The 62,006-nt window shown below is 34.3% G+C and overlaps 6 protein-coding genes across 8 annotated transcripts; 3 read left to right on the forward strand and 3 right to left on the reverse strand.

Annotated features, from left to right (window-relative positions):
* Positions 1-6,665: 6,665 nt before the first annotated feature.
* On the forward strand, positions 6,666-12,437 carry LOC109005059 (mitogen-activated protein kinase homolog D5-like). Its single transcript, XM_018983827.2, has 6 exons — positions 6,666-6,929; positions 7,013-7,142; positions 8,436-8,573; positions 9,493-9,825; positions 10,180-10,360; positions 12,007-12,437. The coding sequence occupies exons 1-6, from the start codon at positions 6,706-6,708 to the stop codon at positions 12,171-12,173; spliced, it is 1,173 nt and encodes a 390-aa protein (XP_018839372.1). The 5' UTR covers positions 6,666-6,705; the 3' UTR covers positions 12,174-12,437.
* A 1,739-nt stretch (positions 12,438-14,176) lies between these two features.
* Positions 14,177-19,567, reverse strand: LOC109005058 (protein FAM133-like). 3 transcript variants are annotated; one of them, XM_035683861.1, is made up of 5 exons: positions 19,166-19,567; positions 18,201-18,302; positions 15,223-15,364; positions 15,098-15,144; positions 14,177-14,668 (listed from the first exon to the last, which is right to left on the reverse strand). In XM_035683861.1, exons 1-5 carry the CDS (start codon positions 19,250-19,252, stop codon positions 14,645-14,647), a joined length of 402 nt encoding a protein of 133 aa, XP_035539754.1. In that variant the 5' UTR covers positions 19,253-19,567; the 3' UTR covers positions 14,177-14,644. The 3 variants fall into 3 exon arrangements, with proteins under 3 accessions (XP_035539754.1, XP_018839370.1, XP_018839371.1); XM_018983825.2 differs by having other exon boundaries at positions 14,177-14,620; positions 18,201-18,308; positions 19,166-19,565; XM_018983826.2 differs by having other exon boundaries at positions 14,177-14,620; positions 19,166-19,564.
* An 11,849-nt stretch (positions 19,568-31,416) lies between these two features.
* On the forward strand, positions 31,417-38,203 carry LOC109005057 (formin-like protein 1). The gene is made up of 4 exons (XM_018983824.2): positions 31,417-33,839; positions 34,106-34,314; positions 35,229-35,473; positions 36,882-38,203. Exons 1-4 carry the CDS (start codon positions 32,317-32,319, stop codon positions 37,704-37,706), a joined length of 2,802 nt encoding a protein of 933 aa, XP_018839369.1. The 5' UTR covers positions 31,417-32,316; the 3' UTR covers positions 37,707-38,203.
* Positions 38,204-38,754: 551 nt separating this feature from the next.
* On the forward strand, positions 38,755-42,578 carry LOC109005056 (sm-like protein LSM36B). The gene is made up of 4 exons (XM_018983823.2): positions 38,755-38,919; positions 40,063-40,207; positions 42,039-42,152; positions 42,289-42,578. The coding sequence occupies exons 2-4, from the start codon at positions 40,093-40,095 to the stop codon at positions 42,333-42,335; spliced, it is 276 nt and encodes a 91-aa protein (XP_018839368.1). The 5' UTR covers positions 38,755-38,919; positions 40,063-40,092; the 3' UTR covers positions 42,336-42,578.
* Positions 42,579-43,204: 626 nt separating this feature from the next.
* Positions 43,205-48,242, reverse strand: LOC109005055 (BTB/POZ and TAZ domain-containing protein 3-like). The gene is made up of 7 exons (XM_018983821.2): positions 48,039-48,242; positions 47,613-47,701; positions 46,471-46,859; positions 46,027-46,157; positions 45,610-45,916; positions 44,286-44,599; positions 43,205-43,669 (listed from the first exon to the last, which is right to left on the reverse strand). The coding sequence occupies exons 3-7, from the start codon at positions 46,810-46,812 to the stop codon at positions 43,558-43,560; spliced, it is 1,206 nt and encodes a 401-aa protein (XP_018839366.1). The 5' UTR covers positions 46,813-46,859; positions 47,613-47,701; positions 48,039-48,242; the 3' UTR covers positions 43,205-43,557.
* Positions 48,243-54,040: 5,798 nt separating this feature from the next.
* On the reverse strand, positions 54,041-59,883 carry LOC109005054 (integrin-linked protein kinase 1-like). The gene is made up of 12 exons (XM_018983820.2): positions 59,190-59,883; positions 59,007-59,081; positions 58,811-58,918; positions 57,355-57,440; positions 56,556-56,676; positions 56,386-56,465; positions 56,172-56,234; positions 55,943-56,058; positions 55,423-55,508; positions 55,082-55,206; positions 54,873-55,004; positions 54,041-54,526 (listed from the first exon to the last, which is right to left on the reverse strand). Exons 1-12 carry the CDS (start codon positions 59,616-59,618, stop codon positions 54,520-54,522), a joined length of 1,428 nt encoding a protein of 475 aa, XP_018839365.1. The 5' UTR covers positions 59,619-59,883; the 3' UTR covers positions 54,041-54,519.
* Between the last annotated feature and the right edge of the window lie 2,123 nt (positions 59,884-62,006).

A 62,006-nucleotide genomic window follows, 5' to 3' on the forward strand; every position in this document is an offset into this window, starting at 1 on the left:
TGAACATTTGTTTAATATTGTTCAAAAAAATTATTAGGGCAATTACAAATATTGGATAACTCAATTCATATATATATATATATATATATATATATATATATATATATATCTCTTTATACTTAAAAGCGTTTATCACCCAATAAACAGTAATGAACAGTAAACGTGTTTTACACTTTTCTTCTTCCCCTTACGTCCCTCTACATCCACACAACAAAATCACCACATAAATCACAAAATCACCAAACAAGTTTCCACACAAATCACAAAATTACTACACAAATCATAAATCAACAGATCCCGTGAAGAGAGAGGGCGTGAGAGGAGCTAAGGCTTCGGCTGGAGGAAAGGAGGAAGTGGAGGGGTCATTGGCGAAGGACGAGGCTGCTGCTGGTGGTGCGGTGGCGTAGGGGTGGCTAACAGCGGCGCTAGGAGGAGAAACTTGTGCATGTAGATGGGCTGTTTGCATGGGGCTATGGAGGAGCTGCAGGTAGTGGGTTCTATAGAAGTGGTCCACAGCGTAAGGGGAACTCGGTGGTGGTGTTTGGTGGAGCTGGGACTAAGCCTCGGTGGTGTAAGGGTGGAGAACCCATGCGTCGAGACCCATTTCGGGTTGCTTGTGTGCAGCTAAGGGAGGAGCTTTCAAGGGGCTTCGACAGTGGGGTTTGCTCGTTGGTGTGAGGGGAAGTCGGTGAGGTGGTCGGTTACGCTGTAGAGTGGCGCACGGCGACGTTAAGCTGCTTGAGGGAGGAGATCGAGTGAGAGAGAGGGAAGACGTGTGGAGAATGAGAGAGAGGGAGAAAGGGAAAATGATGGGAGAATATTAGGTTTGAAATTTTAAATCTCAACCATTCATCTTGAATCTCTAAATTTAATATAACGGTAGAGATTTAAATATTAATTTAAACTAACATAAAATAGATAATTAAAATATAAATATTATATCATACACTTAAAATCAATTTTAATTTATAAAATACTAATCTTTCATCATTAAATAAATGATGAAGTTTTGTTGAACATTTTTAAGAGAATAAAACTATCTAATAAATTTGAATCTTCAACATAATTTTAATCCTATAATAATTTATGAACATGAATGAACAGTAATTTTACTCTTATGCATTAGACTATTTTCAATATTTGGAGTCATTGCTAGTGTGTGTGTGTGTGTGTGTGTGTGTGTATATATATATATTCCTCTAAGTCGTTAGAACTCGATTAAAAATTACAAAAGATTCAAATACATGTATTAGCGGACCTTCTCTCCAAGTCCAAACTATGGAAAGGCTACTTTTTTAATTATACCAAATAGATATATGACTTATATAATTATGGAAAATGCTAGATTTACTGATAAAGTGTACCGAATATGTGTACTAAAATGTGTTTTTTTAAAGCATTTGCGCGTTTTTTTTTTTATATATTTAAAACAAAATACATACACATACATTAAAAAAAAAATAGAATACACTATTCAGTACCCATTTCGATACCAAATATTGGTGGGACTCCCCTGTAAATATACTGCACAATTTTTTTTTCCTTTTTTGAAAGTAGAACAAACACCATTTATTCATAACGGGATATTACAACTTTGACCTGAGATATACAAAATACAAGTTAATTATTACTTTTAAGGTTCCCTAATACACAAATTTCTTCGTGACTGACATAGTCTAGTCAATTGATGTAACTCTCTACAAACAAACCGTCTGAGAGACATCACTCTGTTCTAAGATAGATTTAATAAACCTTACATTCTGTCCTAAGACAAAATTAAACAACCCCACACTCTGTCTAAGACGGAGTAGAGGATACACTCTATGGACAAAAATTCAAGAGACTGTTTTTTTTTTAACCTAAAACAAAGAAAATAACAGAAAACGTCAAAGATACATGAGAAAATAGCGAGTTACAACTTAGAAATATGTAGATCCGCATTTTCAACCTTAGAGAAATTCATAAAAGCAAACACCGAGACTCTGGTGACGCATGAGGGATACGCGCCACCCTGAAAGTACAGCGTAACGTCAAGTTTGAAGAAATCGATGGCCCTAGTCTCAGAAAAGCTGCGCATGGCGGTGATAAAGCTCCCATTGATGTGGCTTGTGGATGTCCCACTCACACTTTGGCCCCGCGTGTGGCTTACACGCTGCATGGTTCGACGAGATTCTTCGTTTGCCTGAAGGATCGGCGCCTTGAGAATCTTGCGGTGGGGCGCGTGGTGGTCGCTGGCTCCAGAGAATAACAAATCTACATTTCTCCATACTGTGAATGAAAAAACAAACAAAATCAGGAGGAAAAAAAAAACCTAGAGAAATGAGGGATGAGGGAGAAAGGGAGGAGGGAAAGAGGAGCCAAAGCTCCAACCCCCCACATTTGGTCTGAGTTTTTTGAATGGGGAGGCTGTGGAGAGAGCGAGAATATATATATTTTTTTTATGAAGGCCACTTCCTCCTCACAACTTTTTCTATTTCTTTAAATTCACTTCTATTTGGAGTGACATCCTTAAAAGGGACTATCAAAATTGATATATTACATATTCAAACTAACGAAGTGATAAATAATATAATTATACCAAATCTAACCATTAAAATAGATAGAAATAAGTGATATAATGCAATGCTAAAGGATGATGAATCGATGATATTTTGCAATCAACTATAATTAAATGATGAGATGCACTAGTTTTAATAACTTGAAATGTATGATATAAAAGTAATATTATATACAATCTTAGAGTGTGCAATCTCTGAGTACTCTATTTGAAAAAAATGAAGGTTACCATTAAAAAAATAACTTTTTTATGTGGATTTTAAATTTACTTATTTTTTTAAAAGAATTATGCGGGGACTGCATACTCCAGGACTGCAAATATCATTTATCATTATATAAAACACCTTAAAATGTAACAATAAAAAATTATGTTTAATGAATAGAAAGATAGAATAAAAAAGTTTATTTTCTTAAGGTTTTTAGGAATAGTAAAAGAAAAACATAAATGAGGATACAAAATGATTAGACTAATCATTAATTAAAGATGGCTACTAGATACCCAAATGAATCTTACACACTAATGTGACACACTATCAATATGCCACGTGTCTTTTTTTTTTTTTTTTTTATCTCTCTCTCTCTTTCCTCCCTTCTCCCCGACATCTCCTCTCTCTTTTTCTTCTTTTTTTTTTTCTTCCCTCTCTCATTCTCCCTATGCCTTTCCCCTCCTCCCTTTTCCCTTCTCCCCATGTCGTTGCCATTGTCACCTCTCACCAAAGTTGTCAACGAAGCTTCCTCACCCCTCACTGACATCGCTGCCATATCCCTCACCATCCTCGCCACTCGCCGATGTCGCCCTTCACCCTCGCCTCTATCATCGTCGTCGTTGCTGCCCCCCTCGATGTCGTTGCCACTCACCGACATCCCGTCGAAGCTTCCTAGCCCCTTTTCGACGTCGCTACCGCACCCCTCACCTTCCTCGCCACTCGCCGACCTCGCCCTTTACATGCACCTCCATCATAGTCGTCGCTGCTACCCCCCTCGATTTCGTCGCCACTCGTTGACGTCCTCACCTCCATCAACTTCTCTTCTCTCGATCGAGCTTAGGGGGTGGGGAGGGATTGGAAAAGGGAAAGGGAAAGGGAAAGAGGGAGGAGGGGAGAGGCACGGGGGAGGGGGAGGGGGAGGGGGAAGGGGAGAAAAGAGGAAAAAAAAATGAAAGAGAGAGAATAAGAAGAAGAAGAAGAAGAAGAAAAAGAAGAAGGGGAGACGCCACATCAGGAGATTCATTTGTATCTATAGTGTTTTCCTTAATTAAATAGATGGTGGAAACAAAATTTTACGTGTTTTTTTTTTTTTTTTGTTGGTTGGGTATAGGTAAGTCCCTCTATCCTCCAACCAAACAGGAAAATGGAAAACAGGAATAGAAAAGAAAGTGAACGAAAAGATAAGGGTATCAAATCATGTTAACGGATCGTGTTCGTATTGTGTCAAGACATATATATTATACTATATGAGTCAACCCTAACCCGACCCGTTAAGTTTATCGTGTCAAAATTTCAAATCCTAACACAACTTACTGTCGGGTCGGGTCGGGTCGGGTCGGGTCGGGTCGGGTCGGGTCGGGTCCCTTTTGACCTGTTTATGTAAATTGGTTAAACAAACCTGAAATTAACTCATTTAACCTAGTTAAGTTTAGAATAATTTTATATAAATATTAAAATCACAATATCTATAAAAAATATAAAACTAACTACAAGTCCAAAATTACAATCTAAACAATAAAAATATCGAAATTAAAATTCCAACAATTTTATTTTTAGGTATAAGGGTCTAATTGTAACTTTAACTTTCTTAACTGGTTATAACAGATCAAAACAAGTTAACCTATTATCAACCAGTAAGCAATTGTGTTTTAACGGGTCAACCTATTTTGACCCGAACCTGTTAAGGCTAAACCATAATCCTCTTTTATCGTGTCGTGTTCATGTTGAGTTAATGGATCATGTCACATATTACCACCCCTAGGGAAAGAAAATTAAAAAGAGTGCGACTCCCAGCTGGTCGGGTGCCAAAATTAATTTCATGCCGGCCAATCATGAAGAGCCATGTAAGCCTCCCATAAAATTTCATCTTGCACCCGCATACAGGTGATCATCAATTTGTTTTTCTCTCTCTCCTTCTTCCTTCTTTCGCTCCCTCTCCCTCCCCCATCTACACTCGACGGACAACGCCCCTAAAAAAAAGTCCCTCCCCTCCGAGCTTCTTTGCCCTAAAATAAAAATCCCTCCCCTACCTGCAATCAAGCTTCCTTGTTACCTATTCTATTTTTCTCATTTTCTCTACTTTCACTTATAAAAGTTGTGTTTTCATCTACAGGACTACAAAATCGATGTATAGAAGGGAGATAGCACCAGTGAGTGTATCGAATTGGCCGGACAAACATTTGGATTTCATCCATTATTTTTCACTTATCCACCACTCATTTGATGCCGAAGTACAAATTAAATCTATAACAAATGCTATAACTTGTGACAAACAACAGCCATGCACGATGAGTCACTGTCCAGAATCCACATCCCCAACTCTTGAAGTTGCATCTAAATTAAATTTGGACCTATCTCAGTAGACCAAAAAAGCATCTTCTTCCCATCCCTAAAAGAAGGTTGATTAACACCATCTGCACCAATCTTAACGTTGAAGCTTGTTTTGTCCACCCTCTTAATCCTCACACCCTTCTGTTCCATTAACTTTTGCTATATACACAAAATGGATTCCATCTCCAAGCAACGCCACTTTCCTCGAGTCGTCCACCATTGTTGTGATAAATCATCAATCCAGAATTTCTCGACAAAAGATGAACCTCGAACATAAAAAAGTTTAAAACTCTTCCCAACATAGAAATCATAGGTGGGATCAATGGTCTCGAGAAATAGGTCACTACGAATGAGAAGGGTTAGGGGGGAAGAAAGGTTGGGGGGAGAAAAGGAAAGAGGGAAAAGAGATAGGAGTTTATCTGGATCTATAGTTATTGTAATCTATATAAGAGCATTAGCATTGGACTTATCAAATAAGTCTAATATTCAAATTTTGATGAATTTGGCTTTAAAATCACTGCATTTGATTTACCATATACAAAAATCTAAAACTTTGAGCTACAAGACATTCTTCTTCATCTTCAAATTTGAAGACCTACTATTCATAGCATTTGAATTATTTTATGCTTATTTGAATGTTGGCGGCTAGACCACGTTAAATGAATGCGTATTGAGGCTGGCCAAACATTGTTGTTTTGATATGTGAAGCTAAAAATAAAACGAAATAGAAAATTGTGCATTATACTGTTGCTCAAATCACATGAATTCGTAATTTTTTAAACAATTCTCTTTATAAACTTAATATTTTTCTGCGTCTCGAATAAATATATTAAGTCTAAAAATGAATAAAAATTATAAAACTATATAAAAATTGTGCATTGTAATTTGTGTATATGATTGTTAGATAGAAGAAGGGTTGGTAAAATGTGTTTATTGGATAATTAGATTAAGAAAAAAAATTAATTGGGAAACAATAATTTAAATATTAAATTAAATTATTAATTAATATATAGTTAATGTAATTGTAAAATATGAAGGAAAAATTAAAAATATTATTATTAAAAACATAATATTATATTATTATTTTGATGAATTTAATGATTAATTCAATGTGAAGTTATGGATAGAGATATTTTAAATTTATAGAAAATATATATTTTTTATCAAATTTTAGAAATAAATTTGATAAAACTAATGCTAATACTCTAAGCTGCCGACGTGTCTATTTTTTACTTGTAGGAGTGAAAACGAAAGTTATACCCGACCAACCTTTTTTATCAAATTTTAAAAATAGATTTGATAAAACTAATGTAAATACTCTAAGCTGCCGACGTGTCTATTTTTTACTTGTAGGTGTGAAAGCGAAAGTTATACCCGACCAACCTCAAGGTTTTTCAACGAATAAAAAAGGAAGAGAAAGAAAGTGAACGGAAAGTAATAAGATATTTTTGCAAAAGGAGAGAGAATTTCGGAGACGTGTGCAGAAGTTAATACGTGGGTTTGACCAAAAGCAGTGGCACCCAATGATTCGTTGTGGCTTTATTGTTACCACTTTTTTAACAGTTACAGGGTACAACAGAGAAGAAAGTAAAACACGAGAAGGAATTTGGAAATGGACGCTACAGGAGGGCCAGCTCCGCCTGCCGACGCTGTGATGATGGAGGCGCAGCCTGACCCGCAGCAGCAACCGGCGATGGGGATGGAGAACATATCGGCGACGCTTAGCCACGGAGGGAGATTCATTCAGTACAACATATTCGGCAACATCTTGGAAGTCACCGCCAAGTACAAGCCCCCCATCATGCCCATCGGCAAGGGCGCTTGCGGCATCGTTTGGTCCCTAAATACTCTCTCTGTGAATCTTAAGAGATGGATTCTGTGGTTTTATTTTTTTATATTTGGATTATGAATTTCTGTAGCTCGGCTTTGAATTCGGAGACGAACGAGCACGTGGCCATCAAGAAGATTGCTAGTGCGTTCGACAACAAGATCGACGCCAAGAGGACTCTCCGCGAGATCAAGCTTCTTCGCCACATGGATCATGAAAACGTCAGTGAGTGGTTTCAATAGTTTTTCTTCATTACCAATTTAGAACTACGTAGATTAGTCGTTTTCTGGTAGTTTCTTATTAATTTAAAATAAGAATGTTTAATCACTGAGTTTATCGTTTTCTTTTACCCAGGAAAACTTCAATTATGTATGCGATATTTGTGGAAAAATGATCTGGGTTAAGTACCCGTAATGTTTAGTAGTTTTGCTAGTGATGTTAGTTAATGCTGGAAACGCAGAGAATATTACCCGTTCGATTTAAACGGGAATTAATTAAACCACGTTTGTAGTGAATCTTAATTCTGATGACTTTTACACTCCGATGATATATCGGAGTAGAACTGCATCAAGGATTTAGAAGTACGAACCACAGTGTTTTGTATACCCCTAGTCGTTAGTGCGATCATTACTCGTTGGCATGGCTGAGGTGACAAGTTGTTACTAGTTAGGATTACTTATGCTGTCACATCGCATTGTAGGAAGCTTCTTATGCTACTGTTCGATACCATGATCATTGTGGCCAATGTAGACTATTTTAATGTATAACACAGTGTTGTCATTATTGTTTTGTTCAATAGGATTATTTAGAATTAAAATTATGAACAAAAAATCTATTTTAAGCATTAGTTTTCTTTTTTCCCATCTTTTCTTAGCTGAATAGATCTCATTATTACATGTAGATGGAGCTCATTTCATTTGTTGGCCCACTTTGGCTGCTGGGACTTCTGAAACCATCTCCATTTTCATAGGCATGTTTACAACCAATCATTGCAAATTAATTGACAAAATTTTCCCGGGAGAGTGTAACATGTAAAATGTGAATGTGGCGTACTATAATTGCTTTTATTTGTAAGATAAATATAATTATTTGTTAGCATATCCTAATCATTTTTTACCACTGTAATTATTAGTTAGCATATCCTGATCAATTTTTCCCACTACGGTCTCTTGTCTTCACCTATGTCAATGAGCTCTAGCTCAAATGTCGCCTCCTTCCCTGTAGGTATAGGTGGAGGATAAGGTTGTGGTTCCACCAGAGGGTATGTGTAACTTATCAATAAAAAGATTTGCTCATCTTACTTATGTGATTTATTATTACACGTTTGCGGGGTCAGTAGACATTCTCTATAGTTTTTATTTGGTCATGGTTTTTATATTTCTTGTACCCCCGAGCCCACCAAAGAAGAGGAAAAAAGAGGGTGGCCGCCCCGCGGGGGGAGCCTTCTATAAGTGACGTATGAATTTGGTTCTGTTTTTTTTCCCCAATTAATATCACTTACATTTGTGATGCAGATTGTTGCAATCAGGGATATAATACCACCCCCACAGAGGGAGACATTTAACGATGTATATATCGCTTATGAGCTAATGGACACTGACCTGCACCAAATTATTCGTTCAAATCAAACATTGTCAGAGGAGCATTGCCAGGTATTCTAATCTGTTAGGTATTCTACCAATCAAAGTAGTTGGACATTATCTTACAGGTAAGAGTTGTTTAGAAAACCGTGGAGCCATAAATCTTCCTTTGCCTACGATAAAGGTAGTTGAATAGCATAGTATAGTAGTAAATCAACTTGGGAAATGCAAATTGACGCATGCGGCATGCCTAAGACTTAGAAACGCAATGACCTTTGGATTCTACAACTTTCTAAGTTTATTTCTGTTGGGAAACGATAATGCGAGAATAGTAAAGAAAAATAGAGAAAACAATTATATAACATAAGATTTACGTGGTTCGGCGATTTGCCTATGTCCACAGAGTTGCACGGGATTTTTATTTAGAGGAATGTTGAAGTACACTGAAAATTACAAGATTTTCACTCAACTCAAGCTCTCCCACTCTCTCTATCGCCTCACTCTCTCTCACTGCCCAAAAATGCCGTTCCGTTTCACTCTACAGCATTTCTGAAGTTTTAACACTTATATATATATTATATTATATATATGCGGCGCAGTGAAAACCCTAAGGCGGTGAATTTTCCACTTATTCGCTCGAGCGCTACTCAAGCAAAATTTCTGTCCGCGTTCGCTCGAGTGCCAAGTCGAGCGAGACTCGAGCGAACTCTTGGGTTGAGCTTCGCTCAAGCCCAATGTCGAGCACCTGTTGATCTCTGTCTGGGCTTCCCTCGAGCCCACCTTCGAGCGCTTGTGGAGCAAACTCTCAGGTTGAGCTTCGCTCGAGCGAGCAACGAGCGAACTCTCGGGTTGCCTCTGCTCAAGCGTAAACCAGGCTCCACACTCAACAATTTCTTCTTTTTGTTCCTATTCTTATTATAATTTTAAAAATTCACAATATCAATCTGCCACGTATAAAAATAACTATACTACTTTTCCATGTTTTATGCAGTATTTCCTGTATCAGATCCTCCGTGGATTGAAATATATACATTCTGCAAATGTTCTGCACAGGGACTTAAAGCCCAGCAATCTTCTTTTAAATGCCAATTGTGACTTAAAAATATGTGATTTTGGACTAGCTCGTGTCACCTCCGAAACCGATTTTATGACAGAATATGTCGTTACAAGATGGTACCGTGCACCAGAGCTTTTATTGAACTCTTCTGATTATACCGCAGCTATTGATGTATGGTCAGTTGGCTGTATTTTCATGGAATTGATGGATCGGAAGCCCTTATTTCCTGGTAGAGATTATGCGCACCAACTAAGTTTGCTTATGGAGGTAATTGTATTTTCTATATTTAAACTGTTATACTACTGGTTTCTGGGAAAAAAAATATTCATTTGAGATTTTCTAAGTCCAATTTCACTTTCTCTTATAGTATTTATTGCTTTTTATTTAAGACCTGCCTATTTTCTGCACTTCACCTTATCTTAAGAAATGAAAAGGTCATAGAAGTTTTATGCTAAATTTGGCACTGAATATATTAGCAGATGACTCTGAGGTCTGATTTAGGATTATTCAAAAATATTACCTTAAATGGAATTCTTCTATCTCACCTTTATGGAACTATATTCTTCTATAATTGCATGTACTCATGAGTAAGTAATACACATTTTCATCTTTATCATGCAGTTGATTGGCACCCCATCAGAGGCTGACTTGGGGTTCTTGAATGAAAATGCTAAGAGATACATCCGGCAACGTCCTCTTTACCGTCGGCAGTCCTTCACTGAAAAATTTCCAAATGTCCATCCTGCAGCTATTGATCTTGTTGAAAAGATGTTAACATTTGATCCCAGACAGAGGATTACTGGTGAGTTAATGACTTCTAATGTGTCTGCATAACAATAGTAGTCTCAACTGAAATAAAGAAAGTCTTAATCTCCATTAAAGTATTTTTACTTGTGAAAAAAACATGTTAATCTCTATTAAGCCTTGCATCAGAATACTAGTCTAATTGTAATCTTTATACCACATGATTCGTTGTTTTAATATGCTTTATTGGTCTGGCATTACTTGACATTTGTCTTTGATTCCTTAAGTTTTTTTTGTCATTGCTAGCATTTTATTAAACGAAAAAAAAAAAAAAGTGAGCCATTGAGAACCTTTTGTATCACTAATTTGATAAAAAAGGTTCTTACAACGGCCATACAATTTCTGTCAAAAGTGAAGTTGAGTCTGTTATATTTTGATCTTTAGTTAAAGTTACATAAGAGCAGAAAAAACCATTTTTTAGTTGTACGACATTTTTTTAAACATCCTATTATGGGACTGCTGTTTTTTAAATTCTTTGGGATCCCTTTTTTGTGCACACATAGATAGAATCAAACCAATTCCCTAAATGTTTTGTAGATATTGCTCCAATCTTACTCCTTTCCTTTATCAGGCTGAGAATTGATTCTAGTTCTCCGTCTCCTATCATAATTTTATATGATTTTTTATAACATAAATTTTCAGTTGAAAATATTGTGTACCTTTCTTTTTGTGTGGGTATGTATCTTCATGGCGTTTTTCACTAATAGAAAAGTATATTAATAATATTTTTTACATATTCCACTAATATGACATTTTGTCTTGCATTTGACGTGTTGGTTATTGACGTAGTGTGGACAAGAAGCATATATATATATAGATAGATAGATAGACTTACCTTTTGACCAGTGATACTGAAATTGGAAAAATCAAGACCAAGGATGTGAGTTAAAAGCATGATCAACTAGCATGCCTTTCTATTTTCAGCTTTCCCAAAGGACTTGTTATCTCAGGAAGTCCCTGTTTAACATCATTTTCATCTGTCTCCTATGACCTGTTATGCTGTGGTGGCTATCATTAAAGAACTATCGGATGCTGCATTTCATTGATGTTGCATTTTACCCATACCAAGACACAATAGTAAACGTCACATACCTCTCATTTAACAAGTACGACTTGAGGATTACCAAGTGAAGGTTGCTACCAAAATGATTGAGCTATCTCAATCTGAACATCAGGCAACAAATGGCTTGGAGGATCCCTGAGTGTTAATAACCTACTGAAAGTCTGTCCTCTATGAGAAAGAAAGACGTTAGGATCTCTAATTATGAACCCACTTGAAAAAGAACACCCCCCCGCCCCCTACCCCAGTGGGTTTCAATTTCAATCCAAGTTCAACCTAACTCCAACAATCTTTGCTGTAATCTTGCCATTTAAAATGTTACAGTCGATATCCTAGGGGACTCTTTATTTTGCCAGGGTCTTTTTTTTTTTTTTTTTTAAATCTCTCTCTTGAAAAGGTTTCCTAGATAAATCTCCCATGAGAACCTTGCCATCGTGATCTGACATTAAATTTTTCTAATGATTCAATTGTTTAAGTACCTCAATCCATTAAATTTTGTGCTTACAGCTGCAACCGTGTTGTTGTTAACGTATTTGTATTTAGCACATTTGAAACACTAACTTATAATTTTCTATTTCCAACAGTTGAAGACGCTTTGGCGCATCACTATTTAACATCTCTGCATGACATCAGTGATGAGCCTGTCTGCATGACTCCCTTCAGCTTTGACTTTGAGCAGCATGCACTGAGTGAGGAGCAGATGAAGGAGCTGATCTATCAAGAGGCTCTTGCATTTAACCTCGAGTATTAGCACCCATAAGGAGTCGTGTTGTTTATTCACTCATCGTGGATTTGATCAGTGTAGTCTCTCTGCTTTATACATTCAGTGATTGATTTCCTCGTGTATATATGTTGCATTTCAAAATGGGTGGTTCTGGAGTTAATTTACTTGTGGGAAGAACAGAATTCAGAGACTCTTACAAATCTTTGCATGGCGAATTACCTTTCCATTTGTTATTCTATTATTTAACAGATGTATCTCTCTTTCTCTATCTTTGTTTTTCTTCTCTTTTAATATTCTACTGTCTATGGAGAGAGAGAGAGAGAGAGAGAGAGAGAGATCAGCTGATTTTTTAGTATTGTAAGAAATTGGTACCGGATCTGTCTTTTTGTATTGCTTTTGTATTGTAGCTCAATAAGCCCGACATGGTGTTGCCATCTCTAGTTCTAGCAGGATTTCCAAGCCTTGTTTCCTTTTCACGGTTAGGTGAATTCCATGTATGCGTCCTTTGTACTGATGTATCTATCACCCCTTTTGGTCATTAATAAAACCCATATCTTACATATCAAGAATATTATGTACACATCTGATGTAGGTGAATGTGGAATGATTTGGTTCCAAAAAAATGTCTTTTTGCTGCTGGAGAGCCAGAAGGAAATCTTTGGATGAGGCTATTATGAAGTTGGGTATTCCGATGTTATCCAGGTGGTGTTGTTCTGCAGTGCCAAAGATAGAACATTAGATCCTGTTCTTTGTGAGGGGGAGGGACCGAAAAAAAATCTGGAATCATTTTGCAATATATTGTGGGATTTGTTTGCCAAGGGTGCTGACTTGGGATGGGATGATGGCGTTACGGTGGAGGCGTGCGGTGGATTCTTCGCAGGTTGGTTGGGTTCGAGGTGTGCTGCCTAATAGTATTTCTTGGGCTATTTAGAGGGCTAGATGTGCTCCTCGGATTGAGGGAATTAATTTTGATTGTAAAGAAATTTTGAGAGCAGTGAAAGTGAACTTAAGAGATATTTCCGATTAAGAAAATTTAAAATGAGGGGTGCTAATAATCTTCCAGATTTGCAGGAACTGAATTGTCTTATGGTCCCTGTTCGTCGGAATTTGCCAAGATTAATAGCTTGGCAGCCACCGGATAGAGTTTGGATTAAACTTAATGTTGATGGTGGATCTTGTGGAAATCCAGGGAGGTCCAATGGTGGGGGCATATTTCGAGATTCAAGGGATAAGGTGATAGCGAGTTTTGCACATTTTTATGGTCATGCAATAAACACTGTTGCCGAGTGTCGTGCTCTTCTTGATGGCCTTCGTTTGTGTCAATCTCTTGGGTTGAAAGATTTATTGGTAGAATCTGATTCAAGTGTTGTGATGAATTCGCTAGCTTCTGGAATATACAAATATTGGTTTCTTTGAAATTTTTGAGAAGAGATTAAAACTTTAGTAGCTTTGCTCAATATTCGCTTCCGACATAATTTTAGAGAGGTTAACATGGCAGCAGATTTTTTGGCAAAAGAGGGCACGAAAGGAAGAACAATTGATTTTATAGGTGAAGATTTGGTGTAAGGAAGGTTGCGGGGAATTGTTCAATTAAGTTGTTTGGGTATTCCATATATTTCGTTATTAAGATGAATTATTGTAACCACAATATTCCTCCACCTTAGTGAGGTTTTAATAATAAGAAGCTTGACCTCGTTTTTCATTTTTTTAAAAAAACATGTGCACATCTGACGTTCCAATTCTGAGCGGAGAAAACAAACTAAGATCGGAGTTTCCTATTGAAACCAGGTTAGCTGAGGGCACAAACACTAGGTCTCACCATTTTCTCATCACTTCAAGGAAGAATTAAATCAATAAACCAGACTCCATGAGAGAGAGACAGTAATAACTTCAATTTTCCTGCTTAAGTCTATATAATTTTTTTTTTATTAGTATCATTAAGAAATCAGAGGAGAGAATCCGAAGGTCCATTTGACACTGAAGAAGTCTGCAATGGGATGGTAAGCCTACCTTTCATGAATGAACTCATATATCATGAAGTTCATTATACTGAATAGGATAAATTCCCCAACGTACTATTTGTAAAAATTAAAGGCAAACTCGATATCATCACAGAGCTCATCAATCTAGAGAGGCAAGAAACAATGCAATCCACATTTGCTAAGCGCTAATCGAGAAAGAACGAATTCAAATTCATCTGCTATAGTAGAAACAGAATTTTTATGAGTACAACAGTATCTTCAACAATGTGGTTAGCTCTTGACGCTCTCAAAGAATCTTGAAAGTGGCACTGGACCATCAGCCTCGTCGTCATCACTGCTAGAGTGCTTGGTTCTTGACTTGTGCTTCTTTTCCTTCTTTGTTCTCTTAGACCTAGATTTAGCTCGTCTTGATTCTCTCTCATCTTCTTCGCTCCTGTAAGAATCTGAGGATGAACTTGAGGTGCTAGACTCAGAAGATCTCCTTCTCGAATGCTGCTATGACAAATGAGGATGGGTTCATATATTCAGAGTCTCAAATATCTGTGATGATTGAATTGCATGATTATGATTAGGTAATTTAGAGACAGGCATCTATTAGAGCAGCGTATAAATTTTCACAGCTTTTTTGGGTTCCACCAAGTCAACACAAAGATTTGAAAACACCGGTACTATTTGGTAAGCATTTTCTCAAGTGTTTTGATGTTCTGGGAGTGTTTTTGGTACTGTAGACCACCATGTGCAGATACAGTGGTTTCCCTACATATCTACATTTTCATGAGAAGAATGGTAAAGTAGCCATCGAATTTAGCATCACCTTTCTCATGTCACGCAAGCAAACGCTTGGCAGGAGTTCCAACATAGGAAGGCACCCAGGGGGCCCATAATAAGAGCGAGCACTCACTCGAATTTCTATTCTAGATTGTGCAAGTGTTAAATCTGAGTAATGACAATTTAAGGAATTGTAGGCACCTTTCGCTTTCTGCTGCTACGTTTCTTTAAATCTTTGTCCTTCTTATCTGCAAGAAGAAGAAGAAAGATACTGAAGAGAACACAGGACGCTCACAATTCTTCTTTCTATAATTTATTGCACGTACCTTTTCTGTCATTAGATTTACTTCTGGAGCGGTTTTTTCCTTGGGCAAGTTTGTGTGCCCTTTCAGCATCCAGTTGAGCTCTGTACTCTCTCATCATTCTATCTGTATCTGCTTCCAGTTCCCCCTTTTTCATCTCATCTTCCTGGTACATCAAGTACATACCAAATGAAATAAACACAAAATTCATAATGTTTATTTTCCATCAGAAACACATTTTTTTACCAATCTCCGTTGTAAAGTACGAAACTATGCTTTGTTATGAAAAAACACAGCATACAGAACTCGAGAGTAGAAAAGTCAGTACATATGTAGGAGGCATGCAGGCAGAGAGTAAAACACTAAATGAACATGAAGATAAGCATTATATCCAACAGATGTTGTAACTCAAGGAAGTTGACCAAATCTTGTGTGTATGCACGTGTTTTGAGAGTAACCAAACTATAGAGCATTTAACGTACTCAGGAAATAAGCCATGTGACCAAGTAAAGAGAATTCAACCTATAAACCAACCTCTCAAGTTAAATATGGACTCTAAAAAAAAATGTTAAAATATGAACTCTAAAAACTGGATAATCTATGACATCACACTAAGTCAGTTTCCCGGAGGGGACCAAAACTAAGTTGTAACGTCTTCATTGATCTCATCATCCATTACCTCAATCTCAGGACAAAATCATTCCTTCTCCTCTCACAATTACCAAAAAAAAAAGTATCTTCTTATACATCCCCACTCAAGCCACTTTACTTTTGATGCTTATGGCTTCAACTCATTGATTCTATGCACAAGATTTTATTGATATTTTAGTTTATGTAAACTCTTTTGTTAGAGAAGGTTTGACATAGAATGCTGTTTTTTTATCACATAATTTGAAGGGGGAGGAAGCGGAGTGTTTCATTCATAATAGGAATAAGAAAACCAGTACTTCTCTTTGTTTGTAACACCCCCTTCCTGATAAGGTTAAGGGCAGGTTTGGGGAGTGGGATGAGACACAAAATTCTATTTTCATCATTACACATTTTTCAAATACCCATACAAAATATAATAAATAATTCAATTTTTTCAAATCCCAATATAATAATAATACTAAAACATAATATTTTAAACACTAAAACAAAATACAAAATTCTCATCTCACCTCCCAAACCTGCCCTAAGAATGTTACCCCATTCCATTTTGAAGCATGGGGTAAAAACAGTTCCATAAACTTTAAGAATATAATATACAACTCATCAATTATTATAGGACAGAACACTAATTACAGCAATTTGGTAAATATAGAACTAGATGGAAAGATAATATCGGAAACTTTTCTTAATGACATCTTAACATCTCATGTGATCAATGCTTCTATCTTTCACTAGGTCAAATCTCCTCTATTGCCTTGGCCGAAACACGTCTTCATTGCTACCTCAATTGTTTTAAAACATAAAACCCAAAATGAGACAAATACTCAGTAAATAATTCATAAATAGTAAAATCGTCTTTTTTTTTATAAGTACAAATTTTATTCATCATAATAGTAATAAGCGAAGCCCATATACACATGAAGTATACAAAAAAATAGTAAAATCATCTTTAAAACATGTTTAACTTTATGGTGAATCACACCTTCTCAACATCATTCAATGTGGCTTGCACATCCACTTATTTGCTCTGATAACTTCGCATTATCATCATATGGCCAAGAGAAAATGCTTTGAAAACTATGCATTCAGCCATTGTCTTCCTATCTTTCCTTTCTCACGACTTTCATATTGTAAGAATAATCATGGCATTGGTATATTCATTTCATAAGCATATACATTTCATATCGTAGACACATACACATTAAAACAGTTGTAAACTTTACTTTCATAACATATCATATAACTCGGATATATATATATTTTATTGGCACTGGGTGTCCAAGAACAAAGTCTCAACTAATCCCGGGGTGCACAGGCCCCTCGACAAGGAGTTTCCCACAAGTGCACCTAGGGTAATTCAAGGGTAAGTTCTCCCCAGTCTAATGACCCCTAGAAATTGTTTGCACCCAAAAGGATTCAAACCTTAGACCTGGAGGGAGCATACCACCAAGACCAAGGCTTTTACCACTTGAGCCAACCCCTAGGGATTTTGGATATATATATACATATATATATTTGGAAATGTAACAGTTTAATTTGAATGAAAATGAAATAATCATACTACCTACCATACTTCCTTAAGCTAGCAATTCAACAATTCTTTAGCAACTAAAAGAAAACATTCGTAGTCATCACTACCTACTCTTACTTCATGCCTTTTTATACACATCATAAATATTGGTCTCATCACACACCTAGTAGCTCAAACCCATTTTTAGTCATCTATAGATGATGTGATCATGCCATTATGCAACTTTCAATTAAAAGAATGGAAGGAGACCAAAGCTGCGGGAGAAATATGCATCGAAGCTTGCCTTTACCTCCTCATTTTCAATTAATGGATACAGTAGATTAATGGTTGAAGTAAATACAACTCCTTCCCAATCAAAAGCCTCTTTGACAAAGTCTACATTCCACAAAACGGAAATCACTAGATATCTCTCAATGGTCCGCTATAGAAGCATCTTTAGCACCAAAAACACTGTACATTTCGAGGAAGGCTTCCTTGAAAGCTCTATCCCCACTTCCTCAAGAGTGCACCCCACTTCCTCAAGAGTGCACAAGTGAACCAAAGTAGGTTTCAAACTCCCAACTGGGTGAACGCATTGGAAGTAATACCAGTTACATAGCATTTCAGGTTTCTTGAGCTCTTGTTACCATGATGTGATGAATATATATACAGGGACATTTGCTCTTATACTCATTCGTTAATGTCATGGATTATCTAGCAAAGAAGTATGTTAATGAGACTAAAATGTGTTTAAAAGTGGGACACAATAAATCATGAGGATGAATAAAATTCCTGCGCACTTATATGAAGAAAAGCAAATTAGCCATGTTCAGCAGATTACCTTTTGCTTCCTCTTGAACTCTTCCCAGGTGATAGTGTGAGAGGTTTTAAGACTGGCCAAACGGGCAGCATGCCACTCTGGTGAATGAAATGAACCATCCACCTGCGACTGTTCTCATCAGTTACCATCCACAAAACAAAAATACCCAACAAAAACTACTATTCTGACTATTAGATGGCATTTTCAGATCTACAGCTAAGATCACGCTAAAAATACCCAACAAGAACTACTAGCGGTGTGTGCCACTAGTGTGTTGGAGAGCTTAGATTCAGTGGCAGTGTCCTATAAGAAAATGATTTTTAGGTTATTATGGATGATAATCAATTCCACAAATCTAGATGCTTGAGAAAGAAAGACCATTACTATCGTCGAGGCAATTCACATCCACATTTTTGGTTTGGTTGTGGACTTTATAAATTAATATTATGATCACTGAAAGAGTCACTAAGATGCAACCACGGATGCAATAGGCATTCCTACCCCCAGGAGCTATATTACATATAGGATAGGATTCTGTTTCTTCTCCCTCCCTCTCGAACCTTTTGGTATTGCAATTTAGAGCCATCCCAAAGCTCCGGCCCTTAGAAGAGGGCGATATTGATCTCAAGCAGAGAAGTCAAATCAGCATGCTAATTCAGGGTTCAATACTTCTCACATTCACTCTTACCAAATAAGACTATGAACCATGAATAGCTCGTCAAAATCCAAATAAAAAACTTAAAAGCCATATCTTTTAAAGGAAATTTTTATACACCAAATTCAATACTCTACAATTTCATGAAAATAAGCCTACCCGTTAAACCCACGGATTTATTAAATGAACACTGACCAATTGATCACAAACGTAACATTCAATTATTTAACACAATAGCATAAATCAACAAACTACCATGAAAACCAACGAAAGGAACGAAACTTAAGGATGAGAGATTCAATAAGGAATGGTAGTATGAAAGGGTACAAACCATGCCATCTTCAATCTCGTCAGGCGCAGCAGAGCTGGAGCCCAGCCTGGCTTTCTGCATAGCTTTGTAAGCTTGATTTTTGCCCATTTCAAGAGACACCCAGATAAAAATCAGATGAGAAACCAAGCAACAAAATCCAACAAAGAGAGATGCACAGAAAGAAAAGAAAAAAATCAGATAAATATATGGGGAAAGTAATTAATTAAAGCATTAACGACCGGGAAGCAAGGCAGAGGAAGTAAAAATATAGGGTGTGGGGGGAAATTAGAAGAGAGAAAAAGAGGTTGGGTTTGGGGTTGAGAAGGTTTTTCAAAAGGGCTAGGAACAAAGGTGAGGCTGTGACGCAGGGGATTGTTGGGTTGGGATCAAGTGGGTTCAATCGTCCATGACTGGTTGAGAGCAGACAGGTCATGGCCGAGTGATTATAACGTCTATACACGTTTATAAAATTAAAATTAAACGTATTAAAGTATTTGTATAGTAAAATTCAGAAATATTATATATATATAAACCTTTTAACTATTATCATTTTCAAATATTCAATATTAACTAATTGATAATTAGAAGAACTAATAAATATTATTTTCTAATATTTAATATCACGTAAAAAATACTAAAAGGATATCAATTAAAGGATGTATATGCATCGTTTCTTCTAAAAAAAATATGGAGGATTTTACTTCATTTTTAAATAAAAATATCGTTGTAAATTGTAATCCATGTACATCCCATCCCACCAGATGTAAGTGACAAATTTGTAATAAATAGATAGCTGTCATTTTATCCCATGAATTAAGGTGGGATTTTGAATTTCTTAATGTGTTTCTAACCCCAAGTACAAAGAAAATAAGCTATATATTTTTGTATTGTTTGTAATAGTTTTCCTTCAAATAAAAACCAGAAAAAATAAAAGATTTAAACAATATAAATTTGTAAATATGATTTAGATCCCGTTTGAAACTTAGATTGAGCTAAGATCAATTCAATTCAGTCTAATTTTAATCTGAATTTAACATTCAAGCATCAAATTCTCAAATCACTAAACTCATCTTGACTCAAAACCTCTTTACACGTGAGATCCATAACATTTTTCAACTCAATACTTATTTACACGCAGAATCCACAACTTTTTTCAACTTCTTATAAATACATATAAACTCATATTAACATCAAAATACATCTAAACTCATCTTAAAGGGGTCTCACAAAACTCACTTTACGATCTCAACTTACTATCATACATAAATAACTCAACTCAACTCATCATCTGAATGGGGTCTAAGCTTGATTAGGCCCAAACTTAAAAATTAAAGTATGAACGTTGACATTTTGATGGCTTAGCCCAGCCCAGGCTCTAATAAGGCTTGGCCCGTATAAATGAGTGGGCTTGTTAAGGTTAGTGCAGCCCTATTGTGAGAGTGTGTTCAAGCAATGTGTGGCCCAAGTGCTCGTAAACGCAACGACACCTTCAATTGTCTAAGTAATGAAAAAATCTATTCATCATCTTAATTTCTATCATCCTTCTATCATTTTATGATGTGACATTAAATGATAGATTTATAAGTAAAATATAATAAATAATCTCTAATTATCTAATAGCACATCATGGGATAATGGAAGGATGATGGAAATTGAGATGATGAGTAGCATTGCTCCTAAATAATTTAAGATTCTCTTTGTCCTGAATATTTATTTGAATTTTAGGACCCACCTTGATGTTTTTTAAGTTTAATGTGTGCGCGCTTAACTTTTTATGGTTAAAGTGGTAATAACAAATGCTAAATATGGAAATAATATTTTTTTTAATTATTTCTATGTTTTAAAACATAATTTGAATGAAAATTAAAAGAAAAATTATATTTACAATCACAAAGTGGGTAAGCATCGCGAACTCATTTTAAAAAAAATAAATAAATATGAAATCTACATAACAAAAAAATTAATTTTTTAATAATAGAATCCGCTCATTTTCAAAAAGAATATGCGACATTTACACTGTCCATAATTGTATTTAACATTACTAGAATCAAAATAATATTAAGATGCAATGATGAGTTCCCACAAATAAATACTTTTTCTTTTAAACAGTACCTTATAATTCGGACAAATGACAACAAGGATCTCAATTCCAACATTGATTGGTCTTCCATTTAACACTTCAATTACAGTTCTGACTACATTAAAGAAAAAAAATACAAACAACAAACGAAACTCACCAAACATCCATTTCATGGCTATTCGATCCTCGTGGCTTAAAAAAATTAAAGGCTACTTCTTTGAGATATATGATTTGGAAATGACCCCACGTGAGTAGTGTGAAAAGATGGGGGAATGACACATACTTCACACCAATAAAACAATATTGAAAACGACTGGCCATATATTTTGTTATCAATTTGGTACAACATACCATTTATATTATTTAAATCATAATATTTTACTTTTAAAATTTAAATTTTATAACTTTTTTTTACAAATCAATTATATAATATAAATATTTTACTAATTGTATTATCCACACCGACTTATTAATAAAATTTTTCTATTTGATATGAATATGTGTGAATGGACCCTCATGTGTTCAATAATTTCACTAGAATTCATTTTATTATTTATTTTTCTCTCTTTTTTTAATCTTGTAATAAAAAAAAATTGAAGACTGATAAACTATATTTTTCAAGTCTTAATAGTGAATTATTTTTCTGATTATATAGATGTAAGTCTTAAAATCAAACCATGTAAAATTTGTGCATATTTTATAGAAAAATTATACTCATCATCTTCACACCACACATTATATATTATTTTGTTTATTTTTTTCTCTTATCAAATATGTAATATGTGGATGAAGTGTAGAATAAATCAATTAATTTATAAAAAAATATATATATATATATACGGTGTATGATATGTGAGGATAATGAATAGAAAAACTCTATTTTATTCTGTACAATTTGTCTTGCACAAATATAAGTCACCTTCACATGTAGAGTCTTGAAATCATTCAACTAACTAATAATTATAATGTTAATAGAACTAAATTATGATAGATCCTTAGTATAGGTTTTGGTACCTCAAAGCAAAGACAAAGACTCATCAATGATTAACCAAACAACATAAACAAAGTATTTTTGAAGTCGTTGTCCCGTGCACGAACACCACCATAAATGTTTTCCACACGTTTTATATTGTCACGTAAATTAACCAAACCATAAGCCAACAATCATATAGATTATACAGAAATACTTCCCTCGAAGGATACAACGAATATGTACTACAAGTTAAACTAAGCTGTCTTTGTTTCACAAGTAATGACTTCTTGTTTTCTTTTTGTAACTTCCCTATTGTTTATATGGTTTTATTCTTTCTTTTAAAAAAAATTAAAAAATAAATAAAAAATCTTGTACTGTCTGGAATAAGCATCGCTACCGTGACAAAAAAATTGAATTGCACTGTAATAAATAGTCTTTAATTATTTAATCTCACACCATTTTTTTGTTTATAATTAAATGATTCTTTTGTGGTCTATTTAAAAAAAAAAAAAAAAAGGAGTCGTGCTACCGTAATCTTATAATTTCTCTCGATAAGTCTATTTGATCTTTTTATTTATTCATTTATTTATTTATACTCTTACATATTTTTAAAAAATGTACAACACATTATTAAAAAATATTTTATTAATTATTAAATAAATTATATCAAGAGCCAACTAGCATATTCTTAAAATAAAGAAAAAAAAATGTATCCATTTAGGTTGGTCCCGTGGTACTTGACCACGTAAAATCATGCTTGCTTTGTCCAATATCAATAAAATATTAAGAATCTTCCAGAAAGATTATGCACGATTTATCGACAAACAATGGGCATGTTCATGTTGTCTGTTTCTTTTGGCGCCATTGGATCTCGCCAAATTTGAGATTCTTAAACGACTCTTTATCTTTTTTTTCTAGCACGTAAGTGTATGGAACTTCGGGAAAACCTCAAGCTTTGTCTCTGCACTAGTGCCTGCAGAATTTCAATTGCCAATGCCTTGGGCCACAACAGCCATATACTCCATAAAAAAATATATTTATTATTTTAATTCCCATCATCGATATTAAATAATAAATTTATAAATATAATATAATAAATAATTTTTAATTAATAAATATAATATTATAAGATGATGAATAACATTACTCCTACAAATATTATTTATCTTCCATAAAATTCTCTCTCTGATCTCGCTCCCATGCAGATCGTGATGTTGGTTCTGATGAAGCATCAAGCGGTAGAACTAAAATGATTGGTGGTGCGTCCTATCTACTTGTTAGTTATTAAGGAATATTCATTGAGCCTAACGTGTGAAAGGAGGGTAACAAACATTCTTGAGATCTTAAATCATCATCATTCTTGCATGAGTATATAAAGAAACGTTATCTGTATCTCTTTGAAATATAATGATCTTAAATCCCATGACAAGCATAGTATCGTTACAAGAGAAATGACGAGTTATTTGTGATGAAAATAATTATTAACAATGATAATATATTTATTTTAATAAAAAAATAATTATTTTAACAATAAATAATTATATATAAATAAATTATTTTATTGTAATGCGTTCAGTTTATGGCAACATTATGTACCTCTTTTAAATGGGCATACGTGTTTGACCATTGGCTTCATAGAACTAAGTACTACAGAAATAGATCACAGTGAGGAATGATTAAATTAATTAATTAATATATAGCTCTATTTTATGATTGCATGTGAAAAAGACACGTTAACAAAGTTACTACCCACTTTTGTGTAGAGTGAGATCGAATTAAACCATTGACCTAATGCTTTCCTTTTCAAATGCCTATGGCTTTTTTGGTTGAATGTGGCTATAATATTCCACAACCAACAATTCATAGCGTCACGCACAAGCACAACTTCTTGGTGCAACATATCTGCATCATTTATAAATTTTTAATCTTACTCTTATTGTTCTGACTTTTTAGGGTATGATTGTGTCTCTTTAGAGTAACAAAATATAAAGAGAACAAAAATATCTATATAACACTACAAGTCTACAAAATCGTTTAAATATTTTATTTCTTACCATGGAGATTAACGATAGCTTACAACTTTCATTGCAACGTGTTTAAAACATCAACTCTTATGACCTAAAAGAAAATACAGAGCTAAATTAATCTATGTCAAAGACTTAAGACAATTCACGAGTTTTTTTTGTTAAAAATAGAGAGAGCTTAAAAAAGAAGATGACATGTTAGAAATTATGTTGTTATTGATCAAAATAATTCTATTAAAAATAGAAAATTATTATTCCATGGGTGTAATCGATTCGGTCTGGTCCGGTTTTCGATAAAATTTAAGATCGAATCGATATGCATTAATTTTATATTTTCAAAAATTAATTACGGACCGATTATCCTCATAAATCGATACCTTCAATTTTACCAGTTTATATTTTAATAAAATTCAAATTTACCATAAAAAATGTATTTATAAAATATATATATAAATGCTTTAAAAAAATTTATTTTATTAAAAATATGTTATTATTTAAAAAATCTACTTCGTACAAAAATATGTTATGTAAACAAAATTGCTATAAAACAAATAAAAAAATTATTATAAAATATTATTAATATATATATATTTTAAATTTAAAGTATATGATCAAATAAATTTTTATATTTATATTTAAAATTAAAATTTTATGTTATAAATTATAATAATATTATCTTATATATTGTAATTTATATTATCACAAATCATGAAAATTATAGTACCTTCCATATCTTAAACAGAGTAATACTGAGGTATTTAATCCACTTCTAGTAAGTGGTTTTATAGCCACTTGTACTAATCTAATATGTATGAAAGAGTAATTCTGTTCTTTGTGGCGATTAATTGTTTCTTTTGTTAATAAGTGTAATGATTCATAATCATTGTTTAGACTAATAGTTTTCTCTACTGTTTTAATCGTATAATTCGTAAGAAATGATATTTTAGAAAAAGTAGACTGTTTGTATATTTGATGATTTGGAACATTAGGAATTGTCCAGGTTCTTTTTCAAGATTACGAGAGGTGGATGCTTTATCAGGATGGTTAACAGTATATACTGGTGTATCTATAATGTTTCTATGAATAATTTCCCGAATCTGTGTGTCAATATTCTGGGATCTAATATCAAAATTTTGTGATCTATTCCGAGAAATTGATGTAAATGCAGATTTGGGTGAATGATAACTAGAGGGTGCTGGAGAAGAATAATGTGAAAATGATCACATCCTTTAACAGTAGTTTACAGAATACACTATAAATTAATGAAAACAACATTAGAGCCACAATCCCTTATTACCAATCCAAAAGGATATACATTATTATTATAATCTAGTACATAAAACTCTAGTATACGTCAATCTAGTTTCGTCTTAAAAAAAATATATAGAACCGAACTGGATCGCTATTAGCCAATTTTAAAATTAAGGAAACCGATCATTTTTTATTAATTTTTACGCCCCTAATCACCACTGAAAGTATTTCCCAGATCATATCAACCGACACGGAGTAGAATTCAGGGATTCAGGCAGAGGAAGGGTTGATGCCGGAGTTGCTAGGCAGAGGGAGGGTCGGCAGCTTCGGGACAACTTTGCAGAGGATGACGAAGCAGGAGTGAGGGAGAGGAGGGGTGGGGGATACGATGGGACGGGGCTCAAAGAATTGCAAATGGGTGACAGAGTAACGTGCGATAGGAAGAAGGAGGAAAAACTTAAAAAAAAAAAAAGGGTGCCACGTAAGATAAGATGTGTCTTGGCTTACGTGAAACCGTGGCTGTTTAGAAGCGTTTTTGTAACATTTAAATCCGAAAGTGAAACAGAATATAAAAACCGAGGGGACAAATCTACTTTCACTAAACAGTGTTATCTTATAATTATTATAAAAATTGCGTGGGCGAGTATGGAAAGGATTTACATGAGTGCAAAATTGTAAATTCCGGTAAGGCAATAACTACTGTTTGAAATTTATTCCACATCTGAGAATGACAGTGTCACAGACTGCGGAAGCAATAGGCACGAACCCCTATAAACTGACACGTTTCGTTTTTCTCCGGGGCTTGCTTCTCATATGCCAATACTCTCACTCACGGGTTTACTGGCATTTTCGTCCTTTCCTTTCTATTTTACCTTCTCGGGTCAATCACCACCGACGCAATTATGGCGTCCTATGCTTATTTTCTTTTCTTATTTTTTATCATGCTACACCTCCCGCTACAGCATATATTTTTATACGTGTTTTTTTAAATTATTTTTTATATAAATTTTGTTAATATTTTTAAAAATAAAATAAATTTAAAATATTATTAAAAACATTTTTTTATTAAAAAATATAAAAAATAATTATTAAAAAATACTTTCTTAATCACGAAATAAAATAAAAAATTTATTTTTAAAAAATTTATATAAAAAAAATAACTATAAAATACACATAATAAAATACACTATAGCTCCAACATGAGCTCCCAGCGAGAGCTCTAGCATTTTTTTTTTTTTTTTTTTTTTTTAACACTATTCTCACATAGGATTTTTATCGAAATTTTTTTAATTTTTTTATTTAATTAAGTGTTTTTAAATAAATATATGATTTTTTTATTTTTAAAAAATATTTATATAGTTTTAAAAATTAGTGAAAGAAAAAGTAAAATAAAATAAATAATAAATTTAAAGTTATCGGTAGAAGATTTCGGTACAAATTCTCGGTAGACATAACAATGTCTTATTTTTTTATTTTTTTAAAGTATGTTAAGCATGGTATAAATAAACTAAATTATTATAAAAATACAAAATTCAGTAGAGGTGAGAGTCTCTAACAATCATCCCAAATATAACAAAAGCAGCACCAAATATAAAATTAAAAAAGCAGGTTATTAAGCTAAAATTTTGACTCCAATCCAATCCCAGAGAAAGATGCCACTTTAAAATAGTTTTAACATAGCTTGATAAATAGACAATAAACTTACGACTAAAAACTATAGTCGAGAGGGATGCGTATGTCATTTTGCTCCTTTCATTATTATTATTATTTACAAAAAATTATAGATGTACTCTGCATAAATAATAAATGTTACTTATAGTCCTCCCACATACATCAATATATAATTTATTTATTTTATTCTTCTATTTAAACATTTTTTTTTATTACATATCAATATATGTATATTTAAATAGAATAACAAAAATGACAAATCAAATTGTGGTACGTGAATAGGTATGCTTTCAAACCTTTTTATTCGCCTACTTAATGGTAAGGAGATATGTTGCAGGGCATCTGCTTCTTCTGCTTGCCATAAATTGTATGAGGAACAAAAGAACTAGCTCTCCAAAGTTGTCTACGGACTCGGGTGCCAAGGACCCGAACCATATTATTGTCAGCCCCTTCAGTGTTAGTGAGAAAGCTCTAAAAGCCACTTATTTTGGAAAATCATGCAAAGTCATATGGGTTGTGAAGGTTTATAGGTGTTCGAGGGGGTCTATGACCCCGTCATACATGTCCATGAAGGGAATTTGGAACTTCGGTGGTAGGGGCATAGCCGTCACCTCCTTGCTGTAGGGTAGACCTTAGCTAGTGAGTAATTAGTCTACTGATGATGGCCTGCCCATTTTTTTCGTCATCTCCTCATACTTCCCATTGAGGTTGCGCTACTCGTTCTATATGTTTCTCCTTTATTCTTTCGCATCACCTCCCCCTCCTAAGTTTTTGGATCTTACGTGTTAACTGTCAATTGGTTTAGCATCATTCTCCGGCTACCTTGAGCATCTTGTTTTCTCTCCGAAGGGTTTATACTTCAGTAGTTAGCTTTCCTACAAGTTGTTCCATCGCGGTGAGCTTTGTTTCCATATTTGTTGATGTTGTTTCTTCTTGCCTTTGAGTTGTCTAGAAACGGGTTGTTGTAGGCATACAAAAGACACACGAAGTATATAGTTATCTCATAGATGACGTCACTGTCAACGTCATATTTCGTACACCTTTGGGACAAGTGCTAGCAACTTGGGTATTAAGTTTTTTACTTGCGCACTTAAGAAAACACAGAAAGTGGTGAGTCTTGGTGAAGGCTGGAAAGTCTCCAATGCTAAAGTCAATATATTTCCTTAGTAGCTTGTGTGTGAGCTTAGAGGAATTAGAGACCGTTCTTCGTACCTGAGAGTCGACTTTTATACTAGGTTTCTAAGTGAGAACAACCCATACTTGGCTTTGAAGAGTCCATATCACTTCAACTGTTCACTTAGCTATAATCCTTTAATGCAGCGTAGAGTCTAGAGAGTGGCGCTATTAATGCGGTGTGGCTCTCTAACTCACTTTACCCTGCAGACATTCCATATTAAGCCCATCAATGCCTGCTGTCAAGAGATCAAGAGTTTCTCATATTTCTCGCTCACTTGCCTATACAGGTTCCCGAGGATAGGGCGCCATTTAGGGAGGTGTTAGGGCGGCGAGTCCTATCTATCCTTACCGTTCGCTTTTCGCACGAGTGAGTTATTTCGTGGGTGATTTTTGCTCATCGGCCGAGTTCTCTGCAGAGATCTATTGACTCCTTTTAGATGAGGGTCATTGGGCTTGTTGGGTCTGGTCGGATTATCTGACTTACTTTCCTAGTATCCCTCTCGTAGGCTTGTTATACGAGCTGATATGAAGGCAAACTCCCTTATAGGGTCTTAATAATTGGTACTATAGATTGTATTTAAGTCATAATGCAGGTGACCTATAAATTGTATTAAAATGTCTTAATATTATATATGGATATGCTGTTTAGTCATTGAATACTCACAAGTTACGCTATCGCACATGTTTCCTCAAGATTAGGACACGTTTGGATGCTTGAAGTATGTTAAAATTTTATGAATAATAGTAAAATAATTCGAATAAATATGTTTTGTTAGATTTTGAAAAACGAGAGAAATTTTTTTGAATAAAAATATATTTTAAAATTTGTCTGTATTGTAATTCGTGAACATGAATAAATCAGATTATTCACTCATAAGAAAATATTGTCCTTTAAAATAAGAAATGATATTCATTCATATTCACTAGAAAAAATCTACACAACCTCCACACACCACACCTTTTTAAAATAAGAAGGGAAGGGCTTCATAGCATGTTACTACATGCGACTTAGGAAAATCCTCTTTTAATCAGGAGCTTTGCTACACAACCTCAACCACACTCCACATTCCATAATTTTTAAAATTTTTAAAATTTAAATTTTTTTTTGAGTTTATTCCTTTTAAATTATTTTAAATTTTCTATTCATTATTCATATAATAAATATTTGATAAAAGAAAAAAATAATAAAATTAAAAATAATGTGGAGTGTGGAGTGTTAAAAGGTTGTGAAGATTTTTTGTTTAATCAGAATAAAAACTCGTTTGTTTTTATAATTTCTTTTAATTTATCCTCTCTTATCTAATTTAATTATTATAATTATTTTTAAAATTCTTATATAAAATAAAATAAATAATCTAATTATTTTAAAATTTTTAAAATAATATTTTATTTTATTTTTAATTTAATTCACAATTTATTTAATTTCATTTTATCTCATTTGCAAAAAACTTAAAACTTTTGGCTCGAAGATGGTCCAGATTGGATTAAAAACGTTATTCATCTGAAAAAGCAATGTATTGATTGATTATTAATGATGAATGAAGTTAAGATTATTTAAAAAATAAAAAAAACCTACTAACTATTCTTTATCTCCCACAAGTACAAATAAATTAAAGAAATTTTATTTACAGTTTTTATTTGAAAATTACATATATAAATCTTTTATTAAATGAAAAAAAAATATCATTTTAGGAAGAATAGTTTTGTAATTTTAAAAGATTTAAAAATAAAATTACCTAAATTAGTATTGTAATTTTTAAATAGAGATTGTATCTAATATTACTTAATAAACTATATCAGTACTGTTCCTTTCTTTACGTAGTTTGTTTTGGATACTATGGTGATCAAAGAGATTGTACGTAGCAATTATCTCGAAACAATAGATCAACACATATTGATTTCCAAATATTCGTTTCAATGGCCACATCAGAATTATTACCAGAACTACGAAACCAAATAATGATTTATATATGTAAGTTTCAAAAAGTATTAAAAAAAATATTTTATTAGGGAAATTCATTTTTTTATAAAAAAATTTGTGCAAAGAAAAATCATACTTAGAAAAATACTATTTAAAAATATTTATATTTAAATAGAATGATAAAAAAAATAAATTACATATTGATATATGACGTAAAGATAATAATTAATATTTCTCTTATACAAAGCTCATCTCAAACCAAATATTAACGAGATCTATTAATTTTTTATAAAAAAAATTAAATTTATTTTAATTTATTTCATGTATTTCAATCTAAAAAATTCAACTCATATATGCCAACCTAAAAAAATTAAACACAACAGACTTCAAATCATCTCAACGTTCCAATAAAGCCTGCTCTGTATTAACATTGCTCAACAAAAATGAGAGGAGGTAGGGAGGGTGGTAAGAGGTCAAAAATCTACTTTCACTGTTTTTTGAGTTTCAACTCATTTGTTTTTATAATTTAATTTAATTTATTTAATTATTATAATTTTTTTAAATTTTTACATAAAATAAAAAAATTCAAATTTTTTAAATTTTAAAATAAAAATAATATTAAAAAAATATATTATAACAATATTTTATTTAACTTTTAACTTTAATTCAATTCAACTTATCTTATCTCATCTCGTATGTAAAAACAAATGAGACCTTAACTCACTAATACTTTCTTTTAAAATTTCATTTATTTTCACAAAACTTTTCATTTTATCTCATCTAATTATTATAATTTTTTTAAATTTTTACATAAAACAAAATAAATAATTTAATTTTTTTAAATTTTAAATAAAAACTAATATTAAATAAAAATATTTTAATTTCTTTATATTTTTCAAAAAATTCTATTTATAATTCTCATTTAGAAATTGTATCTACAAATCTTTTATTAAATGAAAAAAATTATCATTTTAAGAGAAATAATTTTATAATTTTAAAAATAAAATTATTTAAACTTATATTATAATTTTTAAATAAAAATTATATTTAATATTATTCTTAATTTTTATTTCAATTCTTTTCATGTAAAAATAAATTAAGCCTAAGCGCGTGTGCCGCTGCTCCCTAAATAAAGCCCTGGTGTCCTGCAGATGACCCCGTAGGAGACAACACAAACCAAAAAGTGCCCACTTTTCAAGCACGTAAGGGCACGAAGGAAAGTTTCTCTGCTCTCTCTCTCTCTCTCTCTTCATTCAGTTTCAGTTTCACTTTCAACAGTCCACACTCCTCCACAGTGTATAAACAGCTCCATCTGCTACACAGCGCGACATAATTCGTGGCTAGAAAATACACATCCCAATAATGAACGACGCTCTGTCTATGATCTTTCAGAGATTTATTTTTTGACCTCTGTTGTACGTATTTCTGAAGATTTCTCGCTTCCCATTTTTGGCTTCATTTTCTTCAGAGATAATAAACGTCCATCTCTGTTCAGTGGTGAAAAGGAAAGGAGGAATTACTGTAGTGGGGTTATGGGGTTGCTGCTGTGAAGTCTGAACCACCATTCACTTTGCTCATACTGTTCCATCCTTCCTAATACACCCTCATCCTCCCCCTCACCCACCATTGTAGACCCCCTCTTTCTCTATCTCTCTCCGTGAAATAAAACATTCTCTTGCTTCTCCAATCCCCTTGCACTCTTTTTTTAGGGGTTCGGCCTTCGCGCTTTCTTGAACTATCCATTCGAGTCTGGGCTCCCAACTTTCCAACCACGTTTTTGTCACATCCTTGTTTCCCTCTCTCTGTGCAACACCTTCAATCAAGAAATACCTTCGTCTCTCTTACTTAGCAATCAAGAGTACAGATAATCTGTGGGTGTGCACGCATCTAGAATCAAGCTTTTCTATCTGAACTGCCATCCGGAACAGTCTTTTCTTTCCCTCCATCTCTGTCTACTTAATCCATCAAAGCACAGTTATTCTACTCCTTCCTTCTCGCTGTCTCGCTCACCTAGTCAAGGCAGTCCCACCAACAACACTACATTCTTTTGCTTCTTTAACTCTGCAAGTGAGTAAAATGCCAACCGCCGCCGCCGCCGCCGTTCTCCTCCTCACCCTCTTCTCCACCGCCAGTGCTACAACGCCTTCCAACTTATCTCGGAGGAGACACCACCGCCACCTCCTTCACCAGCCCTTTTTCCCTCCTCTGGACTCCTTCCCTCCAACCCAACCCCCTTCCTCCTCTCCCTATTCGCAGCCACAACTACAACAACCAAAACTCCCTTTCTCTTCCTCTTCATCTTCTTCCTCCACCCCACCAAAATCTTTCTTCCCATCCTACCCCTCTCCACCGCCTCCTCCCTCCCAAACTAGCCTTGCAACCTTTCCAGCTAACATCTCCGAGCTCCTCCTACCTCACCCCTCCCCCTCCTCTATCTCCGACCGCCACCTCATCGCCATCTTCGTCTCCGTCTCTCTCCTTATCGTCGCTCTCTTCTCCGCCATTTCCGCTTTCCTCTACTGCCGCAAACACGCATTCTTCACCACTACCGCCAACGTCATGGATAAGACCCCTCACTCCGACAACCTCCGCTTGTACCCGCCCAACATCGCCACCTCTGATGGTAGCTACAAGCATCCTCACTCGGGTTCATCCAACACCAGCTCCGAATTTCTCTACATTGGTACCTTAGCTAATTCCCATGGAGTCTACGACGAAGATATAGCGAATTCAAGCAATGTTGGCGTCTCGGCCACGACCCAGTACCTAAAACTTGGTTCACCGGAGCTCAAGCCGCTTCCGCCGCTTCCAAAGCACAGCTTTAAGCAGAGATATGGAAATTCTGAATTGGGCTCCTCTGAGAATCGGGAAAATAACGAAGAAGGGGAGGAAGAAGAAGAATTCTTTTCTCCTAGAGGGTCTTCCGGCCGAAAAGATAGTCCCGTTCATATAGGATCGAGCCCCCAAAGATTGTTTAACGCTGAAAATTTCGGAAGTAGAAGCTTCAATTCAAGAACTGCATCGGACCCGTGTTCGGATTCAGCTTCCCCAACGAATTCTTTTTTTAATTCTGCGTCCCCAGCATTGAACTTGAGTACCACAAGCTTGAAATCGAAGTCCCCGGACTTCATGATTGGTTTCCCAGCTCCGGTTCCGGCTCGGCCAATAATGACATCAATGTCGTCTCTTTCTTCATCTACGTCTTCATCATCATCCGAGAGAGGTTCATGGAATACTCAGAATTCGCCGACAAGAAATTCAGATGTTTCAGAGCAGAGTAAGCGATGCCCATCAAGAACTGATAGTGTGCCGATAAAACTGCCTCCGCCGCCGCCTCCACTGCCACCTCCAAGGTTTTGGGAGGCTCCGGCCTCTCAGAAGCAGACCCGGGACCCGGACCTAGGGCCGCCAGTTCTTGTAACACCTACTGGGCCTGTTCTGTTGCAAAATGTCGCAACTGAACAATTACAGAGCAACGGAACAGCAGAGAGAAATGAGGACACTCCGAGGCCAAAGTTGAAACCTTTACATTGGGATAAGGTTAGAGCGAGCTCTGATCGAGCTATGGTGTGGGATCAGCTGAAATCTAGCTCTTTCGAGTAAGATAATGACTTCCTAGTTTTTTCCTTTTTATTAGTGTTCAAAAGCCCTTTCGATGATTAGTTTTTTTGTTTTTGCATTATTTGGATAATCAGAGTACTCTATATTTTTTAAGGTAACCTTGTGGATTTCTTAAAATTGTTGCTACTAGATGTTCCAGATTTTCCCCTCCCCCTGTCCCACCATTAATAATGCACTCTTTTGCTTGTTCGAGGAAGCAATTATGTCGTTCTCTAAAGTTTGTAGAATCTTGTTTTGGTTGCAGACTGAATGAAGAAATGATTGAGGCACTTTTTATGATCAATAATAGCAATAATACGAATATGACCCTGAAAGATGGTGGGAGGCGTGTGATTCTCCCTTCGCCAAACCTGGAGAATCGGGTGCTTGATCCAAAGAAGTCTCAGAATATTGCGATTCTGTTGAGGGCACTAGATGTGACCATTGAGGAAGTCTGTGAAGCCCTTTTGGAAGGTAACTGATCAAATTTATTAAGTTTGTGTGAATTCATCGCAGTAACTATGATGTGCATTGCCAAAATAAAGAGTTCCTGTTCCTGTTATTACAAATAACAAAAAGAAAAACTGGAAGTCATTCCTGATTTAAAACTTTTGCTGCCATTCTAATTTCTGACTGTAATTTGTGTCTACCTACTGCCTGATCTTATAATATGAGGCATGTTTCGCTGCGCTTGTTATCTTGTGGCAATTTCAAAAACCATTTCAAGCTCAACGACTGTAGATATTCTTAATGTTGTGACCCACTCTTTTTTCATATCTATGGTCAATCGTTTTGGTTTGAACTGGTACATTTCGATATGTACCCTGCCTCTATGGAAACAGTAACTTTGGTCTTTTTATTACTGCATTGGCCCTTGGTGTATTTAATTACCTAGACCCTTTAAGAAAGCGCAAAATCTTGTTTTGCCTGTAACAATTGCAACGGAATGCATTGACGAATTGAAATGCTGTGCTTTATCTTTTTTACTAGGTAGTCAATGCTAGTAGCATAGTATTTTTGAGACAGTAAAATCAGATTATTATTGTGTCGATGCTTTTTTCATTAAAATCCTTATTTGTTCATAATGTCATACTCATAGTACATCTTTTTCAACCATATATCATGTATTTTGTGCAGTTAATCCTGTCATTGAACTCGGGAGAAGGCTACAAAAGAGACTCTTTCTCTGTTTGTCTGCCTGGCTCAATAACATTAGCATGGCCACTCCCTTTGATCTGCTTACTCTCTCTCCCTCTCCCTCTCCTTCTCTCTCTCTCTCTCTCTCTCTCTCTCTCTCTCTCTACTGCTATGCATTTGTAATTTTATAACCATTAGTCACCCTAACAGTTGCAACCATGAATATTTTGAACCTTTCTACCTGCAAGCAGGTAACTCTGATACTTTGGGTTCCGAACTTCTTGAAAGTTTATTAAAGATGGCTCCTTCAAAAGAAGAAGAGCGTAAACTAAAGGAGTTCAAAGATGAATCACCATTTAAGCTAGGCCCAGCCGAGAAATTTCTCAAGAAGGTGCTTGATATACCATTTGCATTCAAAAGGGTGGATGCAATGCTCTACATTGCCAATTTTGATTCAGAAGTTGAATACCTTCTAAGGTCTTTTGAAACTCTAGAGGTAAATCTTACGTTCTGGTATATGTATATCTAATTAGGTCATGCAATCTTGCTTTACATTTGATTGGAACATTTTGAAGTGGAAGCCTTTTGTGTGTATGTGTGTATATATGTTCCATTATGGTCCTTGATGCTCTCCTTAACCTTATTCCTTTCTTATCCCAAAATACATATACCTTTCTCTCATGAGTGGTGAGCACAAGGTAGGAGCTCACTTTACATGATCAAAGTTGAACATTAAGAAAAGGAATATTTTGAGGTTCTCTCTCTCTCTCTCTCTCTCTCTCTCTCTGTGAAACGTGTTTAAAGCCAATCCATTTCGACAAAGAAAGCTTATGAGATAGTCCAGTGATTCCTCCATTATTCCAGTCTATTTTCCCCTGCATTTATGGTAGTCAAATGATTTCCTGACCTACATTATGATGATGCAGCCAATATAATAATTGACATATGGTAGTCAAATGATTTCCTGACCTACATTATGATGATGCAGCCAATATAATAATTGACATCGAGAACAACACTTGGCCAAATGCTCATGAGCATCTTGCCATGTACTTTTATTAAAGAATCTCTCAAATGGTATCCACCAAATATTTTATCCTCCTCCTGCTGCTGCCTTTCTGAAATGAATAATTTTTACATGACTTTGTACCTGAGTTATGATTACTCCAATTTTTAGTCGTGAGGAAAAAAACGAAGGAAATATCATTGATCAAAGTTGCATAGCATTTAGGACACAGGTATAGCTTCATAATTGTGTAAAGAAAGTTGGACATGACTCCTGGTAATTAATGCGGCTTTCCGCATTTAGCATTGAAAGGTTGGATGTTAGGGCAAGAACAGCATTTTCTATTGAGCAGATCAAAGTAAAAATGGAATAACAAAGCGTAGAACTACTTATAAATTTAAATCTTTTTGCAGAATGCAATGACTGGTTTGATATTGAAATCACTATTCTCTTAAAAATATTGATAGTGCCCAGAATAGCAGTGACCATTCAAGTCCCAGTGCTTTGGTAATTGAGTAATATGGTGGAAAAGGCAAAGCCATCTCAACAAGGCTTTATTCCAACTATTTGAGCGGCTATATTTTGAATTTTCTCCTTTAACATAGTATAGAGCCGCATTTTTGGGCCAGCGCAGGATTGTCCTTAGTCTTGCACCTGGCCAAATTAACATGCTTGATTTTTTCGCTTCTTGTTTCTGGGTGCTGGTGCACAAGGCAGTGTAGGAAAAATGTGACGTTATGTACAGTTGTCAGAAAAATTACCCTTTTTTATTGATGAATCTAGTTGCTGAACTCCTTTCCCTCTTGCACTTATATAGCTTCTTAGTTCTTGCAATTCTAGTGTAATTGTGAAGGCATACATGTACTAGCTGTTGTTCACACTTCTCCATTTCTCACAGGTAGGTTGTGAAGAATTGAGAAACAGCAGAATGTTCCTGAAGCTTCTTGAGGCTGTGCTCAAAACTGGGAACCGCATGAATGTTGGCACCAACCGTGGTGATGCCCATGCGTTCAAGCTGGACACTCTTCTCAAGCTTGTTGATGTTAAGGGTACTGACGGAAAAACCACTCTACTGCATTTTGTTGTACAGGAAATCATTAGAGCTGAAGGTTCTAGTCTTTCCAGTACCATTCAAAGTGAACCGACTAAGAAAAATCAGCAATCTGCTTTCCGGGATGATATTGAATGTAGGAAGCTTGGCTTGCAAGTTGTTTCGGGTTTGAGTGGAGAGCTCACCAATGTGAAGAAAGCTGCTACAATGGATTCAGATGTGCTCAGCAGCGAAGTTGCAAAGCTTGCTGGAGGAATCACGAAAATATCTGAAGTCCTGAAATTAAATGAAGAAATTTCATTGAAGCAGACTAGCCGGAGATTTTCAGAGTCAATGCATGGGTTCTTGAAGAAGGCTGGGGAAGAGATTCTAAAGATCCAAGCCGAAGAGAAAGTTGCTTTCTCTCTTGTGAAGGAAATAACTGAATATTTCCACGGGAACTCAGCTAAAGAAGAAGCTCATCCATTTCGGATCTTCACGGTGGTGAGAGATTTTCTTTCAATTCTTGATGGGGTATGCAGGGAAGTTGGCAAGGTTAATGAGAGAACTATCATCGGCTCAGCCCGCCAATTTCCTGCACCTGCGAATCCATCCCTTCCACAGGCATTTTCTGGGTTTAATGGAAGGCAGCATTATGATTCCTCGGATGATGAGAGTTCATCCTCATCATAGCACTTGATATCAATGCCACTTTCTGCCCTTTTTGGCATTTGCAGAGGGAGCTTCTGGGTAGAGCCTGCCTGAAAGTCAAGTATATCATCTGTGCTCATGTTTGGTACTTGGATATACTCAATAGGATTTTGGGACTGCTTATCCTAGGTGTAATATAGAAGGGATTGCCTCCTGAAGATAACAAGGTAGTTTTGCCATACTAGCCAGATTTTATTTTGTAAATCTGTTGAATATTTGAAGTTGCTCAGTGAGAGTTGTTCGTGACAAGTGATTGATTAGCTCTGCGTCACATTCTCTCACTCGTCTTTGTGTAATTGATCTTTGTGTCCCTGACAATTGAGGGCACTCCTCGGGTTAACCTCCTGTACTTGCAAAAGGCCCCGAGCAATGTGAAATAGGATGTTTGCTACAATCATAGATTCACAAAGACAAGCCAAAATCATCCGTCTTGTATTGATTGAAGTATTCCAAGCGAGTGGGAGAGAGTAGATGTGCTTGTGCACATCAAGAAAGAGACATTTGCTTAAACAAAAATCAAAATTTCCATACGGTTTCCGTTTTACACATTAAGCTGAGATGGGACAAAAAAAAAAAAAACGTTTTGGTCACAAATAGGTTATATAGAAATAAATTTATAAATTATGTGACTAGATGTTGTACGTCATATTATAAAATTATTTTTATTATAAAATAGATTTAATAGATTATATAAAATTATATCAGTTTATAAGTTTATTTTCATGTACTCTTTTTGTACGGAACACTTCTAAAAAAAAATGTTTTTCACAAGAAAAGTTTGTACTGTGTAACATTCCCATCAGAAATCTTTATTATTTCGCATATGCTTACCTAATTTTTTTTAGCATAATTACTGTTATTATCGTAAAATTTTATCTACCATATTCTTTATTTTATTTTCTTTTATTGTCTTTGATTAAGTTATGGGACAAAACATAAATAATTCAACTAAAAATAATGAAGATAATGATTAGAATTATCATAATTCTAGAAGAGCTAATTTAGCAATAGGGCCTCACCGAAACCCAATAACAAGGCCTAAAAACCAATCTGGAGGCCCAACCGAGGGGAAGAGAGGAACACGTCTTCGTCGTCGTCTTCTCGTCGCTATATTGCTTCTTCACCATATTAGCGACGTTAGGGCTTATTGCAGCGCACAGAGAAAACTCTCGCTCTCGCTCAGATAATCAAACGGGTGCGTTGTTGATCCTTTATCTCGTTCAATGTTCTTGTGCTTTTAGTTTTTGCGTACAAATTGAGCTCTTTTATTTTGTTTGCATGGTTACTCATGAATTAGGGAGCTGGTTTCAGGACTGTTCCGTTAGGGTTGAAACCCATCTATCATAATTTTCTTATGAGTGCACTCTTTATTGTGGGTGATGCTATCAATGGGGATTTTGTTAAATAAAGTACTTTGCTTTGTTGATTCTTTGGTTTGCGTTGGGTTCTAACTCTTCAAAATCCTCGTTTCACGCACTTTCACATATTTTGAAAATCATCTAAACTCAATGGGTGATTTCTGTTCTTTTCTTGTTGTTTTTAAGCTCTTTGGGTTTTTCTTGTTTTGCTGTGTTACGATCCCATATCGACTAAGTATGAGATTGATTGGTGATTTATAAGCCCCTAGACACCCTTCCATTATAAGCCGGTTTTCAAGAATAAGTTCTACCTAGTGGGTTCATAACAAATGGTATCAGAGCCACCCTACGTCTAAGGTTATGTTGCAACGGTTGCAATCGTGTGGCACGGGGGGTGATACTGGCACGACAGTGTTCGTCCGGGGCTAGAAAAGACCTAGCTCACAACCAGCCCGTGTGAGCACCGGGATTGCCATGGACGTCGGCTGCGGAGCGTGATCGTTGTTATAATCCCATATCGACTAAGTATGAGATTAATTGATGGTTTATAAGCCCCTATGCATCATTCCCTTATAAGCCAGTTTTCAAGGGTAAATTATACCTAGTGTATTCATAACAGTTGACTTGCAATGGTGCTTGGATGCAGATTTAAATCGATTATCGTTACTCATCAAGGGGATGATTTATGAGGATCCTTTTGGCGCACATGTAGTATGGAATAACGGTTTTAGAGGACATTGGGGTTCCTTGGTATCGCCAGAGTCTAGGGGGTTGGAATATTGAGCACTAACATTGAAAGATTTTAACATAGAAAGATTTTAAATCCAAGTATCCAACATAGAAAGATATCATGGATGAAAATCCTGCCATGCTTGTTTTGTAATTTCCTTTAACATATCAGCTATCAATCCTCTCCACCACATGCTAGTTATGCTATATTGGTTAAGTGGATGCATTCTTTCTCTTTATTATATAATCAGGAAGAGAAGTTCAGATTCTAGAGAAACAAAATGAGTGGAGGAGGAGAGAAGGGTTCAGCGACCACAAAGACCCCCGGAGATTTCCTCAAATCAATTCGTGGGCGACCTGTTGTTGTTAAACTGAATTCTGGAGTTGATTATCGAGGTCAGTTACTCTTATTTCTCATTTTTCTTACCTTATTTTGGCATGGTATGGTAAATGGTATAAGAAGATGAAATCTGCTGCCTATTCTTGCTAGGCTTTGTTGGAAATGTAATCTGGTCTGTATCAGACATTCTTGCCATTGAGGGATTTCAGATAATTCCAATTCCACTGGCTAGTTAAGGTTTTGCATTCTTACTTGAGAAGGCAAGGGTTTTGTTATATTTGGAAAAAATCCCCAATGCTGATAAAACATAAGAAATATATACATGTTATAAAACGGGAAAAAATATACCATTGTTTATTTGTTTATTACATTTGGTCACTATTTAAATTGTCATTCAAGAAAGGTTTTATGATAGGTTAGCATCTCATGCTTGGGACATTTGCCCCTCCCTTTTTCTCCCTTAAATGTTAGGCAAATGGGGTGAAACAGAATCTCGTGGCAGTCATTTATGATATATACCTTCATCCTTTCAAATCTCCGTTAGAGGGAAAAATGAAATTGGGTACTTTTTTTTTTTTCCCTCTAATAAATAAACGGTAGTAATAATAAAGATAGGCATAGCCCAAATAAACAATAAGGTATGCAAGAGATAAGACCTATCTAGATCGCTATAGCCCAAAGAAATAAGGTACGAAAAAATAAAGCTTGAAGCTCCTCTAGTGTCTGCTCCTTGTCTTCAAATGTTCGCTTGTTACGCTCTCGCCATATGCACCACATAATGCAGGTAGGAACCATCTTCCACACAACTTTGATTTGTGGAGCACCACCCGGCATCACCCAACTGGCCAATAACTCAACCACTGTGGTAGGCATCACCTAGTTTAACCTAATTCGACTGAGCACTTCACTCCACACTGCTCTAGCTGTCTCACAATGTAGCAAGAGATGATCCATTGTCTCGCTATATTTCTTGCGCATACAATACCAATTTGAGATAATTACCCGGCTCTTTCGCAGATTATCGGTAGTCAAAATCTTATCTAGGGCTGCTGTCCAAGAGAATAAGAGTGCTTTGGGAGACGCCTTATTCCTCCACAATCTTCTCCATGGGAAATGAGTATTTGTAGAAGTGTAAGGGACTTGTAGAAGGAGTGAACCGAGAAAGTACCATTACCTGCAGGTGTCCACCATAGCTTATCGTTCCGCAATCCATTTAGCTTCATAGAATAATACACTAGGCTGAAAAAAGTCTCAAAACTGTCTATTTTCCAATCTTGGGCTGCTCTACTAAAGGTGACATTCCATTGATCAGAACTGAGAATCTTGCCGTTGAAATGCACCATCTAATCCACACCACTTCTCCCCAAAGAATTGAAGAATCCTTGGGTACTTAAGGGGGGAGAGTGGATGTGAGGCTCACATCCTTGTGATAAATAATTGATTTTTTTTTTCTTTTTATTAATTTACTTTTCTTGGGTCAAAGAATCGAAGAATCGTTATATACCCGATACCAGTAATGGCTAGTATCAAACATCCATTTATGAAAGGTAGAGAAATAGCAAACGAATATAAATATAGAAGTGATATTTACTGTCATAGAGTGTGCAAGTGCCACGTACTCATTTTGAAAAAAATGAATAAATATGAGAACCATATAAAAAAAAAAAAAAAATTCTTAATGGTGGACTCTACTCTTTTTCAAAAGGATTGCATGACGCTTACACAATCTATTGCTGTATCTAGCATTACTCTATGAATAAATGCCTGTGAGGAATTTGAGCCTTACTAGTTGTCGATAGACATCTGACTGATGGTTGGGTACACTCCAATTTGTTTAGCTGGTATGGACTCAGCAAACATTCATTCATTGATAGTATTTGTGTGCAGGTATTCTCGCATGTTTGGATGGGTATATGAACATAGCAATGGAGCAAACAGAAGAATATGTGAATGGGCAGCTGAAAAATAAATATGGCGATGCTTTCATTCGCGGAAACAATGGTACTTTATAGAATTGCTTTAATTTTTTTTTTTAACTTTTATTTCTCAACTTTCTTTAATGCCCCATACTGTTATTATTTGACTGGTATGGTAATGGTTGACTTTTCCCCTTTTATTTATTTATTGAATTTTGCAGTTCTCTACATTAGTACATCAAAGAGGACGCTAGCAGATGGGGCTTGAGTATTGGATTATATATTTAATGCCCCATACTCTGCAGTCAGGCTTTCAATGTTTGTATTTCTGATGTAAGATGATGATATTGATTTGGAAATGAGAATTAGACAGTGCTGCTCAAACTTGGACGTATGAAACTTTGTTATCTTTTGTAATGGGATAAGCTATCAAATATCTGAATTGAAGATTGATGCCTTAATTGTTATTTTGATGAACGATCATCATGGTCATGAAGCTTGTTGCACAGAATTTCTTTTAGGCATCCTTTGCTTTTGATGGCCATTTATTGAAGTTGGATGTTCAAGTATCCCATGAGAAAATCCCAAAATGAAAAAGTAAATGTCAAGTAATATATTCCTTTTTGGGGCAAATTGAGCTCGTCTCTCATCTTCTTCCCCAATTATTTAGAGAATTAATAAACATTTGTCTGTTTGGAGGGAAATCAAATAGGCTAATTTTTTAAAAAAAGAAAAATTCTGGCTAGGTTTTATTTTTGGTGAAGTGTTAGGTCTTACACAAAAAATCTTGCGCAAAAAAGGCAAAACTGGCGTGCCATATTGTAATATTATAGATCGAGAAATTTTATGCATCAGTTACTATTCACTTTCACACGCTACATCTATAATTTTTTTTTTTTTTTAGATTGTGAGTTAAGATAGTGAATAGTAACTGATGAAAATAATTTTTCTTTTAAATTTACTATACAATAAAAATAGTTTTACAATCTTTCGAATCATATTAGATCACTTCAATTTGTGAACTTTCTTATATTCTTGTATAAGACTTCTGAGTTCTGTGTAGACAAATCATTTATCTTATCATTAAATTGCACGAGGAAGTTTTTTTTCTTAACTTCATCAAAGAAGCGAATTTTTCCCAGTTATTCTGGATAAATTTATTATAAATCCAGCTCGAATGTACATCTTGGCAAACATGATGGACTTGGAGAAATGGCCAGTGGGTATATACATCATATTCCATTAAATTTAACATTATTGAACAGACATGTAATCAAACCAGACACTTGCGGTGCCATTCGAAGAATTTCATAAGTCTCCCTGAATGGCTCACAGATTCTTACCATTCGTTATAAAGGCAGGGAGGATGAGCTCAGTCACATAAATTATTTTCCTCAAATAAAGCTGAGGTAATAAAATTATAACCCCCACATTCCTGTGAGTATACAAGGTGTATTCAGCAAGGAGGGAGATCACAATGAACCTGAGCACTAACCTGAGAATGTTCGCAGTGACTTCTTTGCTGCTATCACTCTACTCACCAACAGTTTCCATCTAGCTTCATCTTTCTTGGTCTGCTGCTGCATTTTTTCCTTGAAATGCCTATAAGAGAGAGAGAGAGAGAGAGAGAGAGAGAGAGAGAGAGAGAGAGAGAAGAATACGTTACTAACACGACATCCCTTAGCTCATATCTTTCACTCAAGATCAACAGAACTAACATTAGAATGTACTATGCTGTGTTCCAAATTCAAAGCCTCTAGGAATACAGACTGAACCCCCCCATGAGATTCATTCAACTCGTGGGGTGTGTCATTTTAAATTATGTTTGGATCAGAGAAAAATTTTATTGCCTAGATACTGTGCTAGTAAGATTTTGGTAAGTAATCAAGTCATCAATTTAATGCCATCTAAACATCACCTAGCAAACTGAATTCACATTTCCAGCTTAGATTCATAGGTCGGGACCTTTGATATTTTTCATAGGAGTAAGTGAAGGCAAAAAGTGTCAACTAGTTGCCAAGCCATCAAGTTAATGCCAACTAAGCATCACCTAACTCACTGACCTAGCATTCACCAGCTTAGATTGGAAATACATTGCTATAATATCAATAGCTTAGAAATGATTTAAGCTAATTTATATCCTTTCAATCAAGACATTCTAATCTATTTCCCTAAACGGTGAAGGGTATAGAGCTGGAGATGTAAGTTTCTTGCTTACCTACAAAGAGCGACCTTGCAATAATCAGGCTCATTGCACATGCGAGAATGCAATTCAAGCAGCTGCCACATACGTTTGCAGTGAGCACAGCCACCTGGAATCCGTGTCTTACAACTAGAAAAATGACGGACTAACATCTCAAGCCCTTTGCAAGCTGGGAAACGACAAGCAACCTGGCTTCCTTTCAGCGCCTTGTCACGAGGCCCTATTGTTCTACACCCATCCCTGCATATGTGAAGGAGGGCTTCCATCGCCTCATTCAGTTGCAAGTACACCTTTTTCTCTTCAATTTTCTTCAACCGCTCTTGCTTTCTCTGAAAAAAAAATTATTGAAACTAAGGTCCTAATTTTTGAGATTAATCTAAAGGACTGAACATAGAATAAATTGATAAAAACATCACCCGATCGAATTTTTTGTCAAACACCCATTAATTAATTCCTACTTTTCATGTCCACTTGTATTAACCTGAGTCTAGAACACGAACACAATAAAATGCTGTCAGGAATTACAGCAGCTATTAGACTGGCTCGCCAAAGAGAGAGATTTGTAGGAAAGAAAAGTCTCGGACATGATTGCCAAGATCATAGCATTTTCAACATTCAAAAAACAGAAAGGTAAAGGGTTTCCAATGAAAGAGAAATGATTTAAATAACCTTCCACGCTACAATGTGATGAAACACAGCTCTGCAATGAGATTTATACATTTTTCAAGAAAAAGTCAATAAAATCACAACAACAGAACTCACCAAATCCGATTAAAATCACATAAATTAAAATAAAAGAGCCTCAGATTGTATTCAGAGTAGTAGTGTATTCAGGGCAAAAAAAGGGATGTTTTCATATAGTAATAATCTAACATAAATCTCTAAGATATAGGTTTAAAGGCATAATTATAAGCAATATTTACTTTAGGATTATATTGAAGAATCCATATTTTGTCTCACTAGGACTGTAGATATTCCACGGCAGGGACATCTTTGGCAGATTCCAACTATTGGATACTAAAGAGGGGGTTTTTTCCCCAACCCAAAGCTTTATAGATAATTAGCCAAGAAGTTACTATGTTGCCAAGCCTATTTGAGCGGGCATCTACCACATACTCAGCGCAAAAGCTTTCCGTGTTGCCTTTGCTGGTTTGAATTTTAATAGATAATTAAATCAGATAAAATTATAGAAAAAAGGTAAGTGCATATAAGATTTTCATCAATGTTTCTATGCCGCCTTCATGATAGATGCAGATTTTATACAACTTTGGCACATCTTCTTTTCATGAGTACAGAAATAAAATAACTAGGTTTGAAAAGAGAATAGGAACTGACTTACAGAATCTGCCTCGACAACGCACTCCAGAAGTTCTTGTTCGAGTTCAGGATTAGCACGCTTCATTACTTTCCAACCTTCAGTTGAAGATATAGTTTTGAAGTCCCCAATAATAGTACGAACGCAAATGAAGGAGAGCCGAGGTGCATCACAGTTCCTTGCCAATTGAAGCACGTCGATAACGTTTTCTTTGGTCAGCCAGCCCTGCTCCAGAACATATATACAAACTCTTTTCAGCGATGGAATTGAATAGGAGTGTGACAAAGCCAACAAATGGAGAACATGCTGTTTCACCGCTTCCTCTTCATAGCTGGCATTAGGATATTGTAAGAAGAAACAATTCTAAGAACTTCAGCCAGAATAACTACCTGGGAGTGAAATGGGAATGCAGACAGATGGAAGAGGACATATCCAACATACCAGGATGAGTAAAGAAAACGAATGAAAGCATAGACAGCTTGGTGAGGCACCCCAGGAACCTTTATGTATCGCATACCATTCTTAACTTTTGCTTGCTGCAGAATATTCGCCAGCACTGTGGATGCCGCACTCTGCACAATGAAAAATACAATTGATTAGCCGTAGGTTCATCCCTCTTCAATTACCCTGATCAGCAGCCAAATAAATATTTCCAGGAACTCAAAAGTGATGAAATTATATTTTCAAATTTTCAAAAGTCCCATTGCCTCTGTCATAATGCCTTTTTTCATAATGCCTTTTTTAGAAACTGAAAAGGCAGATTTTTTTTTCATTCGATAATATTTTCAAGTGAGAACTTCAAAATAGTAGTAAGGTCATGACCTACAATTGAAATTGGCCAACTCCAATTTAGTCAGAAGGAAAAGTGCAGTTCAGTTAACTCACCAGAACACAGGAATGAGCCTGAATATGTGATTTGTCTTCTGTAATAACAAACACATCCGAGCCATATCCTTCCTTGAAAAGTTTGTCCCATGTATCTTTTGTTTCCTTTGGGACAGAGCTACAGTCTGAAATCCTATTGGAAAGTTTGATTCTAGTACAGGATTTGACAGGGAAAGGTGGTGGTTTTGGAATATGACAATTAGAGGATAGAGAAGTGGAAGGAACTTCCAGCACAGGTAAAATATCAGCCGGATTATCTTCCTCTAGGTGTATATTAAAAGATCCACGGAAGGATTCACCACTCGAAGACAGCCAGGGAGAGTCAGGATTGGCTGAAGCCATCAACTAGTATCGTATATATGTGGTACAATCAAATTCAGATCAAAGATCTGCAAACAAGACAGAGATTGAGGGACCTCTAATTAAAAGTAAGCGAGCTACAGTACAAAATGGTATTAAAAGAAAATTCACCAAATAAAGAAGACTTTAGTAAGCATGGTATTGAACGGTGACAATTAATGCAATAAGAAATATATCTCAAACTAATCTACATATATAGATCATTTTGCCTATAGGGTATCTCCAGGTTGCACCACAACGGGAAACTTCTTCTCGAGAAGGAATATGAAATAAATACAAGTAAACAAAACAGAAACCGCTATATTACCAAACAGGAAAAGAATCGACCGAATAAGTCCTCCTATCCTTTGTGACTTGCCCAATATTCACAAAGTTGCTTTGCTTTGGGGTTACAGATTTCTTTCTTCCATGCCCACAAAAACCAATACCAAGAAAACATAAACCCATCAGCCTGGACATCTCCAAGCTGCTACCCAAACCAAACATTACCGAAACTACAATAAATATGTTTAATGAATGTCTTCACGCAGATCTTGACATTGGAATGGGCACTACTTCCGAAATGTATCCAGTACAGTCATAGACTAAACGTGTTCAAACAATTATCCGTGAAAGCACACCCCCCACCCCAAAAGAAAAAGTATACGAGGTGGATAATGATATATTACAGAAACATAAATGAAAAAATGACAACAGAGATAAAAGTCAGTCACCTACACACAAGTTTGCTTTCAAACGGTTTCACATCAATCAAACATCTAGAGAGAGAGAAAGAGAGATACCTTCAGAAAAGGTAGCAAATCTTCACAGAAATAAATTATCGAGATTTGCGCGGTTTTTCGCGAACTTCTATCGTGTAGAGCTAAAGAACCTGGAAAATAAATTAAGAATAACTATAAGAAAAATATTAGAGTAACACAATCCTGTTCCCCAAATAACGACGAATATTCCATTTCCAAACCAAAGGAAAAAAAAAAAAAAAAGAGGGAAAAAAAATCCTATTTTGGAGAAACTATCTTCTTCTTCTTTCTTCTTGGGCATCAATAATTGAAAAAATGGAATATATTCTTTTGAGAGAGAGAGAGAGAGAGAGAGAGGCCTGGAAAGTGGAAACATCCATTAAAATTGCTTCAAAATGACAGAGTTTGGATTTTAAAAAATCAGAAAGAAGAAAGAAAAAGAAGTTGTATCAGCTGGAGGTACCTTACCTTAGTCATATTCAAGCAAAACATAAAAGCAGCAAAGTGATTGTCGGAAGCCTTTTTGTTGGATCAAAACTCCTTTGGGAAATGCATGAAAAAGGCTTGGTTGTGAGAATATGAACTTCTTCAAAGAGCTCAGACAAGAGCAAGCAGAGATGATATGGAGAGAGAGACAAACGGAGACAGGTAGAGGGAGAGAGGAAAAGACTTGTGTCTAAAACAGGAGGGAACGTTTAGTACTTTGTTCGTTAGTTATTGGGGTGCCCGAGGGAGAAAATAGGCTTTCAGCTTTCTCACGATATATTGAACTATTTAAAAATAAATAAATAAATTACTAAAAATGAATTTTAGGACATAATAATTTTTTACTTACTTGAAAATAATTTGACATGCACTAATTTTTAGGATTAATAAATAAATAAATTTATGATTAATGATAGCTACAAGTTTAAAAATAAATTAATTTTGCCTAGGTTATAAAACTCTAACTACAAAATAATTACACAAAAATAATTATATAAATATGATTTAATATATTTTATCAGACTGTATAGTTACTTTTATTATAAAATAAATTTGACAGATTGTATAAAATCACGTCAATTTATGAGATTATTTTTATACAAATCATTTATGATTGTAACATTACTAAAAAAATGAATCTCACTAAAAAAAAATAGATTTTTATACACTTCAATGTAAGATATATTTTTTTACAAAATGACTTATACAAATCATTACTCTAAATTTATTTTAAATTATTAGTATTAGCCGTCATGATTTGATAAAAAGATCATCTCCAATTATTTCCTCATATCCCTTTATCTATAAAAACAAATAAATTGATTATTAATCAGATCTTATGTTACCTGCTTGCAATTTAGATTTCAAACGAATTTAAAGTTAGATGTGATATTTTAAATTGGTTTCACAGTTAAAATTAATAAAAAATAAGAAATGATATTTATAGTTGTGAAGTGCACAAACATCATGTAATCTCTTTAAAAAATATGACTAAATATAAGACTCACATATCTCATTCTTTTTTTAAAAAATTACGCGGCATTTTCACACTTCACGACTGTTTATAACATTACTCATTAGCTTATAAAAAAGTAAAAATGCCACCTCAACATAAATATTAAATTAAAAAACAATCATAATGAGCGATTAAATTGAAAATTCGTTGGTATATATTTTGTTTTTTTTTTTCCCTTAAAACTGTTAAATGTTTGAATATGTCTCTTAAATATTTGAGATACTCTTAATATCCAAACAGAATCTTCCAAAGATCAGATTATTTAGTCATGGGTTCACATTTTATTTGGTAGAGAAGTATTATTTATTATTTAATTTCACAATTTTAATCATTATTACTTTTATCTTTTTAATGTGATATTAAATGATTTTTTTTTAATTATGTGATGACGCTTTATAAAATAATTAATAATTTGATAATAGTAAAACCAATAATAAATAAGATTTTTATTCAGTTATTAATAAAGTAATTTTTTTTATTGATCCTAGAGCTTAATAATTAACCCTAATATATTATCTATCATCCGATATTTGTGAAGTTCAATCACGAGACGATTTGATTAGAGCACTAGTAGTGAAAATGTATCTACGGCTTCTTGAATTTGATTTGCACTACTGCCACGTTACTCGTTCTCTCTTCCACATTTTGTCAAGTTATTGATACGAGTCATGTTGTATGTTATTCCAATTACTGATATCTTTTTTGTTTTTTCCTTCCTCTGCTCTTTTGTGTCTGTAGGGATCAAGAAAATAAAAATTATATTGATTTTTGGATGAAATCACAGCCTTTCTTACTTGTTTATTAGTTTGTTGGAGAAATATAACCGTTAAAAAAATATATTTCTTAAAGAGATATAGCTGTTGAAAATAAAGTTATTGGCAAAAATACTGCAGAAAAAATATATTTCTTGTGAAGGAAGATATATCTGTTGAAAAAATATGACGGTTGAAAAATTATAACCGTTGAAAATAAAGTAGTTGGCAAAAATAATATAGAAAAAAATATATCTATTGTAAAGATATGATTATTAAAAATATATATAAAAATATAACCATTATAAAAAGAATATATCAATTAAAAAAATATCTCTGAAAAAATATATCAGTTTTATTCTTTAACTATTATTCCACTGCTAATGCTCTTGGATAAGCAAATGAGGAGACGAAGAGATGATATACTAAAAGCGGTTTTCGCGACTTGTGACGACGACTGTACGGCGAGACGAGACATAGAAGTTCGCAAAAATATGACAACCAACTGCTGATAAACACGTGGAGTTATTGATAGAATAATGGGGTAGAGAGTGCATGGGGCGGCGACGAAAAGACAGAAAGTGACGGTGGGATGGGAATGATCTGACGTGGAGGTGGATCCCACGTGACTCAGGTGGTGGTGCCCTGAAACACGATTCAAAGAATATTCATAAATTCGTAACATTAATCAATACGAGAATCTTTGTTTTTTAAAATAGAAAATGCTAAGTGTCCGGACGCTGATATGTCTTGACACTTTTTTTTTTTTTTTAGTGATTTAAAATAATTTTAAGAAAAATATTTACATCAGCCTCAACACACTTAATATATCGAATTAAAAAAAATAAAATAAAATTAAAATCATGGTATATAAAGAGTGTAGGCTGATGTATAGCATATCTCATATTTTTAAAAGTGGTGCTACCTCAAAAGCTGGAGCTCCTGCTAGTATTTTTAAAATATATATTTTTTTAATATATTTTTTAACACATTTAAATATATTTAAAAAAATAAAAAAATTTAAAATATTATTAAAAAATACTTATTTAATTATTAAGTAAAAAATAATAATAATAAAAAAAATTAAAAACTCATAACAGTAGAAATTAACGGTAGAAACTAACGGTAAGAGAAGTATTTTTCTTTTTTTAATGATGTTATAATTTTTTTATTTAATATGATTAAAAAAATACATTTATCGGAAGAATTCTATGTAGTTGCTTTTCTTTTTGAGTTGATTTGGATTCAGAGATGGGATGAAATGATTTTAGATAAAAGATAAAAAAATATTATTAGAATATTATTTTGAGATTTAAAAAAATTGAATTGAGATTTAAAAAAAGATAAATTATTTATTATATTTTATGTAAAAATTTAAAAAATTTATAATAATAAGATGAGATAAAATAAAATACTTTCTAAATTTAAACAGGACTTTAAAATATGAGTTTTGAATGGTTGGATTTTCACTTTTCAATGGCCATGGAGAGATGTGTATTTAGGATAGGGTGATGCTAGTTCGTCTTTGAAATGTGTTCTCAAAAGTGTCATGTAGTGTATCTTGTTTTTGTTTTTAAATGTTACAAGAAATAAACACAACTTTTTAGTGTAATATTTATAAACATTTAAAAAAACGAAAAAACAAAATGCACATGAAATACTTTGAGGATACATTTGGAGGAAAACTAAGAATTTTTTTTTAAAGAGTAAATCTTAGAACCGGTCCTGTTATTTTACTCCAAACAGTAGCTCTCCAATGGGTGACCTCTACGTAGGCCTAACACTTTTATCTATAATGTGCCCCACTGCATGAGAAACGAAGAACAAACTAGCCCCTAATCATGATTTCTCTCCTAATGCAGGATGGGCGAAAAAAAACCCAGCGATCTCCGCGACTTGTTCTCTCCCTCTCCACCACGACCGACGACGGCCCATCTCTCCATCGTCGCATGAGGAATGTGAGCCCCCCTCTTCGCCATAAGCAACTCTCCCCCTCATTGATTCCTCCATAAATCTCCCTCACTGCCAACCCCTAATCATGACCCTCCCAGTGTCCCCGACGACGTATTTATAGCATCAACCCAGTGCCACCGACGACGGATAGAGGCAACATTAAAGTAAGACCAGCTTGGCTTTGACCCATTAACCATCCTTGCAAAAAATGTAGCTCCCAACCACTTGGGTCTCTACGAGGTAAAAGTTGAGGAAATTGCCCATACCCAAGAAGATCCAAGTGGTTTGGAATAGCTAATTGAACCCTCACTAGATGGTAAGAAAACTCAAAGGCAACAAAGTGAAATAAATTCCCACTCAAGAAGGTTAATATGGATAGTAAGTGCAAGTTGTCATGCCTTGAAATTAAAATTTTGTGTAAAAAGTTAGAGGGAGGCCCAGATTCACATGTCTCAAAGCTCACTGTACCTTCGATTGTAACAAGGAGAAAAATCAACTTTTGATTTCAATGAATTTTTTATTTTTTATTTTTTTCAGCAAGAAGCATGCGTTAAAATATGGTTTGTTTCAAATAAAAAGAGATGCTTTCAAATAATAATAATAAAAAAACAAGACAATATTTTAGAGTCTAGGTATTGCAATGGCAACAGAGCATGCGACAAGATTTTCTAATTTTTCCTTGCGCAATAAACTTTTCCAGGAGCAAGTTGGAGATGGAGATGGAGATGGATTTGTCGCATGCTCAACTGAGCCTCTATCTCAAAATAAATACCACAACCTAAAAAATAAAAATCAAAATGAAATATACGACAAATTACACTTCAGGGGATGCAATTACAAAAATATGCAATCCTAAGGCCACAAAACTGCAATAAAAACTTCTTCAGGAGTAAGTTGGAGATGGAAGAAAGGCTTTATGCACTCAGTAAAAACTTTTACAGGAGCAAGTTCGAAAACTTACTATCAGAAAATTAACCTAGCAAATGACAGCAGGAGGGTGACTGAGATGGGCGACGGCAGCAGGAGAAGAAGTGCTTTAGAAAGCAATGAATGTGAGGGGTCGAGCTTAGCGGTCATGCGTACGAATAATCCTGTGTGATGCACTTTTTTGACTTAATATGAAATAATCCATGTGTCAAGATATGATTGGTGCTTGCTATTAAAGTAGACTTTTTCTAGTTTTTTCCTAATCAATTTAGTTTATGGCCACTAGCTAGGAGGATGCATAGATGCCTTTGTCCTATCAATCTATGCCTTTGTCCTATCATTTTTTAATAGGATAATGTTAGATTTTATGCCTTATTTGGATAGTTATCTTCATCAATATCTTATAATTTTATTTTTAAATATCACTTAAATACAGATATTTTTTAATTTTAAATATTTAATTTTTTTTTATCTAATTATTATCTAATCATTACAGTTTTAACAAACTTACAAACAAAACATAAAAATAATTCATATTTTTTAAATTCTAAAATAAAAATAATATTCTTATAATATTTTTATTCAACTTGTTCTTTATCATTTACCAAAATCCAATAAAATATCTTAACTCAAATTATTTCAGTACCATTCACAATTTTATCAACTTATCTCAACATCTAAATGAGGCCTTAGAGTTAAGAGTGTGCTAACATGGGACAAATCTTAAAAAATAAATATATGAAATCCATTGTAAAAATAAATAAATATAGGCCTAAAGTGTGTAAATCTCGCAGATGCGCAGTTTAAATGCTAATAGGTGCCAACATAACAACACTATTTGAATTTTGGATGTCAACTTTGAGTGTAATGCAGAGTAATTATCTTATACCACATAATATTTTTTTCCTATCACAAGATATCGTATCATTAGAAATAATATTCATATAATCAATTTTAATGGCACTAGATCTTTTGATAATCACATCATCTATACCCCAAGAGTACTGAAGAAATTTTCTCAAATAAGTTAAAGATGTTAAATTCTTCTTTAATCCATTGCATATTTCAAATTATATCTTAAGTTCCCATAATTTGAACCAATCCTAGACTTATTTTCTGCAATCATGATGCAAATTTTGCAAACACCAACTCTGATAAACCAATTAACTCTATAGCCCGACTGTTGTTCTAGACTGGTATATCAACAGTTGAATTTTGCCCATAAGAAAATAAAAATTAATAAGACTCAACGGTGAGTTGATTTAGATACTATGTGAATAATAATAAAAAAGTAATGAAAAAGTAATAATAGAATATTGAACAGTAATAAAAAGTAGGTGAAAAGTAATAATAAAATAATAAATAATAGTGAAGTATTCTGACCACCCAAACCTAGCCAGTCGATTCTTAGTTACTTCCTAAAAAATGGTGTCTATGATCTTCGAACAGTTCTTTAATCACCCATGAATTGATGTGCTAAAGCAAACTTCTTTCACACGTTACACAAGGAAATGGACTCTGCCCGCACCTTAGAGGACAAAGAACAAGAGATAAAACATCTTCTTCTTTATTATTTTTTTCAACATCTCACTCTCAATCTTTAATCCGAGCACTTTGTTCAATCTCCTACTCTGAAAGGTATCCAAATACTAATGTTACAGGTTACAACACGAAACTCCAAAACTTCAAAGTGGAAGAGAAGCACCTCAATCTCCATATATTTTTTTCCCCTGTTTCAGCCGAACTGAGTGCCTTGTCATCTGCCCTTCTCTCTCTTTTTTCCCTTTTGTTTTTGAGTATTTGCTGAGATCCGCTCTTATATCCTGCATATAATTGGATGATTTCATCTTAGACAGGGAAATCAAAGGGAAAAGAACCTTGCAATTTGAATAACAAGTGAGCTAATGTGCATTGAAAATTCTACTAGAATTTACAACTTTCATGGAAGTAACTGAATGATGCTACACTCAAACCATACGGATATATCTGTATTTTTCTACGTCTCAAAGTTCAGATTATATGTCACTAAGTGCAAGGACAGAAAATGACCAGGAAATTGACAAAGGAGACATGAATATTCATTAAGGTGTCCAAGATTTCTTCACTTTTTGATAGGTGTGGAAAGTTAGTTCTACCTATCGGGCTAGAAAATTGGTAAAAGAAACATACCAAGGAAGCTTAAAAGTGTCTTTCAACCATCCTTGTTTTGTGCAAGTTGCTACCACTTTGTCTAGCCGAACAATTATCTCAGAAAAAGTTGGCCTAGCAGCTGCTTCTTGATCCCAACATTCCTCAATCAACCTGCATATCAATAATATCAAGCAAAAAAAAAAAAAAAAAGAAGTAAATTTGATTAGTTTTCTCAAAAACGAACTTACTCTTTTAGATCAGGTGGATAACTTCTTGCTTTGATCTTGAATGGCGGTCTTTTTCCATCCAAACACATCATTTTTGCAGCTTCTTCTGGAGACTTGGGATGGAAAGCTTGTATACCCTCAAACATCTGAAAAAATATTAAAAAAAAAATCCATGAATAAGTGATCACGATTGAGCATCCCGCCGATAAAGATACATGCAAACCAATTATATTCTCCTCTATTATGCTTTAGAAAACCAGAACAGTGGAGGTTATCTCAACAACTTGAAACGAATTATAATTAATTACTTAACGCGATGACAGAATAATCATGCTAGCATACAAGAATCTGTGAAAAAGTACCTCGTATAAAATGAGACTGAAAGAATAGGCATCCACACTTCTGTCGAACAAATCATCTTTGTAAACCTCAGGTGCCATATATAAGTCTACAATCATATAGTAAAAAACTTATTAAAGCACACAGTAATTGTAATCCATCGTGTTTCACAAGGAATTAATTGTTATTATCCTATGTCCAATATCAAACCACTTCAATTTACAAGACCGTAGCTGAATAAAGTCAATGTTGGAACCCCAGAAATATTTACTCTATGAGGCTCTATATGGATTTTTAGTACTTGAAAATATATTTTTGGTTACAACTTCCCAAATCCAACATAGAGCAATTATCACTTATTTTTGCACACTAAAAATTCATGGTGTCATACGGAGGTGAGAGTTGAAAGGAGTCAATATATTATATACGTTCATCGTGTCAAAAGAAAATGTAAATTTCTACTTGTGTTTATGTAATGTCCACTGGAATATATTAAAGATCAAACTCTAAGAGTTAAGATATACGGTGTATACAAGAACTTACTTGAACGGTCAGCCCCAGGCTGCGCGAGTTTTGCTTTGCCTGGTTGAATTTTGGACAATCTTATCAAACCAAATCCGGCTACTTTCAATTGACCTCCAATATCCAGAAAAATATTTCTGGCACCTTACCAAAATTTAAAATATTAAAGTACATCTCAAACAATAAAAATAAAATTCTGTTGGCAATTGCTGTACACATCAGATCAACTTTTGAAATTTGGTTGCCTTACTTTGGCTTTAAGTCACAGTGGATAATTGGGTCTGGTTTACACTCATGAAGATAATTCATGCCCCTGGTAAAGCGAAGTTCAGCAAGATACCAGAACATTAGTATGTAGTATGTATATGTTTATGATGTATGCAAGAAGCAGGGGTCACTCTTCTAATCAAAAAGACAAATGTCTACAAAGTCTTTCAAATATAATTCCAGCAAGATAGACATGCCTAGCGATATCAAGAGCAAATCTTAGAGCTTTGGATGGAGACAGACGCCCCTTCTTTTGAATATAATTTCCCAAGTCGCCCTGAAAGATCACCACCAATCTTAGCAGTGTCAATTTCAATTCCAAGAGAGAGGGGGAGAGAGAGAGAGAGAGAGAGAGAGAGTTGTTTACTTTTGAATGATACTCCGAAACAATCATCATGGGTATATTTTGCGTAACGGCTCCAACAAACTGAAGCACATTAGGATGGCGGACCTTTTCTAATAATGTTAGCTCGTGTTTGAAAGCATTTCTGTTAAAAGAAATAAATTGAATTGATTATGAAAATAGGTCTTAAGGACATAACTATATAAAAAAAATCTATGAACCAACAAATTCAACAATGCTGCTGAACCAAAATCCAAATAAATAACTACACTGCAAGTATAGCAGAAACAATAAATAAACACTCCATTTTTTTTCTTCACCCAGAAACATACGGTAACACTGGATGGTTAAAGCACTAGTGACAGAATTAAAAACTGTAATATGTACAGAGATTTAAAATACACATTCCATCAGTCCAAGGGGAATTAGATTGTGAAAATCAGTTAGATCAGGAGATTTATTAATCTAAAGTTTTCTATAAGTTGTTATTAAATCAATGAAAATCCCAGCAACCAAAAAGATGTTAGAAGGGGAAAACTTCCTTGGAATGTCTCAAAAAATGCCAAGCAAGAAAACAAGGGAAACGAAATATCAATTCAACTCCGAAAATGACTCCTGAAAGAACATTATGTGGCATTAATATTTGCACTTTTTTATATGCCAAGAAGACATCAAAGAACTACTGGTTCCATAGCCCAAAAGTGAAGGCTCTGTACAATTCCCCTTCTTTAGATTATCGTCCTAAAAGCATTTGTATATTCATTTAGAGAAGGGGAGGAAGAGAAACAGATTAAAAAGTCTTCAATTTTGGATGAGCACATACATGCTATCAGGGTCCGAATAGCTGTCCTTGTCAAGTATCTTTACAGAAACCTTTGTACCGTTCCATTTAGCCACTTGATATGTTCCCTGTAAAGGGGTAGACGAACATAAATTTACAATATATTTGACAAATTAAGCATCAAATTAATAGTTAGCTCAGTTCTTTCAAAACAACTAAAAATAAAAGGGAAGAGAAAAGTAAAACAACACATTAAAGATTTAGGGAGATAAAAAGGAGGAGGGTAGTCACTGAGCTATAACCAATCATATTTGCAGATGCATAATTATGTGATCCACAGTTTCATCAAGATGACAGCGTATTCTCAATTTAAGGTAACATAGATGATAATCATAAAACTCGCAAAAGGGTTATTAGCAATAACAAAGAATTTTTCAATCCACGGAGTGATGATAATCTTGAATAAGCAAGTAAAAATTACATTACAGCAGTACTTGGCAGTATACAAAAGGTCACTCTGAAAAACATAGAATTAAATCACATATTCAAACAGGATTTCTCTGAAATAAGTACTACATTATAGATCAAACTAAAAAGTCCACTCCATCACTGGTCTAGTGGTCTTCAAAGGAACAACAAATGCACACTAAGGATATATTTTTTTAGAGCTTATTAATCATCATTTCTACATACTACATTTTTTTTTTTTATCTTTTTTTTTTTAATTTTTTTTTTAAATTTAAATTTTTCTACTCATCATTTATATACTATATATATGATAAGAAAAAAAATAAAAATAAAAATAAAATGGTTAAAAATGATGTGTGAAATGATGAATATAATTTATTTTCTTTAAGTAGACTGTTATTTCTTAAGAATATTTTTCTTGTGAAAAGACTAGAACCTACTTGATTAAAAAGCAAACAATAATAATCACTTTATACGACCGAAAAGACAGGTCTTTGCGATTATCATTAAAAAAAAAACAAAAAAAAAAAAAGAAAAAGAAAATTACAGATCAGTACTGGCACATATATGAAACATAAGGCTCGGACAAAAGAAATAAGGTATCTAAAGCTTCGAATTTAATATATGATATCTCAACATATAACACATTAGGCAATATTTTAATTACTTGAAAAGTTAGCAAACAAACAAAATAAACAAAAACAAAAAAAAATTCCAACAAATATATAATGACAAAAACGCTAATGAATCATCAACAGATAACACCAAATCATTGCACGGCTTTCTACCGACGTCGCATCAAAATGTGAAAAAGTAAGAACAAACACTCAAGACTTGAGTTGCCTAAATGCATCATTGATTCACCATGCGTTTCATACTAAGCATCTCCGATTACGGGAAACCAGTTCCAAAATAAGAGACTTGGACATTAATAATTTCCAATATATTTTCGAATGAATTAGAGTCTATACGTGATTTTTCAAAATAGCACTGATCTACTGAACTGCTAGTAAAGGGAACAGGACCGTGCCTTCGAGATTCCATCACTCTTCCGAATCTGAAGCTCTAGTGGATTAAGCTCATACTCTGGAACTTCTCGAGGATTTGCAACAGCCATTGGCGTCTTCCTAGTGGATTTCTAAAAGGATGCAGAATATATAATAATTAATAAGTATGTTTCAAGGCAAAAATCCTCACCTAGAAACGAGAAATCGTTCATATCTTACCGGAGCTTTGGCTCCGCGGGCTTTTAGAATATTGTAGACTTCCGTATTTCCGTAATACTTAGCGTCCGCGGCTGCCTGACCAGATAAAAGAGAACTACATGTAAAAGCCATTTCGAAGGGAAAGAGTGCCGAGAATTCATTTGAAAACAAATCAAACCAAAAAAAGAAAGGGAATTGCCGTACCGTACTCCCCCAGCGATCACGAGCATCGATGTTGGCCTTCCTGCTGAGCAATAGCTTGGCGACCTCGACATGGCCTTCGCAGGCAGTGATGTGAAGCGCGGTCCGCCCGTCCAAGTCGATGCTGTTGACGTCGATCCCCTCGTTTAGGAGATCCTCCACACCCTTGACGTCCCCTCTACACGCCATGAACAGCAGCTGCATGGTGGCGTCGAGATTCTCCGGAACCGTCAGATCGATATCGGAGTCTTGTCTGGGGCTCCGGCGAATAGGGTCAAGCGACGACTGTCTCCCGAAACTGAACCTCTGGTTGTTCCTCCTCGGGTCCATCGACGACTGCCGGGTGAACTGCCGGCTCAGCGTCCTTTTTATCGACCCCGTCGACAACTGCCGCGATATCCCCCGTCTTAGTTGCTTCGCTATGTTCTCCATTTTAGTCCCCAATCGATGGTCAGAGCTTTTCTCTTGGAAATGCGATAATTACAGGAGAAGAAGGAGACGACGGCTACATGTAGTTGAAATTGAATTGGGTGGGATCGAGAGCTCAAGGGACAGATTTGGGAGCTCTCGATGCCGAGCTATGGAGGGAGGCTTCTCTGCGAGTGTGTGCGTGTGAATATCAAATTAAGATCCGAAACAAGCGGCTTGAGAGAGAGAGAGAGAATCAGTTTTTTTTGTCTTCCACACAATGGAGCGAAAAAAAAGCCGTTAATAACTTTTGTACGCATGGTCTCCGTCGTAAAAAACGCGGCAACGACCACCTCCGGTTTTTCATCTTACAATTCGTTCTCTGCACTAGTTATTAAAAAAAGAAATATACAGATTACAAAATCAGTCATGCCAATTTAGCCCGAACTCACATGTGAATTTATATGATTTAAGAAAAATTATTTATATAGTTTAAATAAAACTATTTGTATTAAGATGTATAAATTATTTTTAAAAAAATCCTTCTACAAAAATTAATTTAAAAAATCACTTTTTTATGGCAAATCTATTATTTTTGAAAGAGACGGTATATATTTGCATGTCCTAAAACTGCATATACCATTATTTATAACTTTATAATATAATTAGAACTCTCTAACATCTTTAAAAAGTGATAACTTCAACCCTTAGATTCTATTCACTGATTATATATATATATATATGATTTCTTATTTATAAATTTAAAAAAATTAATGCAGTACTCACTAATTTTAAATTTACAAATTAAAAAATGTGCATATTACTAAATTAGACTAATTAGTTAGGCAATAAAAGCTAAATAATTCTTAAAATACACCTTGGTACATATTAGATAATAATTAATTCTACTTATCATTTCTACACACCACACACTACACTTATTTTTAATTTTTTTTTATTTTTCCTATAACAAGTATACGGAATATAGATGACAAGTAAAAAAAAAAGATGATAAGTAAAACAATTCAATTAGTTTAAAAAGAATAAAAGAAAATAAATAATAATAATAATAATAAGAGGACTCCTATATCATACAAACTGATATAGTTTCATCTGATCGGTTAAATTTATTTTATAATAAAAATAACTTTATAATATAAAGAATCGTATCAAATTATGTCAATTTATAAAATTATTTTTATATAATCATTTTGTAACTAAAGTATTTCTATAATTTAACTTTCAAAAATGTTAAATGTTCTGAAGATATGTCTCGAAACTTTTTCTTTTTTACATAGTGATTAATGAAATATTTTTTAATGATATTGTAAATTTTTTATTTTCTTTATAAATATGTATGATGATTAAAAAAATATCAAATAAAAAATAAAAAAAATACTTTTTACTTGTTCGGTATACTTTCGGGCTGCTCTTTAACTTTTTATGAAAATTTGTTTTTAAATTATTTTTTTATAATGACAAATTAAAAATATTAATATACATGGTCTCCGCATGGTGATGGTGAAGGTCAATGCCAGCGTATGAAACAGACAACTTATATTACGCGACACGTGATAGTGTTCGTAATTTATTTCTTTTTTTTTCTTTTCTTTTTTTCATATTATTTTATGAGAGGCATTAATTTACTATAAAAGTATTTATTATATTATATTTATTTATTAATTATTTTATATAAAATATTAAATCACAAAAAATGACACAAAAATAATCCATAAAATAACGTAAATTCATATAATCTATTAAATTTATTTTTATCTAAAAATAAATTAAGTCAAATTATAATTTATTTTTATATAATTGTTTTGGACTAAAATATTTTTCTTAAAAGAAAAGAAAAAAAAAAAAGGGGTGCAAATTAATGCAGGGAGATAAGGGTTAGAGTGGGCCCGTATTTAGGGAGACAGCAGAGTTCAACCACCAATCGAAGATTCCCTAAAAGACAGGTGAGGAAATTCATGAAGGCAGCGACCTCTAATCAATGGGCAGTGCTACATAACCGATAATTCAACCCAAAAATTGAACGAGAAGTGCAAATGCAATTTTTTAATTTAAATATTATTTTTTAATTTTTTGAAATATTTGTATAAAATAAAAAATATCAATTATTAATATTCAATTTTTAAATCATTAAATAAAATAAAAAAAAAATCAATCGATCACTTTCATCAATCAGTTTTATAAATTCAACTAGTATTTTTCCTAATCAATACATTTTCGACAATCCTCTCCACTTCGTTTATTGTATCAAATTAATAGAAATATAATAGGTAGTCTCTACAGCATTTTAATTTTATTCAAGATTTCGGTTTATGTAAATAATGTACCGTAACAACCTAATATGATTATAGTTTCAAATTCCATTCCATTTCGCTCAACATATATATACTAATA

The sequence above is a fragment of the Juglans regia genome, chromosome 12 (genome assembly GCF_001411555.2).
Source record: "Juglans regia cultivar Chandler chromosome 12, Walnut 2.0, whole genome shotgun sequence".
NCBI classification, from domain to species: domain Eukaryota; kingdom Viridiplantae; phylum Streptophyta; class Magnoliopsida; order Fagales; family Juglandaceae; genus Juglans; species Juglans regia.

Excerpts from the sequence above, each read along its gene's own strand:
- LOC109005059 (XM_018983827.2), top strand. The coding sequence starts at position 6,706 with ATGGACGCTACAGGAGGGCCAGCTCCGCCTGCCGACGCTGTGATGATG. Across the intron at positions 7,143-8,435 it reads GCCACATGGATCATGAAAAC|ATTGTTGCAATCAGGGATAT; the intron begins GTCAGTGAGTGG and ends TTTGTGATGCAG. Across the intron at positions 9,826-10,179 it reads AACTAAGTTTGCTTATGGAG|TTGATTGGCACCCCATCAGA; the intron begins GTAATTGTATTT and ends TTTATCATGCAG.
- LOC109005055 (XM_018983821.2), bottom strand. The coding sequence starts at position 46,812 with ATGGCTTCAGCCAATCCTGACTCTCCCTGGCTGTCTTCGAGTGGTGAA. Across the intron at positions 46,158-46,470 it reads AGGCTCATTCCTGTGTTCTG|AGTGCGGCATCCACAGTGCT; the intron begins GTGAGTTAACTG and ends TTCATTGTGCAG. Across the intron at positions 45,917-46,026 it reads CGTTTTCTTTACTCATCCTG|CTATGAAGAGGAAGCGGTGA; the intron begins GTATGTTGGATA and ends TCCTAATGCCAG.
- LOC109005054 (XM_018983820.2), bottom strand. The coding sequence starts at position 59,618 with ATGGAGAACATAGCGAAGCAACTAAGACGGGGGATATCGCGGCAGTTG. Across the intron at positions 56,466-56,555 it reads TTTCGGAGTATCATTCAAAA|GGCGACTTGGGAAATTATAT; the intron begins GTAAACAACTCT and ends GTGATCTTTCAG. Across the intron at positions 56,235-56,385 it reads TTTGCTCTTGATATCGCTAG|GGGCATGAATTATCTTCATG; the intron begins GCATGTCTATCT and ends TCGCTTTACCAG.
- LOC109005057 (XM_018983824.2), top strand. The coding sequence starts at position 32,317 with ATGCCAACCGCCGCCGCCGCCGCCGTTCTCCTCCTCACCCTCTTCTCC. Across the intron at positions 33,840-34,105 it reads CTGAAATCTAGCTCTTTCGA|ACTGAATGAAGAAATGATTG; the intron begins GTAAGATAATGA and ends TTTTGGTTGCAG. Across the intron at positions 34,315-35,228 it reads CTGTGAAGCCCTTTTGGAAG|GTAACTCTGATACTTTGGGT; the intron begins GTAACTGATCAA and ends ACCTGCAAGCAG.
- LOC109005056 (XM_018983823.2), top strand. The coding sequence starts at position 40,093 with ATGAGTGGAGGAGGAGAGAAGGGTTCAGCGACCACAAAGACCCCCGGA. Across the intron at positions 40,208-42,038 it reads TTCTGGAGTTGATTATCGAG|GTATTCTCGCATGTTTGGAT; the intron begins GTCAGTTACTCT and ends ATTTGTGTGCAG. Across the intron at positions 42,153-42,288 it reads TTTCATTCGCGGAAACAATG|TTCTCTACATTAGTACATCA; the intron begins GTACTTTATAGA and ends TGAATTTTGCAG.
- LOC109005058 (XM_018983825.2), bottom strand. The coding sequence starts at position 19,252 with ATGGGCAAAAATCAAGCTTACAAAGCTATGCAGAAAGCCAGGCTGGGC. Across the intron at positions 18,309-19,165 it reads ACGAGATTGAAGATGGCATG|TCGCAGGTGGATGGTTCATT; the intron begins GTTTGTACCCTT and ends TGATGAGAACAG. Across the intron at positions 15,365-18,200 it reads AGTTCAAGAGGAAGCAAAAG|GAAGATGAGATGAAAAAGGG; the intron begins GTAATCTGCTGA and ends TTGATGTACCAG.